Consider the following 67,876-nt stretch of genomic DNA (forward strand, 5'->3'; position numbering starts at 1 on the left):
GGCAGTGAGACAAGCTAGATGCCATCAGGACAGTGTGGGATAAGTGTGGGCACCACCTCCCCCTGTTTTACATCCCTGGGCCTAATGTCACCATTGATGAGCAGCTGATCCCATTTAGTTATGAAACATATTGCTTCACGTGTAAATGTGTTGTGTCTTTCCACTCACTCCACTTGATTACAACTGATTTATTTTTTTATAACATTTTATAAAAAAAACAAAAAAAAAAAAAACGAGAAGCACATTAATTCATAAATGTGATCTAACAAAGGTAAAGGGAAAAAATTAACCATGTTTGCTGTTCATATGGCTTGTAATTGGGATGAAGTAAACATCTGTTGAGTAATTTAACATAAAATTGTTTAATAGTGTTAATTTGGAAAGCCAAAACTCTAGCGGGTCCACCAGACCCATGAACACTGGCTGAGTAACAAAAATATGAACACCACACAAGGGTTAAATTAATTTTGTTAAGAAAAAACATCCTTGGTCCATTTTTAAGTAGTACAAGCTGTGTAACATGACTGCAACACAGTATTGTCTCAATTATCGCAGGGGTTAGTAGGAACCATATTTCTATTTTATTATTTTTATATATTTTAAGCCATAAAACCCCTCCCCACTCTCTAACAAACCCTAATATAACCCTGTTATTCATTTTTAGACTAGAAAATGCTTAATGTACCACAAACAAAATCTAAAAAAAAGAAAAAAAAAAGAAAAATACCTACTGGCTACAGATAATTTACAAGATGTAGGGGCCATTATAGTTTAAAAATACTCCCAGGTTACCCTTAAGCATCCTAGTTCACCTAAGGAAGGGTCTCAAACTTAAATGAGCTGTCATCTCATTGGAGGGCTACTTCAAAAAAACAGAAACCACAAAGAAAACACCCACAAATATTCCTGACAATGTAGCGTTTGGTTTGTTCGTTTTTAAGTTTCAAATATTGTATAACAAGACAAAACTGCAAATATGAACACCCCCCCCCCCCCCCCCTCACTCTTAACTAACCGATACCTTTAATTGAACTACCAAATGAACACAATGGTCCTCTTTCTGGTCAGACACTTTGCAGCACTTCTGCTGTAATTTTGTTCATATTTAACAAAATAAAAATGCAGAAAGAAGTGTTCACATTAGTTTTTGACTCTCACTGAACTAACAAAGCCAATCAAACCACATGTTTGTACTCTCTTGTTACCTCGGCCAGGTCCGCGGCTCTGAACCGTGGTAATGACACCTCTGGCTAATACGTCGGGTTGTCGGGCTTGTAACTTTACTGTCAGCGAACACAGTGTACAGTCGAGTCTTAACAGCTTTCTTACAACCAGGCACTCATTTTGGCGGCAGTGGTTATTATTATATTTACATGCTTTCTTCTTCCATTTCTCCTCGGTAACAGCTCCTACTTTCTCCCTCTCTCGCGCTCAAACACACAACGGGAGGGGCAATTCCACGTTCTCCCTGCAGCACGGACTACGCTGCCTATGAGGGCCGGTAACACTCTGCCCTTATTGCCTTCATATTAAATCATTTTTGGCTAATGACAAAAAAAAGTCACTTTAAGGGCCAAATTGCATTATACTTCTTCACCTCACCTGACGTGGGCCGTAAGTGGCCTCTGGGCCGCGTGTTTGAGACCACTGACCCTAAGGCTTTAGCAGTTTAATTTGAAAATAAATAAAAGGCATTTAATAAAAACTGTGACATATATTAACAAGTAATATTCATTACAGTCTGCCAACACCCAGATTATGCTAAATGAATATTAGGAAAGAAACTGGTACTTTGCAGAGTTCTAGCTAGCAGTAGCCCAGCTTAACAAAAACAGTTAAAATTCAAATATGACACTTAAAGATGATGTATTTTGATATAAATACTATTTTTTTTACTAGTTATCATGTTACTTGCTCTAACATCAATCTAAAACTTAATATTTGACCGAATAAAACTTACCGCAGCAGCAAGAAAAAATGGCGACCGAAGATTCTGAAATGCGAAGCTCCACAGGAAATGAAGGTGTGGTCTAATTTAAAACCCACAGTGTTAAAATGCAGTAACGACTAAAATCCACACTAACACTTTTCAGGAATCAACTCCCGATGTGTTATTTTAACTCGATTAAGTGTTGAACTAACTCGGAACTCTGTTGAATTCTGCTAACACTGAAAAATCAATACTGGCATTTTTGCTGTGTATAAAGTAACTACTGTACTGAAATACATCACTACAGAAATGGCTACTGCAGGGACAGTTCTCTGTTTAGTTGACCTTGAATTCGTCTTAATCATCTGTGTGACCAGCCAACGGTTCTGGACAGAGGCTTCAAGCTGATACAGTCTGGTATCTGTAAGAAACCACAGCAGACAGGTAAACAGAACACTTGGATCATCCTTCTGACTGAGGTCACCTGCATGTTATGATCAGCATGTAGAAAGTGACCTGAAACAGAAACTGATCACCTGAGCCACCAACCGCTTACAGAGGACGAGCTGAAGCATGTTAGTGTCACACAGGGACATGGAGTTGCTTGTGGTTCTGGAAAAGAGATGAATAAAGTAGATTACAACAAACAGAAAGAAACAACAACTTAGCGTCAATTTACAAAGCAAAGCGTGACTGCCAGCACATCAGACATGCTAACACTTGCAGAAACCTACAGACCTGAGCTGACAAGTAGAACCATCACTCAATAACACAGCAAATCCATGACAAATAAGGAAAAGCAGGAACTACATGTTAGATTAGATAAAACTTTATTAATCCCTTGGGTGGGTTCCTCCGGGAAATTCGGTTTCCAATTAGCACAGCACCGAAATATACCATATAGACACATATATACATACAGAGACATAGATAAATAAAGAGTATACAACGGGATAAATAGAAAAAATAGGAATAAGAATACAAGGGAATTGCACATTTCAAGTATTAAAGTCTATTGCACCGTTGGATATTAACAAAAAGTATTGCACAGTGAAGTGAAGAGGCACTACAGCTTAGTTGTTCCCCCCTCCTTTGTCCTCCTGTCTCCCCTCCCTCTCCCCTCCAGAGAGGAGTTAAACAGTTTGATGGCGTGTGGGACAAAGGAGTTTTTAAGTCTGTTAGTTCTTGTCTTGGGGAGAAGCAACCTGTCACTGAACAGACTCTTCTGGTTGTTTATGGCCGTGTGCAGAGGATGCCCAGCATTGTCCATAATGTCCATCAGTTTCTTTAGTGTCCTTTTCTCTGCCACTGTCACCAGAGTGTCCAGCTTCATGCCGACCACAGAGCTAGCCTTCCTGATCAGTTTCTCCAGCCTGGATGAGTCCTTCTTTGCTGTGCTGCTCCCCCAGCACACCACAGCATAGAAAAGGACTCCAGCAACCACTGACTGGTAAAACATCCTCAGGAGCTTCCTGCAGATGTTAAAAGACCTCAGCCTCCTGAGGAAGTACAGTCGGCTTTGGGCTTTTTTATACAGGTGCTCTGTGTTGCATGACCAGTCCAGTTTATTGTCCACCCACAGCCCGAGGTACTTGTACTTGTTGACCACCTCCTCCCCCTCTATCTGAACCGGCAGTGGACCTTCTCTGGACGTCCCGAAGTCCACAACCAGTTCCTTTGTCTTTGAGGTGTTGAGTTGCAGGTGGTTTGTGTGACTCCATGCGACAAAGTTCCTCACCAGACTTCTGTACTCCTCTTCCTGATCATCCCAGATACACCCCATGATGGCTGTGTCATCTGCAAACTTCTGAATGTGGCATAATTCATAGTTGTAGCAAAAGTCAGAGGTGTACAGGGTGAAGAGAAGAGGGGACAGCACAATTCCCTGTGGTGCTCCTGTGCTGCTGACCACAGTGTCAGACATGATGTCCTTCAGCCTGACGTACTGTGGTCTGTCAGTGAGGTAGTTGGAGATCCAAGCCACCAGGCAGGGGTCCACCTCCATCCTGTTCAGTTTTTCCTGAAGCATACAGGGCTGGATGGTATTAAAGGCACTGGAAAAGTCAAGAAACAGGATCCTGACCGTGCCTTTTCCCCCATCCAGGTGTGAGTGGGCTCTATGCAGGAGGTACAGGATGGCATCCTGCACTCCGACATCTGAGTCTGACAGCTGTGGGGAAGAAGCTGTTCCGGTACCTGGTGGTCTTAGTCCGGAGGCTCCTGTAGCGCCTCCCAGAGGGCAGGAGGGTGAAGAGTCCATGTGATGGGTGACTGGGGTCTTTGATGATTTTCCCAGCCCTTTTCAGACACCGCTTCCTGTAGATGTCTTTTATGGCAGGAAGTGGTGCTCCGGCGATGCGCTGGGCAGTTTTCACGACCCTCTGCAACGCCTTCCGGTCCGAGGCAGAGCAGTTCCCGTACCAGACTGTTATACAGTTGGTCAGGATGCTCTCGATGGTGCAGCGATAGAAGTTCACCAGGATGTCTGAGGACAGGTGGTTCTTCCTCAGAGTCCTCAAGAAGAAGAGGCGCTGTTGAGCCTTCTTGACCAGCTTGGAGCAGTTGGTCGTCCAGGTGAGATCCTCGGAGATGTGGACTCCCAGGAACTTAAAGCTGCTCACACACTCCACAGCCGTCCCCTTAATGTGGATGGGTGGATGTGGGTCAGCATTCCTCCTGTAGTCCACGATGAGCTCCTTAGTCTTCTCGGTGTTAAGCAGCAGGTTGTTTGTGTCGCACCACTCAGCCAGACGATGCTCCTCCCTCTAGGCGGCCTCATCGTTGTCACTGATGAGGCCAATCACCGTGGTGTCATCTGCAAACTTAATGATGGTGTTGGAACCATCAGCAGGTCTGCAGTCGTGGGTGAAGAGGGAGTAGAGGAAAGGGCTCATCACACAGCCTTGTGGTACACCGGTGTTCATTGTGATGGTAGATGAGCAGTGGTTATCCAGCCGGACATGTTGGGGGCGGTTGGTCAGGAAGTCCAGTAACCATTTGCAGATGAGGGAACTGATGCCCAGGTCTGTCAGTTTCCTGAAAAGAAATGGTACAAAGGTTCTTGGTTATAGAAAAGGTCATTTTGAAAGAAGTAAAGTCATCAGAAATTAGCAGTTCATCAGCTTTGCAGTTGAAAGGAATAAGTCCAGAGCAGCAAACTAGGTCCAAAGTATGGCGCTTATTATGAGTAGGAAAGTTATTTGTTGTTTAAAGCCACAACTATCGAAGCAGGATGAGAAGTCTTTGTATGAGAGGATGATCACTGCTATCCATATGATTATTAAAGTCTCCCAGAAGTATGGTATTTGGGGAAACAGCTATGTGAGTCAGCAGATCAACAAAGTCACTTATGAAGACAGAATTAGACTTTGCAGGGCGGTAAATGATAGCTATAACAGTTGGAACAGGTGCTGAGAGTTGACAAACAATGGATTCAAAGGAATTGTAGACAGGTACAGACAGCGTGACTTTCCAGTTCTCACGATAGATTACTGCGAGACCTTCACCACGGCCATACCCACGAGGTTGGCAGGTGTACAAAAAGTGGAGTCGTTGAGCTGCGAAAAGTCATCGGGCTGTTGCCACATGTCAGTCAAACAGAAAAAGTCAAACTTACGATCTGTGAGGAGATCCAAGATGAGATGACCCTTGCTCGTAAGGGAGCGGCTGTTAAGGAAGCCAAAGTTGACATCGGTGCTGTCAGACTGGAGAGAGGTATTTGGTGACCTGGACAGGCTGGCTAAAACACTGTGGTCCTTTCGAAGTTCCGTGAAGGGTGACGAGACCAGAGGGACTGTATTGGCTTAGAGTCGTCATGGTGAAAATTCCGACGAGAGTCCCGGCGAATGTACTTTCGGCGAGGGAGGAATGCGATAGCTGTGTGGAGATAAAGCGCAGCCGGCGGTGGAGCAGTTAGGTGAAAGCGGAGTCAGAGAAGTTCGTCAGCTGAGTATTGGTAAGTCCAGCACTAGGTCGGTAGACCAATGACCTGAAAATCATTGGAAGCCCTTGTTTATGGATTGATTGTTGGGTTTTGGTTTTCTCTGTATGTATTATTGTAGGGTCTACCTTACAATATAAAGCACCTTGAGGCAACTGTTGTTTTGATTTGACGCTACATAAATAAAATTGAATTGATTTGAATGGAATTGAATTGGATTGCATTAAACTGAATTGAATTGAACATGAGTAGAGACCTTCATCAGACTGGTGGACGTTAATTATGATGAGCTCTGATTTAGATTCAGATCCAATACAACTTCCATCAATGAAGAAATGAGCTGTGATGATGTATACATTCACCTGTCTGCAATGCAGAACAATATCACAACAGCAGAGGAGTGATACTGAGGGGTGATGAAGAGCTGCTGACTGGAAGACATTCAGATTTGTTAGTGAGCAGGAAATATAAAGACTCATGTGAATGTTGATGACTGAACTTGTTGTGTTTCGAATGCTTTTTCAGAAGCAGCAAAGTGGGCAATGAAGAAGAACAGAGACCATAAGAAGACCGTATCCTAGAGCACTAACAAGTTCAACAAAGTCATTAAAAGCTGCAATAAAAACGTATGTACTGAAAATAAATCACAATTCTCAGAATCTTATTGACTATATGAAAAGGATGAATTAAGGATATCTGCATACACAGGAAAATGCTTCCTTACTGCATGTGCAAAGGTCTTGTGACATTCATCAGCACTGTCCTCTCTGATGTGAACCACAGAGTCTGGCTCACAGAATAATAGGTGGAACTTTCCCACTCAGAGCCACAATTATCCACGCAGGTCAGCAGTTGACCTCAGATGCATATCTGTGGACTGTGGGAGGACATGCAAGCTCCTCACAGAATGCCCAAACACGAACCTCTTTTAAAAAAAAGTTCAAATCAAGCTTGATCGTCTGCAGATGGAAGCATGATGCTGCAGTAGATTTCACAATATTCCAGTAGAAGAAGAAAGATGGGGCTTTAAGCTCACGTATAGTAAATTCAAATTCAAATTTTATTTGTCACGTACACAGTCATACACAGTACGATATGCAGTGAAATGCTTGGACAACTGCTCGTGACCTAAAGAAAAAAAAAAAAGGAAAAGGCTATGAATAAGATAGGAAATAAATATGAAAAAATTAAAAAGGGTAAATTTAACTAGGAAGGAATAAAATATAAAAAATTAAAGTTAAAAATGAAATAACTGTACAACAGAATACACAATACACAGTATAGAACTATATAAGAATGTATGAAGAAATATAAATATATATATACACAATAACAGCAGCTGTACAGTACAGGCAGACACCGCTCACACTACAGTTATGATACCAGGCCTCTAGTTTAAACTAGTGAATTTAGGGCATTTTAAAATGAAAATATCAGGACATGATCTTAGCGGGTATCACATTTACAATATGTTATGTTTTTTATTTGGTCCTCCTCACTGCCCATCATCAACATGACTCAGAGACACTGAAGAAAGTTAGCACCCTCCAGGAAGTAAACCAGATTGAAAGACGTCATATTTTACCTTTAAAGCATTTAACAGTCAACATGATGGTGAGCTGAGGCACTGTGGGCGTGGCGAGTGGCTGGCTTAACATTCATTTAACAGTCTTAATCACATATCATCCCACTGATGAGCAGGAACATCTACTAGTGTGCGTTTTTTCTACTGACTGCAACCCTGTCATTGTGCTGTGCCCTTCTCCATAAGTCAGGGTTCCTTTGAACAAAGACTTGGACATGAGTATGTTTCTGGTGAGAAACTTTAATTGTTTATGATTACAAAACAGAAACAGTGTAATACACACACAGTCACAGTTGTCATGTCTGAAAATACAAGTCATTGCAGAGCTGCAGGAAAACCTTTAAACGTCCCAAAATATTTTACTTAAAAGCATTGAAAAAAAAAAACCACGAAGTGCTGCATAATAAGACCAAACATGTAAAATCACAGGCCGACAGTAAAGATACAACAGCAAAGACACATCCACTGCTTTTATGCTGGTTACTGGAGCTTCAGGGGGGACCAATGATGTCACAGAACAGCAGCCAATCAGAGACAGTAGGATGAAGGTCCTCCATAAGGCAGAGTGCGTCCTCACTTTCCTGTTCAGAGACAAACATCAGCGATTTCAGCTCGGATCTGGTGACCTTTGACCTTTCCTAACACACACATGTATGTGCTCTGTGACTCAGCTGACACACGTCTTACCTTTTAGCTTCCTCCAAAGGAGCAGAACTCAAACCAGAACCAGGAGAACCACAGAAACCAGACCTGACATGATGGAGGCTGTGAGAGGAGGGCCAGAGGATGGGGACCAGTACCAGTACCAGGATGAGCTTTTACATTAGGAGGAGGATCTGTGGGAGGATCTGTGGGAGGATCTGCAGGAACAATGACAAAGATGGTTCAGTCAGTTTATTATCTGGTCAGTTCATCAGTTCCAGTAGTCTGTGGAAGCTTCCTCACTGATAGACAGAGCTGTCTGAATTCTTGAAAGACTAAAGAAAGGATCTTCAGGTTACACTGAGGATACACTGAGACTATCTGTCATGAAAGTCTTTATTTATGGACTTTATCAGGCACAGGATGGAGAGGAGTGCAGTGACGGTCTGGGCGTACCCATCTTCTTCTCTCATCCCAAGACCGCAGACAGAAATCAGCATTATAGAATAAATGAGTTAGATCAGGATCAACTGCAGACGATTGGAACGAGTGATTCTGCCTATCCTGAGTCCTCTCCTATACTGTACTCACACACATGACTGCAAGCCTGCCTACAATACCAATGGACAGGTGTGTCAGCAGAGGAGATGATCTCATTCCAAACAGACTCCCTGCATCTTTCACAGCAGCAATGAAATGTGCTTTTCTCTCTGGTTAAACCTTAGTGACTCACATTTATATTTATATTAAATATTCTCCTCTTGAAAGAGAAACATGGGCCTGAAAAGAAACTAATGTTCACATCTGTCAGTCACAACCTGACACTGAGTCTCTTTAGTAAATCCAGCAGAGTTTTAAAGTCAAATAGAGGTTTTGTGCCACCACAGTGAAGATGGACTTCTTTGTTCCTTCTTTAATATTCCAACCTTTGTAATGATGGGATAATTTTCTCTGGCTGCTCTGTTTATGTGACCTGAATACATTAAGAGAACATGTATCGATAAAGTAAGATATAACCTACCACCTTTCATTGATCTCTATGACATTTCTACTAAAGTCCAGGAAAAGAGGTTGAATAAGAAAGATCTAGAGATTTCAGACCTACCATTTATTAGCTCAAACATCAAAAGACATGAATGCTTTAAAAGTATCAACATCAGCTTTTCTCTAACAGCATGGTGGGAGTTTCTAAAAATAACGGAGTCTTCATTAATCCCATGCAAACGTACACCTATCTGGAATAACCCTGACATATTACAAAACAATAATATGATTAATTTCCCAGAATGGAGTTGTAAAGGAATTAAATACTTAGAACATATATTAGAGGGAACAGAATTTATTCCATTTGACAGACTAGTTGAACAATATGGGATCAACAAGACAAGGTTTTTAGAATATCAACAAATTAAATCCATAGTAAAAAAGAAATTTAACCTCAGTCAAGTTGAATTACAAACACCACTAAGTGCGGCACATTTTCTTACTCTTAAATCCCCCAAATTATTATCTAAAATATACAGAACACTTTCTAAATTAGATGAATCAATATCCCTTCCTACTGCAAAGTGGGAAGCAGATTTATCAGTCAACCTAGACCAAAACTTCTGGTCTCAGATTTGCTTAAAAACTTTTAAATTAATTAAAAATCCCAGTCTGCAATTAATACAATACAAAATACTTCATAGAGTGCACTATACAGGTCATCGGATGTTCAAGATGGGCTTTACATCTTCCAACAACTGCTCACACTGTCAAGGCAATACACCAGACAATTACATCCACGCTCTTTGGTTCTGTCCACCAGTGCAAAAGTTTTGGCGCGAGATATGTGAAGACTTATCAAAATGTCTGAAATGTAACATTCCAACCTCCCCCTTAGTGTGTTTGTTGGGCAGCTTAGATAATGTCACTTCAGAAAAGAATATAGCCCATATGATCTTCACTGCCCTATGCATAGCCAAGAAAACAGTCCTCATGAACTGGAAAAATAAAAATAATCTTAATTCTAACCAATATAGAAATTATCTATTAGATTACATTAGTCTTGACACAGCCTCTGCCACCACATTAGATCAATTGCTCTGGGCCCCTTTTATCAGCTCCATCACCTAGTGGGGGTGGGGGGTCATAGTTTGGTCCCGCCTTCACTGTTGTGATTGGTGAGGGGGTAGGGACAGGCTTAGGGCGTCGGGGGGTTCCCCGGAGGCATCTTCCTTGGGGGGCTCAACCCGGGGTAGCGGTCACGTCCGGTTGAGGGCTCTGTTGGCTCTCAGGTGACTGTTTCCTCGCGGCTGCGTGCAGCGGGGCTAGGGGAGGGTCTGTGCTGACGGACGCGGGTTACTGACCTGGCAACCTGGCTGCCCCTGGGTGGGTCCGGGATGGGCGTGAGGTTCTGGGGGCGCTCCGTCTCTGGGCTGGGGCCCGGGCCGGGCCTCGGGGGCTCGGGTCCTGGTTGGTGTGTTGCCGGGGTTGTGGGCGGGTGGGTGCATGGGGGCCCGGCCCTGGAGCAGGGTGCCGCCGGTGCATCGAGCCGCCTGGGGGGCTCTTCAACTGGTGGGGGGGATGGTCACATCTTGCAGGAGCTTTCTTCTCTCAGGAACTCTCTGCAGGAGGGGGAGATACAGGAGAGGTGGAGGAAGATCTCAGCCTGGGCGTTTACCGTCTTATGTAGTCTGGAAGATGTGTGGTTGGTGGGGTGGGTGCAGTTTTCTCTGTGGTGGGGTTGGGTGGACTGTCCAGGGCTCTGTGGAGCCGGGGGGCGCTACTGCACTGGGCCCCGGTCTGATGGGCCTGGGCCCCCCTTCCCTGGCGGGTCGCGGAGGGTGGGAGTGCCTACTGGGGTCAGCGGGGGAGCTGGCCCCAGGGAGGGGTTACCTGCCCCTCCCTTCCTTCCCTCCCCATCTCCAGCTGCCTCCCTCTTCCCGCTCCTCCACAACCACCCACACATGCAGGGCCTTGGAGTGGGGGTATGTCACCAGGGTGCAGAGGAGGCTACCCCCCCCCCCCCCCCCTGTCCCCTTCTGGCTGCCTCTGCCTCAATTTTATCCCACAACTTAGACATTCACATTATTCACACTCTCATTACACATACATATAGGATCTTGGGGGTGGGCACAATCACGGAGTCCAAATCACCATCAGGGTGTATACCTCACCCCTGACGTCGTTGCCCACCTCTCAATTTTAAATACACTTAGACATTGAGGGCTATCAGGAGGGACTATGCGCTTACCTGCTGCTCCTTGGCAGGTAGCTCCATGCCCTCCTGGGTTTTAATTGCACCTTAGAACACATATGCATCAACACTACAATGAGCGGGTGGAGGGAGGTTTGGAGTCTTCTCCCACCCCCATTCTCTGCGGCCTGCTGGAGCGGGAGGGCTAGTAGGAGGAGTTGGCCGTCCGACTGCGGTCTGGGGTGTGGGGCCTCCCTGCTGCTGCGGAGTCGGGGTGGTCTGCCTCTCCCCACCGCAGGGAAAAGGGTAACACCACCTGGGTCTGGGTGCAATTCCCCCCTCCAGGGGCAAGGGTACCTAGACCCGGTTTGTAGAGTACGCTTGAGGAGTGTGATCGTGTGTACAGCGTCTCTTTATGTCTGTCTCCACGTTGGTTGAGTGTGGAGTGAGTGCATATGAGAGCATGAGGGTGGGAATGGATGTTTGTGTCTGTGTGTGCCTGTATGTCTGTGTCTATATGTCAGGTTGGGTATCAGACGCCACCTCTCTGGGGACACCTCAGGCCCTCCAAGGTTTGGAGGCCTATCTCCACCCACCACCACTTCCCCTGCCGGTGGCGGACTCCCTCAGGTGTCGGTGTATTGGTGGTTCTTTGTGTCTGGGGGTGGGCGTCCAGGTACACACCGGCTCACTCCTTGGCGGCCGCTTGTCGGGGCCTGGGGCCTGGGGCTCGCTCGGGCCCCTTTGGAGGTGGGGTGCCCCCGGCCTCTCGGCCTAGGGCTCGGTCACTCAGGCGCGGCTGGGGGCCGGCGGAGCCCACGGGCGTGTCACTGCAACTCCCCCTGACTTCTGCTCCGCGGCTGCTGGGCGAGCCCTCATCTGGGACTCTCCTCAGCTCTTACTGGGACAGTGGCGCGGCTGCCCCTCTGTTGGTCTTCCATGGTCTCTTGTGTTCTGGGGGCCTCTGGATGTCTGGAGTTTTGATCTCCTCCATACCCGCTTCACACCCTGGAGGACGGGGCTGTGGCCCCCCCACACTCCCTAGCAGATCATTACATGGAGAAACCTTTGGAATGCAAACATGCTGATCCACACAGGTATGCACACATGGGTATTCACAGACGCGGACTAAAGCTTTCTTGGCTGCTGCCTCAAAGCACACTGTGCGCTGTCTATCTTGCGTGCTGCACAATATCGTTTATTACTTAGTAAATACTGATATCTATGACTAGCTAGTTTATTGTGATGGTGCTTTGTTTTCTCTATTATTATGTTGCTCTTTGTTGTTTGCTGTCTCCTCTGTTTGTTTTTGTTTGTTTTTTTTTTTTTTTTCTCCATACAGGTGACCCAGGAGTTTTTTTTTTTTTTTCCTCTCTCTTTCCCCCCCCTTCACACCGTCTCTTCTCCCCTTTGGTTTTCTTTCTTTCTCTCCCCCTCTCTCTCTCATTCATTCCCCCTGTCCTATTTATTTAAAATAAAAAAAATAAAAAAAATTAAAAAAAAAATGACAAAGGATGAACTGAAGCTCTGCCATCACGTAATGTCGCATACTGCTGTTTCTGATGTCATTTAGAAAAAAAAAAAAAAAAAAAAAAAAAAAAAGAATAAGAAAGATCATTGCACTGACCTCTGACTGTCAGCCTGAATTCAGGAGACTTCTTATCAACACCAGCTGAGCACGAGTAGAGACCTTCATCAGACTTCTGAACATTAGTGAGAGTCAACTTTAATTCAGGATCAGATCTCATTTTCTCACCAACTTTATATAAAGAAAAGTTCCCCAGATCTTTGAATTGACAAAGCAGGATCTCATTACTTCCTGTCCACACAGGAAATGAAGGGGCCTTCAGGATCAGAGAACCAGCTGACCAACAGAGACACAAACAGAGTGATACAGAGACATACTTCCACCAACACACAGAGTCATACAGACACAGCTGGAACATCTGTACCTGAAACAATGATGTTGACTTCATCACTACGCTGCCCAGATGAGCTTTCACAGAAGTAAGCTCCATCAGAGGGGTTACGCAACTTGAGTTGACACAGAGACTTTATAATAACAAGGCCTTCAGCTGCTCCACACCTCTCAGTGAGTGTTCCTGTGGTCCTCTTCACTGTCCATTCATCAACTGTTTTTCCATCACCATCAACACAAGTCAGAATCGCTAGAGCACCACCACTGAAGAACTGCTTGTGATCTGGAGTTACACTCAGAGAGACTGAAGGGCAGACAGATACACAGACAGACTAAATGTATTTGTGTTCTTGTTGGAGTCTCACTGATGGTTTTCACTTCCATCGACTCACCTGCAGAAACAGTCAGTGCAGAGAGATGCAGCACACACACACCTGCAACAGGAGGACAGAGGTCACTGAAGGTCAGAGGTCACTGAAGGTCAGACAAAAAATGTGAGGGTGTACTACGGGGGTGGGGAACTCAGGCCTTGAGACCTAGTGTCCTTGATCTAACACAGCTGATTTAAACAGCTAAGTAACTTCCTCAAGATATCTTGAAGTTCTCCAGAGGCCTGGTAATGAACTAATCATCGGATTCAGGTGTGTTTACCCAGGGGGGAATCAAAAACCTGCAGGACACCAGCTCTCGAGGCCTGGAGTTTGACACCCCTGGTGTACGAGCTTCATTCTCTTATAGTGCGTACAAAAAAAACTGCATGAATCCTGCATGATTCATTAACAGAGGTGGGCATTACCAAAGTAAAAATACTTTGTTACTGTGCTTAAGTGGTAAAAGTGGGCGGGGCAGTAAGTCACACTACTTCAGCATCTAGCTAGCCCTGCTGAAGAGGAGCGAGCATAAAGGGAGTAACGGTTTATTATATGTCAGGTCATTTCAAATGCAGCGTTTCTATGAGCACAACAAACATCAGCAAACACACAAACTATTTGTGTGCAGTTTGTCTCACAGTGTGTTACAGTTAACGGTCCAGCTGCTGTATTTCAAAGAGAGGAAAGAAAGAGAGCTAACGTCACTCAGAGATGGAGAAAGATAAGAAAGAAGGACAGGAGAGGCCGTAGAGAGCTTAGATTTAAAGAGAAGGACTGCTTAGTGTGATGTCATGAACTGGAAATGTAAACAAGCCATGATTTTAATCACATATTGGACCTGTATGTGAAGATCTTTCATGTTGTCAAACAAAGTAAAGTATACTTAAATCCAGTGTTGGGAAGGTTACTCTTAAAATGTATTCCACTACAGATTAGAAAAATGCATGCCCCAAAAATGTATTTTGTAACGTATTCCATTACGTTACTCAATGTGAGTAATGTATTCTGAGTACTTTGGATTACTTTATATATTATCATGCGTTTTATAACTGCATGAATGTACTATTGCTGTGAGATATATTACTATTACTGAAGGCTACTCGCCATACCAATACAAAATAGATGTTTAAATCTTAATATACATGAGTAACAGTAGGTGGACATTAGGTTAGGCTGCACCTTTTGTAGCGATCTGGTATAGAAAACTATTCAGCGCATATATAAAACAGGTGCGCGGCTTGAACCGTAGTAAAGGGACCTCTGGCTAATACGTCGGGTGCCGTGTCGGGCTCGTAGCCGAAAAATAGATTAACTTTGTTGTCTGGGTCAACTTTGTTTTAGACAGAGAGAGGCGTTGAAAGACTGCTCCAACTGAACTTATTGTTTCGGAGGAAAACACGAACACGGTGTACAGTCGAGTCTTAATAGCTTACTTACAACTGGGCTCGTCAGGCTCTCTTCTTGGCTGCAGTGGTTATTATTATATTTACATGCTTCCAGCTCCCGTTTCTTTTTTTTTCTTTTTTTTGGATCTTTAGCCATCAGAATTGTTGTCTTAAGGCCAAGAAAGATGCCAAGCGGATTTATTTTACCAAGTGGATCATCATGGCCTTGCCATATTGGTCCATTTGATTGACCTTTATTATAATTATGTATTTATTTTATTTTCGGTTGCTACAAACGGGACAGACATGACTGTGGTATAGGACAGGGAGAAATAATGAAAGAAAGAGAGGGAGAGAAAGAAAACCAGAGGAGAGAAGAGATGGTGAGAAAGGGGGGAAGAATGAAAGAAAAACAAACAAAACACCTGGATCACCTGTATGGAGAAAAAACAAACAGAAGAGAAAGCAAACAACAAAGAGCAACATAATAAATACAGCACCATCACAATAAACTAGCTAGCAGTAGATAACAGTTACACAATATGGGATCTTGTTGATCCCATATTGTGTAACTAGTCTGTCAAACGAAATAAAGTCTGTTCCTTCCAATATATGTTCCAAGTATTTAATTCCTTTACCACTCCAATCTGAAATGTTTATCATATTATTGTTTTGTAATATGTCAGGGTTGTTCCAGATAGGTGTACGTTTGCTTTGGATTAATGAAGACTCTGTCGTTTTTAGAAACTCCCACCATGCTGTCAGAGAAGAGCTGATGTTGATGCTTTTAAAGCATTCATGTCGTTTGATGTTTGAGCTGATAAATGGTAGGTCTCAAATTTCTAGGTTATTACATAGTGCCTGTTCTACATCTATCCAAGGTTCATCTAAGAGGGTGTGTTTAAACCATCTAGAGATGAACTGAAGCCTGTTGGCTAAAAAATAGTGATTAAAGTTAGGCAGATCTAATCCTCCTTTATCCTTGGTCCTTTGTAGTGTTTTTAAGCTGATACGTGGGGGCTTATCTTTCCAAAGGAATTTAGAAATATACGAGTCTAGAGATCTGAACCAATCTTGTGATGGCTTATTTGGGATCATTGAAAATAAATAGTTCATTTTTGGCAAGACCATCATTTTTATAGCGGCGACCCTTCCCATGAGTGATATGGGTAAAGATTTCCATCTACCCAGGTCGCCTTCTACTGTCTTTAAAAGTGGGATGTGGTTTAATTTAGTTAATTCTGAAAGTTTAGGGGAGACATTAATACCTAAATATTTTATATTTCCACATTGCAGTGGGGAAGGAGAAGAATTATGGAAGGAGCAATTAATCGGAAGAACTGTTGATTATGACCAGTTAATTGAATAATCTGAAACACTTGAGAAGGAATTTATCAATTCAATTACCCCAGAGAGATTGGTTTGTGAGTTTTGGAGAAAAAGTAACACATCATCCGCATAAAGGCTGATTTTATGTTCTACATTCTTACATTTTATGCCCTTAATTACTGAATTCTGTCTGATTGCTGCTGCTAGTGGCTCAATAAAAATTGCAAACAGTGAAGGGGAGAGTGGGCATCCCTGCCTGGTGCCCCTCAGGAGACAGAAGCTGGAGGATGTCTGGTCATTTGTTCTGACACAAGCTGTTGGGGAGTTATATAATATTTTTAACCAGTTTATGAAAGAGGATCCAAAACCAAATTTGTGTAAAGTTGCAAATAGAAATTTCCAGTTAACTCTGTCAAATGCTTTTTCCGCATCTAAAGAAAATATTATGGTTTCAATGTTTTTACTGCATGAGTAGTCTATTAAATTAAGTAATCTACGTGTATTTGTTGATGAGTGCCTACCTTTCATCAAACCAGTTTGGTCAGGATGAATTAAAAGGGGCGTAATTTTCTGTAATCTTTTTGAGAGAGCTTTGCAGATTATTTTAAGGTCTACATTAATAAGGGATATTGGACGATAGCTTGAAGGAAGGAGAAGAGCTCCCATTTCTGCTCGATGAGAACTAATTTTCCACTCTCCTTTCTCTCCCTCCCTCGCTCACAGACACATAACGTGTATGGCGGTCCATTCTCCCTGCAGCACGGACTACACTGCCCATGAGGCTACATCGTTTAGGGCAATGCCTGTAACACTCTGCCTGTTAGCTTAGCACAACAACAACAACAAAAAGCCTCTCTCTCTCCCAGGAAAAACACAGTCGCAGAGAGAGCGCGTCACCCTATAACCACGGCAACCGTAACGCTGCCGCCTAGAACAACAGAACGTAGCTGTCAAACAAAACCCAAACAGTCCTGACCCGCCACAATATGAAACAGGAAAATACCAATAATCCATTTATTTCAACAAAGTAACTGTATTCCAAATACCACCTATTTAAACGGTAACTGTAACGGAATACAGTTACTCATATTTTGTATTTGAAATACGTAACGGCGTACATGTATTCCGTACACTGCTTATTTTATGTACTTTCAGTAATACGTGAAAATCATGGGTAGTTTAGTGCAGAATAAACAGGTTAGCTTGCAGTGCTGTAATGAGTTATTTAGTATTTCTTGAGCCAGTGAGGGTCAGAGGTCACTGAACAAACTGCTCTTCAACATGGAAGACCATCACCATCCTTACTGCTGAGGCAGCAGAGCTCCTCGTCCCTCAGACTGATTCAACCTGGCTGCCATGAAGAAAGCTTAAGGAAGTCCTTCCTGCTGTAGTCTATAAATCTAGATGGTGAGATCAATTATAGGCCAATCTCCAACCTTCCTTTCATAGCTAAAATCCTTGAAAGAGTAGTTGTCAAACAGCTAACTGAACATCTGTGGAGGAATGGCTTATTGGAAGAGTTTCATTCAGGTTTCATCACAGCACAGAAACATTGAAGGTTACAAATGATCTTATCTGATAGTGGACTCATGTCAGTGTTTTGAACGGGTTATAAAACAACAGTGTAAGAACAGTTTCATGGTGTAAGATGCCAGTTTTGACAAGTACAGACTAGTGTAACGGTCTCATCCTTCTCTTTCTCTTTCTGTGTCCTTTTCATTAGAAACTGTCAATCCCTCCCCCGCATCACCCTGACTCGTATCATGAACAGGCTTGTGTCCACATGAACGTGCAGACTTTCCCCTTTGAAAAACAAAACAAAACAATTTTTTTTTAATATAAAATACACCAAAACGATCTCCAGCACCGTCAGATGGAGGTGCTGGTCAATGAAGCCTCTAAACAGTAAGTCAAAAATAGAAATAAATAGAAATAAAGGCACACAGCTCTGATGCATAAAGACTTGTGAGCAATGTTCCCCGCTGTTCACCACACCTGTTAAATTTTAGAAACTTTCAGAAAATCCAAGCACACAGAGGCTGAACACACATCCTGACACACTGCCAACATCTCTGTGTGTAAAGGAGACACACACACTGAAAAAGCTGCTCCTTCAGTGTGTGTGCTGGATCAGAGGTGAGAAATTCTTCTTACCGTGCAGCAGGATCACAGACAGCAGCCTCATTTTCATCCTCACAGTCCCGTTACAGAGCTCCTCACTGCTTCGGACCTCACCCTCCTCTCAGGAGACTCTCAACAGGAAGCTGTACCACTCTGACAAGAGGCACCGCCACAATAAAAGCTGCCCTAGATATACACCTGTGCCAGTCTCGCTGGGTGCTAGATTGGTGGCTGCCAATTGCTTCACAGATTGAATAGGTTATATGCAGAGAGGAATTTCCCTACAGGGATCAATGATATTATTAATCCATCTAGTTTCATCCAACGTCTTGTGGAGAAGGTGTCCAAGTGCGGAACACGACAGAGATTTTCCCTGGGTAGGATACAACTTTCTTATGCATCTTGATATGCAGTGAAAAAATAAACAATTATTTAAAAAAATGTATTTCATATGTATTTATTCATGTGTCGTAGTCATGGCACATGACCCATATGGAAAAATATATATGTCTTATAAAGTTTGTATCTGTCTTGTGTGAAACTTGTATGAAAAGCATGCAAGAGTGAAAACAGATATAAGATCCCTTGAAAAATTATGTAAATGAAACTTGTATGTTTTGGACAACATATGAAAGTGGCCACTTTCATGACTAAATCATCCATCCATCCATCCATCTTCATCCGTTTTATCCGGGGCCGGGTCGCGGGGGCAGCAGCCTAAGCAAAGAGGCCCAGACCTCCCTCTCCCCAGCCACCTCCTCCAGCTTATCCGGGGGAACACCAAGGCGTTCCCAGGCCAGCCGAGAGATATAATCTCTCCAGCGTGTCCTGGGTCTGCCCCGGGGCCTCCTCCCGGTGGGACATGCCTGGAACACCTCACCCAGGAGGCGCCCAGGGGGCATCCTTGTCAGATGCCCGAACCACCTCAGCTGGCTCCTTTCGATGTGGAGCAGCAGCGGCTCTACTCTGAGCCCCTCCCGGATGGCCGAACTTCTCACCCTATCTCTAAGGGAGAGGCCAGCCACCCTTCGGAGGAAGCTCATTTCTGCCGCTTGTATCCGCGATCTCGTTCTTTCGGTCACTACCCACAGCTCGTGGCCATAGGTGAGGGTAGGGACGTAGATCGACCGGTAAATTGAGAGCTTCGCTTTTACACTCAGCTCCCTCTTCACCACGACGGACCGGTGCAGCGTCTGCATTACTGCAGCCGCAGCCCCAATCCGTTTGTCGATCTCCGGCTCCCTTCTCCCATCACTCACGAACAAGACCCCGAGATACTTGAACTCCTCCACTTGGGGCAGGAACTCATCCCCGACCCGGAGTGGGCACTCCACCCTTTTCCGGCTGAGAACCATGGCCTCAGATTTGGAGGTGCTGATCCTCATTCCCGCTGCTTCACACTCGGCTGCGAACCGTTCCAGTGCGAGCTGGAGGCCCTCACCCGATGAAGCCAACAGAACCACATCATCCGCAAAAAGCAGAGATGAGATTCTGAGGCCACCAAAGCGAAAGCCCTCTGCCACTTGGCTGCGCCTAGAAATCCTATCCATAAAAATTATGAACAGAACCGGAGACAAAGGGCAGCCCTGGCGGAGCCCATCACGCACCGGGAACGAGTCCGACTTATTGCCGGCAATGCGAACCAAGCTCCTGCAACGGTTGTATAGAGATCGAATGGCCCGTAGCAATGGGCCAGACACCCCATACTCCCACAACACCTCCCACAGGACACCCCGAGGGACACGGTCGAATGCCTTCTCCAAGTCGACAAAACACATGTAGACTGGTTGGGCAAACTCCCATGCACCCTCAAGTATCCTGGAGAGGATAAAGAGCTGGTCCAGTGTTCCGCGACCAGGACGAAAACCGCATTGTTCCTCCTGTATCCGAGGTTCGACTAGCGGACGAACTCTCCTTTCCAGCACCCTGGCATAGACTTTCCCAGGGAGGCTGAGGAGTGTGATCCCCCTGTATATGACTAAATCATATAAGCCTTTTATGATTCACTATATGAAGTAAGTCAAATCTGATGCAAGTCTTTTATAGGTTTTTTCTATTTCTTTCCAATATGGGAAGAACTGCAGGCAGTTATCAACATCTCTATGATTATTCATACACTAGTTAGCATTGCTCATGTTAGTGAGATATCAAGACAGACTGTTGCATCGATAAGATTACCTACCATTGCAACATGAAAGCAATCCAGAATTTTAAAAAAGCATGTCAGCTCACAACAAGCTATTTATAGGTTATTTAATTACACCACATTATAGTAATGCAAGTGTCAGAGCAGTCAGAAACCTACGAAGTTTATTTAACAGTGAAACATGAAGTGTTGGGACTAACGCGTTATTAAGTAACGCGTTACAATAACTACGTTATTATTGTGGTAACGAGCACAGTAACTAGTTATTATGCCAAAACCAGGAACGCGTTACTCGTTACTGGGATTTAGATAGGGTCGTTATTCGTTACTTCGTGTGGTGGCATCGCGGAGCTTCCACAGATTCAGTAACATTAGCAAGTGGTGGAGGCCAGCAGGTGGATGAGAGAAAGGGGAGGCAAGAGGAGAGACCCGAAGCGGCCGCTGGTCCGAGAGTGTCAGGTGAACTGAACTTCAGGTAAGAAGTTATGACCTGCAGTCTCTCTGGGTCAGATATGAACCAAGTTTAGGTGGAGTTTATTTTCGTTGTGCTGACTTTTTCATACTGCGTGCTAGCTAGCATGATGGAGTTTCTATACAGCTGGGTGGTGCTATGTTACTGATGTTGAACTTTATTTTGTTCATAAGGTTAATTATTAGAGTTGCCAACCGTCCCGTAAAAAACGGAATCGTCTCGTATTCAGAGAAAATATTACGCATTTCTTATTGAGGTGAAAAGGAACAGTTTGTCCCGTACTTCAGCTAGAATGAAAAAGACACAAAGCTGGAGTTATTCTGTCGTTACGCTGCACAGCTGCCTCTTCTCTGATTCTCTCCCCCTGCCTCTCCTGTTTCTACTTCAATCATTAAACTGATCAATGATCAGCTGATCGGCTTTTCTCTCTTGTTTGTTTATCGCCCACTTTGCGCCAGAAAGAGGAAACCAGCGGATGTCGCGCTAAACAACAGCAGCACGTTTAAGCTTGATCAGCTGATGTTAGAATTTATTTAATATTAATTTCTAGTATCAGCTGATGTTTGCTGGAGCCACAGCTGTAAAGCTGCTGGTCATGATGTCGGTTTGGTTATCTGGTGAGAGGGAAACATGAAGATGAAACCAGGAGATGTCCTTACTGAATCATCAGAGCTGAACAGGTGATGGAGAAACAGGTTTACCTTTTAGGTGACATGGATGAGTTGAAGTTATGAACTGTTTCTGAGAGACAAATAACACCAGGATGCTTTTCTAAGCAGCTGACAGCTGGTAACTGTGCAGGGGCGGGTCTAGCAAAGTGTTGCCAGGGGGCCAGGTAGGGCATTAACAGGGAGAGGGGGGCACAAAGACATACTTTCTTATTCTCATTTAAAATGTCTCACTTTTAAAAAAATAATTATCTGAGTCTTACAACAAACGATTGATAGATTGATGCATATATACCGTCAGAACAGTGTACATCACTGTCACAACAGTGTTTATTTTCATTCAAAGGCTTTATGATTTTTCCTATAATGATGGGCCAGTCTCTAGTCAAAATGCCCGGGACGATTTTTTTGTCCCAGTCCAGCTCTGTATGCAGCTCATCTGCAGTCTGGTGTTACCTACATCTTCCTATTCAGAAGGCAGAATTCCCGAGTTCTGAGTACAATCGAAAGCACCACGACTGCAGTTTTTGTGTTGGATGTAAAAAGCAGGCTAGGATAGAATCAGGCGTGGGATTTCTCTCGTGGAAATGTGCACATTATCTTTTCCTTTCTATTGGTAGGTGGCACAGTGCACTTGTGGCAAGTAAGCAAGCAAGAAGACTGGCAATCTTGCTGGGTATCCAGTTACGGAAGCAACACATAAACAAGAGAATTCTGAGTAAAACCAAAGTTACTTTCCCTAGTAACTAGTTACTTTGAAAGTAACGAGTAACTTGAAGTAACTGAGTTACTTTTGATAGAAGTAACTAGTAATGTAACTAAGTTACTAATTTAAAGTAACTTACCCAACACTGGAAACATGTCAGTGTAACACGCACTTTTTTAAGGAGCAGGTTCATTCATGATTTATCATATTAAATTATACCCTTTAATTTACCTTTACGTATATTATATACGTAAATTATACCCTTTACAACAGTGAATAAACTCTAACAATCTTTAACCAAGTGATGAAGGCTTCATAAATGAACTCGCAACATGCTTGTTACCTTAAAGATACACCTGACAATTTATTCTGTTGGTTCACTCTTATTTCAAACTAGGTTTCTTACCTTTGATCAATGAACATGGATCTCTGAGATTTGTTGCGAGCAGCGCGTTACTTATTTTGTGTCCCAAAATTTAAAAGTGGAAATTTTTAAAAAGTGTTGCATCTTAGATTTGCTCGTGTTTGTGTGGGTGCTCCTGTGCTGCTGACCACAGTGTCAGACGTGATGTCCTTCAGTCTGACGTACTGTGGCCTGTCGGTGAGGTAGTCGGGGGGTCCACCTCCATCCTGTTCAGTTTTTCCTAAAGCATACAGGGCCGGATGGTATTAAAGGCACTGGAAAAGTCAAGAAACAGGATCCTGACCGTGCCTTTTCCCCCATCCAGGTGTGAGTGGGCTCTGTGTAGGAGGTACAGGATGGCATCCTCCACTCCGACACCCGCCTTGTATGCAAACTGTAGTGGGTCCTGGGCATGTTGTACCTGTGGTCGGAGGAGGTTGAGGAAGAGCCGCTCTAGAATCTTCATAAGATGTGATGTCAGTGCCACCGGTCGGAAGTCATTCAGCTCATTGGGCCGGTTCCTTTTGGGGACCGGGACGATGCAGGATGTCTTCCATAGGGCGGGCACTCTCCCCAGTCGCAGACTGAGATTGAAGACTCGTTGTAGCGGCTCCCCAAGTTCAGCAGCACACGCCTTTAGCATCCTAGGACACACCTTGTCTGGGCCTGCTGCCTTTCTGGGGCGAAGCTTCCTCAGTTGTCTCCTGACCTGATCCACTGTCACATTGGGAGATGTTTGGGAGGAGGGGAGGGGGAGAAGATGTCTTGCTGCTGAGAGAGGGATTGGAGGAGGGGGGTGTCATAGTGTCAGGAAGGGGGGGAAGCGAGGGAGGTAGGAGAGTGGGGAGAGGACTCTGTAGTAAAGGTGAGGGTGAGGGTGGGGGGGTTGTGGGCTGGTCAAACCTGTTGAAGAAGTTGTTGAGTTCGTTTTCCTTCTCCACAGTCCCCCCCACTGTGCTGTTCTAGGTGTTGTGGCAAAGGTAGGATGATTTGCCACTGAATTTTAGCTGTGAAAGTATGCTTGTAGGTCACATTCACAAAGGTAGGAGGGTTTAACACTTAATTTCGTGTTGTGCGCATGCACAGAAACAACGGGTAGGATGGTTTGTCAGGTAGGATGGAATCCCAGAACAGCAGACTTTATTCACCGTGCCCAGTAATGTTTGCTCTGCAGCAGTTTGAGCGACAGTGAGGTGAATAAATTGTCCATTGTGACATTTCTCCCATCATCCAAAAATGGCTCCATCAGTTTCATGACCACATTCTCTGCCTACCTCTCTCCCTTCTGACGACTGGGGTCATTTGCCAAGTAAGGAAATGCACTGCAGACATATTTGGTCTCCAAATTCGTGGCCATCCAGAACCTGATCCCAAATTTGTCTGGCTTGGTTGCGATATACTGTGTGAATGGACCTTGGTAGGAACAGCTGTTCATCCATGGTCACGTGTTCTCTTGTAGTCATTGTGTGTGAATGTGAGAGTGAATGAATAGTGGAATTGGAAAAAGCTTTGAGTGTATAGAAAAGCACTTTATAAATGCAATCTATCATTATTATTATTACAGTGATAAAGACTTCTGTTTGTCACCCCAGGAGACAAGTTTCCTCACGTGAAGAAAATATACGAACATGCAGTTTGGGAGAAGATTTACAGTTTTAATGACAACAATGACAACTCCAACAATTATGACCCAGGTGTCGTCTACATATCTGTACCAGTGGCTAGGTACTCTCCTTTTTAAAAAGCCAAGAGACTTTCTTTCCACTTCCTCCATGTAAAGGTTGGCTACAGTAGGTGACGCCAGGGAGCCTATGGCACATCCATGTTCGTGTCTGTAGAAAACCTCGTTATATTTGAAATATTGTGGAGGTAAGGCAGAGGTCTAACAGTGTGCCATTCTGTTCGGGGGTGAAGTTGGTTGTAGCAAGGTGTTTTGAAATGTTGTAAGTGGCTGAGTTCATGCTGCTAACAATGGGTCTCAGTGGAATACCTTCAAGCAGTATGTAATTTAATTACTTTTTTGCCATAGTAATCCCTTGCTTTACACTTTACTGGATTGCAGTACTGCCCAACTCTGGTAATGTCAGGTAATAAGTCAGTGCAGAGCTGAAGGAAAACTTTTAAAAAGGAAAGTAGCACAGCAAACTCTCCAAATACACACTCCCTGCTTTTATAGTGGTTACTTGAGCTTCTATTTGAAACTAGTTAATTAAGGACATTTTAAATTGAAAAGATCAGTCAAGGTTAAAAGAAATGATCTTAGTGAGTATCATATTTACAATGTGTGTTTTGTTTTTTTATCGTATTCAGTCCTCCTCAGTGCCCAACATCAACACATCAAGAACGTTAGCACTCTCCAGAAACTAAAACCAGACCAAAAGATGCAACATTTTACCTTTTAATGATGAGGTTCAATGGGCGGTTAAAATTGGCCTCAACTGGTCAGAATGCAAAATCGCAATCAATCTGTTGCTGTATATCACGATTTATTTCATTCTTATCAGTGATAGCATAACATTCATTTAACTGTCTTAATCACATATCAGCCCATTGATGATCAGAAACGTCTTCTAATGTTTCTAATAGAGTTCAAATATTGAGGGTGAGCACAAAAACTACTATGGTCCAGAAGAGCTTCGGTCAAACAATGGACACACGCGTGGGGAGATGAACACTGCATACCGACAGCATCGATCTCCGCCCAATGATACACAAGCAGTTGTTTTTATAACATCAGGGTATTATTTATGACGCCCCCTCATGCGTCAAAGCAGATACAATACATGGATATGCAAATGTTCTGTTGATGACTTTTGACACATTTAAAAGGACATCTTCTCCGTCTCGAGGCCAGGTGCTTCCTATTAATCTTCTAACTCTCGCTCATCTCCTGGAACAAACTGTCCCTTAGGCAGACACAGTTTTGCAGTCACAAGCTTTTGCAAACTATTATTTGAACTCTTACCTAAATATGAGTCTAACTACTGTTTGTGTGTGTGTCTCAACCTCCAACGCACTCAGACTCACCCCGCCCGTTGATGCTTCTAACCTTTTACTAGACAGAAGCTCTCTGTGATCGGTGTAATAATCTTAACTAAGAACATGTGTAATTTACTGAATAAATGCTTTGATGAAATGATAATTAATGTAATGGTAATGATGATGGTTATGAATAGTAGCAGTAAAATATTTCCCTGATCTCCACATTTTCTACTGACTGCCACCCTGTCATGGTGCTGTGCTTGGAGACCAGCTGCTCTCCAGCAATCTTGAACAAAGACTCAGACATTAATGTGTTTGTGGTGAGAAACTTTAATAGTTCATTATTACAGCGCAAAACCTGTGTAATACACACACAGTCACAGCTGTCATGTCTGAAAATACAAGTCATTGCAGAGCTGCAGGAAAACCTTTAAACATCCAAAAATATTTTACTTAACCCTTAAAAAGCCAGTCAGAGTGGGCATGCTCCGTTTTGCATAACTATTTTTAAATCCCAGTAGCACTGCAACCATGTAAAATAGCGCAATTTTTTTTTTGCATATGAAACCGGAGGAGTTGTACTTACATCAGCTTGTCCTATAGCTTTGCAAAAATTGCATAAAAAGCACTTGCAGCAACAAAAACATAATATCCCAGAAACATGCTTTGCCGATCCGATCAGCTGTTCGTAACACTTCCTACGTTCATCAGCGCGAACTATCGCATATCCGCCGTGACCTGCCCGAAACCAGAAGTGACGTCATTTTCGCAGAAATGTAGTTTGTTACCATCAGGCCCTTCTAAGCCTATACTGGTGTTTTTAAAAGTTATGTTTGACTTTATGACTTTCTGTGTCGTTTCTGGGATGCTTAGAATTCAAATTGTACTGCTGGAAATAGCATATGCATCAAAATAAACAATTTTTTTGCAAATCTGCATTATAATACTTATTTTCGTTTTTCCTGCAGTATATAAAAATTGGCGTATTTCAAAAATAAAACTATGAAGACACTTAATAAAATAAATTTCCTGTGATGGGAAACTATTTTGTGCAACTTTTTTGTATTTACAGTTTTGAGGAATAAGCATCTTAAATTTCGCTAACTAGAAATATATGTTAACAAACAAAAAGCGATTTTCAGTTTTTTTGTAGTTTGTTGCACTTTTTTTGCAATTTATGTAATTACTATGCACTTAATGCATACATGTTATTAAAATCTGGGCTATAATGGTTGTATTGGTGTACAGTAACTTGAAATGCTCCCCAAAATGGCAGCATGTAAAAATATAAAGAAAAGCTCTGGCAGAATTGGTTCAATGGTAGGTCTTGAAGGGTTAAAAGCACTTTTAAAAACAACCACAAAGTGCTGCATAATAAGACAAAACATGTAAAATCCCAGGCCCAGCAGTAAAGATACAACAGCAAAGCTGACACTCTGAAGACACACCCCCTTTTATACTGGTTACTGGAGCTTCGGGGGGGGGGGCAATGATGAGACAGTAGGATGAAGGTCCTCCATAAGGCAGAGTGCGTCCTCACTTTCCTCTTCAAAGACAAACATCAGCAATTTCAGCTCGGATCTGGTGACCTTTGACCTTCCCTAACACACACATGTATGTGCTCTGTGACTCAGCTGACACACTTCTTACCTTTTAGCTTCCTCCAAAGGAGCAGAACTCAAACCAGAACCAGGAGAACCACAGAAACCAGACCTGACATGATGGAGGCTGTGAGAGGAGGGCCAGAAGAGCGACGACGAGTGGTTGTGGTTGTAGTAGTAGTAGTAGTAGTAGTAGTAGTAGTAGTAGTGGTAGTAGTAGTAGTAGTAGTGGTAGGTTTTACAGTAGGAGGATCTGCCGGAACAATGACAAAGATGGTTCAGTCAGTTTATTATCTGGTCAGTTCATCAGTTCCAGTAGTCTGTGGAAGCTTCCTCACTGATAGACAGAGCTGTCTGAATTCTTGAAATACTAAAGAAATGAGCTTCAGGTTTTTCCTGTGTCGCCTCCTGTAGAAGAGGATACACTGAGACTCTATCTGTCATGAAAGTCTTTATTTATGGACTTTATCAGGCACAGGATGGAGAGGAGTGCAGTGATGGTCTGGGCGTACCCATCTTCTTCTCTCATATTCATCTCAAGACCGCAGACAGAAATCAGCATTATAGAATAAACGAGTTAGATCAGGATCAACTGCAGACGATTGGATTGAGGGATTCTGCCTATCCTGAGTCCTCTCCTATACTGTCCTCACACACATGACTGCAAGCCTGCCTACAATACCAATGGACAGGTGTGTCAACTGTGGTGGGCCCGATCAGCAGAGGAGATGGTCTCATTCCAAACAGACTCCCTGCATCTTTCACAGCAGCAATGAGATGTGCTTTTCTCTGTGGTTAAACCTTAGTGACTCACATTTATATTTATATTAAATATTCTCCTCTTGAAAGAGAAACATGGGCCTGAAAAGAAACTAATGTTCACATCTGTCAGTCACAACCTGACACTGAGTCTCTTTAGTAAATCCAGCAGAGTTTTAAAGTCAAATAGAGGTTTTGTGCCACCACAGTGAAGATGGACTTCTTTGTTCCTTCTTTAATATTCCAACCTTTGTAATGATGGGATAATTTTCTCTGGCTGCTCTGTTTATGTGACCTGAATACATTAAGAGAACATGTATCGATAAAGTAAGATATAACCTACCACCTTTCATTGATCTCTATGACATTTCTACTAAAGTCCAGGAAAAGAGGTTGAATAAGAAAGATCATTGCACTGACCTCTGACTGTCAGCCTGCTTTCATGAGTATGTGGATGATCCTCAGTGGAGCACGAGTAGAGACCTTCATCAGACTTCTGAACATTAGTGAGAGTCAAATTTTCTTTAGGATCAGATCCAATCATGTCCCCATCTTTATAGAAATAAGACTTCACCGGTTCACCGTCTCTGCTTTGACAGAGCAGAGTCACATTACTTCCTGTCCACACAGGAGATGAAGGGGCCTTCAGGATCAGAGAACCAGCTGACCAACAGAGACACAAACAGAGTGATACAGAGACAGACTTCCACCAACACACAGAGTCATACAGACACAGCTGGAACATCTGTACCTGAAACAATGATGTTGACTTCATCACTACGCTGATGCCCAGATGAGCTTTCACAGAAGTAAGCTCCATCAGAGGGGTTACGCAACTTGAGTTGACACAGAGAATTTTTAAGAACAAGGCCTTCAGCTGCTCCACATCTCTCAGTGATTCCTCCTCTGGTCCTCTTCACTGTCCATCCATCAACTCTTTGTTCATCATCATCATCACAAGACAGAATCGCTAGAGCAGCACCATTGAAGAACTGCTTGTAATCTGGAGTTACACTCAGAGAGACTGAAGGGCAGACAGATACACAGACAGACTAAATGTATTTGTGTTCTTGTTGGAGTCTCACTGATGGTTTTCACTTCCATCAACTCACCTGCAGAAACAGTCAGTGCAGAGAGATGCAGCACACACACACCTGCAACAGGAGGACAGCGGTCACTGAAGGTCAGAGGTCACTGAGGGTCAGTGAAAGTGTGACTGTATACTACAGGGGTGGGGAACTCCAAGCCTTGTGTTCTGCAGGTTTCAGAATCAGAATCAGAATCAGAAAGGGTTTTACTGCCAAATGTTGAGCAGGTTTACAACATTAGGAAATTGCTGCGGTGCTTCAGTGCAAACATACTGTCAGATAACATGTGTCCTTGATCTAACACAGCTGATTTAAATAGCTAAAACATCCTCGACATGTCTTGAAGTTCTCCAGAGGCCTGGTAATAAAATAATCATTGGAGTCAGGTGTGTTGACCCAGGGTGAGATATAAAACCTGCAGGACACCGGCTCTTGTGGCCTGGAGTTTGACACCCCTGGTGTACGAGCTTCATCCTCTTATAGGGTGTGCAAAAAAAAATTGCATAAACCCTGCATGGTTTATCAAAAGAGGTGGGCATTACCAAAGTACAGATACTTTGTTGCTGTGCTTAAGTGGTAAAAGTGGGCGGGGCAATAAGTCACAGTACTTCAAGCTGGTCAAGAAGGCTCACCAGCGCCTCTTCTTCTTGAGGACTCTGAGGAAGAACCACCTGTCCTCAGACATCCTGGTGAACTTCTATCGTTGCACCATCGAGAGCATCCTGACCAACTGTATAACAGTCTGGTACGGGAACTGCTCTGCCTCGGACCGGAAGGCGTTGCAGAGGGTCGTGAAAACTGCCCAGTGCATCGCCGGAGCACCACTTCCTGCCATAAAGGACATCTACAGGAAGCGGTGTCTGAAAAGGGCTGGGAAAATCATCAAAGACCCCAGTCACCCATCACATGGACTCTTCACCCTCCTGCCCTCTGGGAGGCGCTACAGGAGCCCCCGGACTAAGACCACCAGGTACCGGAACAGCTTCTTCCCCACAGCTGTCAGACTCCTGAACTCTGCCTCCTGACATCTGACCCACGTTAAACTCATGGACTGAACATACACACACCCACAATGGACAACTGTACCCTCAAACACAATAATAACATGGACTGAACCACCACTCACAACCACTAGCACTTTATATAGCCTCTGTAGAAACTATCTACACCCTCACTTATCTTAACTGCACTACTGTATAGCTCTGTGTAAATAATCATTCTGTACATTCGATAATCTTTAATTCTACAACTGTTTACAACTTGCATAGTTCACATTTCTGTATAGCTCTATATCTCAGATTTCTGTAAAGTTATTTATTTCATATTCTGTATAGTTTTTCATATTTATATCATGTTCATATCCTGTACATAGCTTGTACTCACTACAGCCTGTACATACTTATAGTTATAGAATATTCACAACATACTTCATACCGTGTACATTATAACATACCATAATAGACCCATTTCTGTAATATACTTACATATCTATACTATTGCTAATATATATTGTAATATATCTATATCACTAAAGCACTTCTGGATGGATGCAAACTGCATTTCGTTGCCCTGTACCTGTGCATGTGCAATGACAATAAAGTTGAATTCTATTCTATTCTATATGATTTTTGCAGCGATTTGTGTGATTAACAGTTCATTCAACGGGTATTAAACCTATGCAAGTGGTGCATCCATGTTCAGATGAGGCTTTGATGGCCTATAAGTGAAGTTCACTGAACTAAAGAATGTGGTTTGATGATTGTTGACATGCTCTCCAAATAGAAGTTTTTCCTCCTAGCAAGGAAATACAGGTACAGCAGTCTGCTGAAAGGGATCTCCTGAGAAATCTTCAGAGGCCCAGTGAGAAGCGAGAAACATTCCAGGCATAGCTGACAGCCCAGGCAGTGGTTGAGGTCAAAGGTCGAGCTGGTTGGGGCCCATCATGAGATCAGACTTTGGAGCCACAGCAAGGACCATGAAACTGCGTTGGAATGAGAGCTGTGCCAAGGGGGATTTCCAGAGGCCAACAGAGGAGATTGTGGACGACGGACGGGCACCTGAAGGATGAGGGGAGCGTGCCAAGCTCCATCGACAGCGCAGAGGGAATCTAAGGATGGCATCATGATTCTGTGAAAGCACAGGAACCAGAAGCTATGGTGGTGATGACAGCAGTTTCCTATGACCATCACCTAATGCTGTGCCACTATACTGTGCATACGATGGCACGCTGAAGACTGCTGGGATCATAACAGCAGTAAGATAACTGGACCCAGCACCTTTTTCCACAGAGGGGTTTTTCTGCAGAGGTTGGACAATGGAGGAGTCATAAGTATTCCTACTGCAGGATGAAGGCCTGAAGTGAGGTGATGGGGGTTGATAGAGGCCAATTCAAGTGCTTCTGACCATTTCAACTGCCTGCAAAATAGCAGAGAGACCCTCCTGGATTTATCAGAGCCACTGCAAAAAGGTTGAGGTCCCAGGAAACCCCAGCACCCCCAAGACAGCACAATAGAGAAATCTCACACTTGGTTGTTTCAGTGGTGAGGGGGGAGTGCTGATTGAGCCCCCGTAGGGTAAGCTCGCACTTCAACCTCCAGCCTCTGATCAACTCTAGGGCAACCAAGTGCGAGGCGTGACGGACCTGTGTGCAACCATGGGAAGGTGGACCCTCTTGGTTACCTTTACTACGACGCTCACTTTTACAGGACCCCAGCTGGTGCCGGAAACAGCTGAACCAGGAGGCAGGCAGAAAAGATGGACACATGACAACTCTCACCTAAGAGACATGACGCAAGACCACATCCCTCCGCGGATGAACAATGCCTGGTACCGTTATATCCACGACAGAACAAAAGCAGAATCGGCAAATACAGACTATTATGTCTGTTCCCATCTACCCAGCACGGCAACATACCCCACACTATATGTGTTCCTGGACCAACTCCCAGGGAAGAACTACTCTATGATATTAGCAGAGAGAGAGGGATTTTGCATCCTCTTCAATAAAACATGCGGCATTTACATACTGGACGATGTACACTCATTAAACATGACTGATACCCTGAATGCTTTGAGACAGATCCAGCAGGCTCAAAATCAGGACTATGTAAGTGATACAAGTGACTGGCTTTCTTGGCTCTACACTGGCTCCTGGTTACAGGTGCTAAAAAGACTACTCATCGGAGTTGGGATATTTTTACTTTTATTTTGTGTCTTTGTAACGTGTATATTGCCATGCCTAAAACTCATGATTAACCGCATAATATTTTCTACTGTTGCTGCATACATAGCCATGACAAGTGATGATGATAATGACCCCAACCTGTTGGAACATGAAGACTTTGTGTAATTAATGATGATGTGACAGAAAATGTACAACAAGATGTTACAAACTGATATCTCACTTAAAGTTTTTACTGACAACAGGAGGGAATGTCAATGGAAAATTGTACTTAGTAATCAGTATAATCTTTTAGTGATATAAGTTTGCATATGGTAGAATACTGCATGTAGTTATTTGTGTGTAGAAGTATATAGTTGGTGGCATATTGAAAGAATGTCTCATCCTAGGAGGTCTGTAACATTCTAAGGTGTTCACACCCACATCCCAGGAGCATGAGAGAGGTCGTACCTTGTCTTATTGTTTTACGGCAGGATTAACGTAGCTATGTCAGTTTTAGTTTAAGTGCTTCTTTACATATAGATGACCAAGGATGTACCTTTTGTGCTTTCATGTTATATGACCCTTTGATCAGCAGGACACCACACACACACACACACACACACACACACACACGCACACTGAAGTATAAATAAAGACCGGGGCAGTTTCTCAGCACGAGTCTCAGTCTGGAGGCTGCCCTTGCTAGCAAGAAGTTCTGTGTGTTTCTCTTCTCTGAGTCTTTGCTGAAGAAGTGTTTTAGAATATATTCCTTAACAACTTCACAGCCTGTACTTTTTAACTTTTATTGAGTAAAGAAGTTTCTTCAGTGCTTCATCTTTTACTGGAGTATTTTCTAACACAGGTAAGAAAATACCTGGTGTTTGTATGGAGTGGTAGCGATGTACCATGGCGTACAAAGTTTGGGGCTCTGTCTGGACAAGTAAGGCAAGCAGTGCTTTAAACTAAGTCTGATAAGACATGAGACGTAAAACAGACCATTATAAATCATTCCTCTCCTGTCATCACAGACAGCACCATCATGAAACTCCTCATCTCTCAGTGAAAAGGCATAGTGACAGATTAGATTCCTCTTGGCTAACATGATAATGATGTCGAGGAAATATATATATATAAAATTTGAAAAAGCTGTTAATAACTCCTTTACTTTATAATTTGAATCATTATTGGTGATACAGCGGATAGAAGTGTGGAAGTGGGGGGTGGTCACTGCACAGAGCTTTCAGAGGATAGCTCTATCATTACAGATTGAGGAATAGTGGACCCGAGGCAGCATTGAGGGATCCCTGACACTGCTGGCTAAGGATAAACATTGATTTGGTAGAATTAAGTATCATAATGGGACTACACAAGCAACACAAGGGAGGCAAGGAGAAAAAACCTAAAGGCTAGGAAATCACAGAGTTGCAAAAATAACTAAGAACCATCAATTAAAAAACAAAAAACAGAACCATGACAAAGAATCTAGACCCAGCAGTCTTAGCCAATTATACGCCAGTATCCAACCGTCCTTTCATGTCAAAGAGTAGTTGTCAAACAGCTAACAGATCATCTGCAGAGGAATGGCTTATTGGAAGAGTTTCAGTCAGGTTTCAGAGCTCATCACAGCACAGAAACAGTGAAGGTTACTAATAATCTTATCAGAGAAATAATCCCATACAGCTTATGACAAAATTTGATCCGAAGTGATTGATGGCCCTAATCACGACCTTTTGACCTCCCGCCCCTCCCCTCCGTGGGAAACCCCCCGCGTGACGAATCGTATCCGGAGAAAGGGGGGTGGGAAACCCCCCGCGTGACGAATTATATCCTGAGAAAGGGGGGCGAACCCCGGAAGCGCGCCATCTGTTGCTAACCGTATCGAATTGCACCCTGAGAAAGGAGGGGTGAACCCGGAAGCGCGTCATCTGTTGTTGGGGGAAAAAAAAGTTTTTAGAGGGAGGGGGGAAACCTCCGGAAGCGCGTCATCTGTTGGAGGGGAATAAAAAAGCAGAGAGAGGAGTCCGTCACAATTTCTAAGGCACAGACACAAGATGGATTTCCTTCTGCAGCCCCGCAGCGGTCCTGTGTCCGATGAGATCTGCTCTCCCAAAGAAGAAGGTTTTGAATATGACATATTCAAATACAGCATATTTACTATGGAAGGCATCGATCCGGACCTTATGACCCTACCGGAAATACTCCGGAAGTGTCTAGTCATTTTCAGACCTGTTGCATCATGTTCCCTAAGCACAGCGGTGATGCAGCAGATGATTCTGTGATGAAAAGAAGAACTTTCTATCAGCTTGTAACCTTTAAGATACACCATAGCTTGTGATGAAAAGAAGAACTTTCTATCAGCTTGTAACCTTTAAGATACACCATAGCTTGTGATGAAAAGAAGAACTTTCTATCCGCTTGTAACCTACAGGCTGCCTATGTGTAAAAAAATTGAATAAATATCGCTTAGTGAATACTACTTTTCCTTTTGAGAGTCCTTTTTTACAAGAGACTGAAAAAACAAACCAGCGACAGGCGATCTTGTTTCACACACACACACACACACACACACACACACACACACACACACACACACACCTCTGTGGGAAAGAGTCAACCATGAGAGTTTTGTCAACAGCAATTGTCCATTTGGCAAAACAAATATCCGTCTCAAAGCCGTATTTTACCATTGCAGAAAACAGACGGCGTTCGCAAGAAGGCACACACACACACACACACACCCACCCCCACCCCGCGGGCCAAGGAGGAGTGAGACAGCAGATATCAGTTTTTTTTTTTTTCTCAATGCTTATATCCTATAACACGCCCTCCAAAAAAAATATTATTATTATTATTAAAACATCTATATGAGGTAGGTTTTGCGCAACCTGCTCCTTGTCAGACCAAAGTAGAGAGTTTTTTCTTCAATACTTTAACAATAAGTTTTCTCAATAGATAGAAAATGTTGATCCGCTGAGGAGTCAACATCCGATATTATCATTGCTTGTAACCCGGTTTTTTACATCTCCCCATAAAACTAGTCTTAGCGAGGAAAAAAAAGCTCATATTCGAATAAGTTTATTAAAGCACCCCCCTCTGTGGGAAAGAGTCAACCATGAGCCGAGTTTTGTCAACAGCAATTGTCCATTTGGTAAAACAAATATCCGTCTCAAAGTCGTATTTTACCGTTGCAGAAAACAGACGGCGTTCGCAAGAAGGCCCACACACACACACACACACACACACACACACACACACACACACACACACACCCCGCGAGGCAAGGAGGAGTTTTTTTCTTCATTACTTTTTACAATAAGTTTTCTCAATAGATAGAAAATGATGACGCTGAGGAGTCAACATCCGATATTATCATTGCTTGTAACCCTGTTTTTTACATCTCCCCATAAAACTAGTCTTAGCGAGGAAAAAAAGCTCATATTCGAATAAGTTTATTAAAGCACCCCCCTCTGTGTGAAAGAGTCAACCATGAGCCGAGTTTTGTCAACAGCAAGAACAAGGTCAGACAGCAATTGTCCATTTGGTAAAACAAATACCCGTCTCAAAGCCATATTTTACCGTTGCGGAATGGGGGAAAACAGACGGCGTTCGCAAGAAGGCAATCAAAAAAACAAAAAAAAAAAAAACAAACCCCCTCTAACTACCGGTATTGTCAAGAGAAAGATGCGAAAAACAGATGCTTCGCTAGACTAGGATAAAATGAGAGAAGAAGCGGAAGGGGAGTCGCTATCTGTGACAGTTCTACCAATCGCGAGGAAGAATCCGTGAATATTATGTCAGCATTCCGTTCAAACAACGCCGCCGATCAGAGGGCCATCTCGCCAGATCTGTTCATACCTCACCCCGGTAAGTTTTTTTCTTTACGACTTTAAATTATATATCAACAGAGATGTCAATAATTTGATTACTTTCTTTTAGATTTCTACATCAATGATTTCACGCAAGTGGACTACGGTACGTTTAAATAAGTATATACCATTTTTTAAACAAGTTTAGATAGACTTGATTTAACCATGCTCTGATACTTACAGAAACAATCGATAATGCAGTGAGTAACAGCAGAAATCCGGCCGTTTTCCACGGCGAATTAGAAGCCATATCCCCCGCAGAACCTCCGCTGCCGCCGCGTCGAAGAGAAGACGGCACTATTTCCGTCTCCGCATACCGGGAGAACCGCGGAGAAAAAAGTTTTAAAATCGAAGGTAAACAATATGATGCATTATCAGCCATTTTGTTGAATAACAGGATGTGACGGAGTAATCCGAGTGTGCTATACCGCCCCTCCCGACCCGGAGCAGATTTTTAAAAAGTTTTGCTTTATTTCTCGACAGAGGTAACCGAGAATATACAGACCCCGCCGCAGCGAAAAGAAGAAGAAGACGACGACGTTATTTTCGTCAACGCATACCGGGAGAACTGCAGGAAAATACCTTTTAAACCAAAAGGTAAACAATATGATGCAATATCCGTCATTTCGATAAATATCAGGATGTGGCGGAGTAATCCGAGTGTGCTATACCGCCCCTCCCGACTTGGAGTGGTATAAAGCGAGCTAAAAAGTTTTTTTTATTAAATCTTTCTCTTTTTTGTTTTATTTCTCGGCAGCCGAGATTGCGGATATACCTATTCAACCCCCCTCCGCTACAGACAATCGCGCGGAGGAGCGAGGTAAATAAAAAGTTTTTTCATTCTCGAAAAATAGGAAAGAGGAGGTTGTTTTCTTAAATCTCTTCTGTTTTATTTCTCGGCAGCCGAGATTGCGGATTTACCTAACCAATCCCCCGCCGCTACAGACAATCGGGCGGAGGAGCGAGGTAAATAAAACGTTTTTTTCATTCTCAAAAAAATAGGAAGGATGAGATTGTTTTCTTAAATCTCTTCTGTTTTATTTTCCCCGACAGAGACCGATACAGAAAATCAGGCGGAAGAAAATCAGGCTGAGGAGGAACCGTCCAGATCGCCTCCTCTCAGGAGAGTGAGAGCTCCTCTCGGGAGACTGAGAGGTAATTGACGGGGGGATGAATCGCTCCTATTAAACTTCTCTGCTCTAAAAAAAATGTAAGGTTTAAAAAATACATTCTGTCCGTCTTTTCTTACAGCTCGACGGATGCTTCATAAGAAGAGAATCCTTGAAAACCTCGCTTTCATGTACGCCGTAACAGTTCGCACATATGCATCGATATACAGACACAAGGACCTGTAAAGTAAAAGCATGTAAAAGTCTGTGAATTAAGAAATAAAGAAAATCATGTCGGAAGAACACAGCATTCCTGAGGCTTTGTTGGAAGCCGTGGCAGAATTAAACAGAAACCATGAACATTTAGCCCCACCGTTAGAAAACAATATAGCCCCACCACCACCAAACGACCCACTACAACCTTTAGAAAACGCATTGCAGGTCCTCCTTCAAAACATTGAAAACGAACGGCTTGCCGGTCTACTGAACTTTGACCCTCTGCAGCCGATAGAAAATGCTCTTCAGCTCTACGACCGGCAGCAGGGGGAGGAGCAGGTGCAGCAGCAGGTGGAGCAGCATCATCAGCAGCAGCCCAGGGAGGAGGAGGAGGAGGAGGACCGGCCTGCGGAGCATCAACAAGGAGGAGGAGGAGGATCTCGGGTACAGAACGCGAACATTTTAATAATTTCGAAATAAGGCGAGTATTTAACATTCCCTCTCCGGATGAAGCGAGCGACCTCGCTCAATTTTACCTCGACGTCAGGGATAATTTTGTAGATCTAGCGGATAGGGTCAGACCGGAAGTTAGTCGTAACGACCGGGTTCAACTGGAGATCATCAGCGAGCACGCGCGAAATCACTCTGTTTTTAACGTCGATGACGAAAGCGCTGAAAACATTGTACCGGTTTTTGAGGACCTGCTAGCCAGGCTGATACAATCAAACGGAGCGATCGTCGCAGGCTCTCCCCTAGAAATTGTTGTGCAAGTAATTAGAAATCCTAGAGGCGGTGGCAGTAATGACCCGCGTAAAAAGATTCAAAAAATGTTAGACGATGAAATTCTAGTCAAAAAGCGTTGCTGTCTGTACGTGGTAAAAAACAAAAACGATAATCTGTGTTTTGCCATCAACCTGATTCACCTCACTCAACCTCATTTCACAGATAAACAGGCCCTGGAACGCGGCAGAGAGCTGCAGCGTTTAGCGGGGTTGAGCGATCGCACTCAGGTAACTCTCACCGACATAGGTAAATTCGAACAAATACTAAAACGTAAAATCGTCGTGTTTTACCGCCCGCCCGAGGACAGAACTCTTTCATTAATCGAAACAGACTACCCGAACACGCCTCACCCGCTGTACTTATTCTTATTCCACCATCACTATTACGGGATAAAAAATCTAAAAACATTTTTAGGAATTCAGTACATTTGCGACGAATGTCACCGCGGGTATTATAAAAGAGAAGAACACTTTTGTCAAAACCGCTGCAACCTCTGTTTTGACCCCGCATGCCCCTCTCACTTTCTGGACTCTGTAATCTGTACGGATTGTAACAGATCATGTCGCACACGTGCGTGTTATTTAAAGCACAAACAACCTAGAATTCACTCCGGTTCAGACCTCAGCGTTTGTCAACAATTGTATAAATGTCCGGACTGCAAGCACCTCTCCCGTCGCGGAATGCACAGGTGCACAGCCGCCAGATGTAAAATCTGTCGCGCGGAGCTTCCTCCCGACGACGATCAACACCTGTGTTACATCCAACCTTTGAAACATGAAAACTCTGATAACGCTTCCATAATCTTTTATGACTTTGAAACCTTCCCAGACAGGGAGGGGGCGCACGTCCCTTACCTAGTGTGCACAAAATCTCTAGAAGGAGAAGAGTGGCACGCTTACGGTGTAGACTGTGTTGAAAAGTTTCTCCAAAGATACAGAAGGAAAAAATATAGAGAGACCACGTTCGTTGCGCACAACGCGAAAGGGTTTGACAGCTATTTAATTCTAAGTCACCTGGTGGGGGGTGGGATGACGCCCTCTCTCATCATGCAAGGCAGTAAAATTATATGTTTCACAGAATCCGATTTCCTTCTCAAATTCATAGACTCGCTTTCTTTTCTCACCATGCGTCTCAGCGCTATGCCCAAAGCTTTAGGCTTCGAGGACAAATCCAAGGGATTTTTTCCTCACAAATTCAGCTCGCGGGACCGCTTAAAATACTCGGGTCCGTACCCTCCTCCTTCAGATTACGGGGTGGAGCGCATGTCACCTCCCGAAAGGGCAGCGTTTTTGCGTTGGCACTGCGAGGCCTCCCGGGGAGTGTTTAACTTTGAAAAAGAGTCCCTGTATTACTGCCGAAACGACGTTAATATCCTGAGAGAGGCGTGCGTAAAGTTCAGAGACGGGTTTATAGGCGAAACTAAAGTAGACCCTTTCAGCTGCGTCACTATAGCTTCAGCCTGCATGAAAGTGTTTCTCACCAATTTCCTACCCGAAAACAGTCTGGCCATCCCCTCGCCCGACAACTACGGGCGCAGATTCAAAGCCTATTCGCACGCGTCCATTCAGTGGCTGGAGTGGGTAGCTCACTCTCAGAAAATTCCCGTTCAACACGCTCTCACAACCGGCGGAGAGAAAAAAATAGGCCCGTACTTTGTCGACGGATACGCGTTGATTAACGGGGAAAAGTGGGTGTGGGAATTTCTGGGATGCTTTTATCACGGCTGTCCAAAATGCTACAGGCCTGAGGAAATCTGCCCTTTGACCCGCGCTCCTTACGGGGACCTGCACGCCTCTGCCGAGGCGAGGCTCCGGGAGCTGAGAAACGTTTACAGAGTCCGCACGGTCACTCTGTGGGAGCACGAATGGAACGAGATGAAAAAATCGAACGAGGAGGTTATAAATTTTATGCGGAGCTACGAAGTCCCGGAACCTCTGTCTCCTCGCTCGGGACTTTACGGAGGCCGCACTTCGGCCTTGAGGCTGCGTTACAGCGCCTCGCCAGGAGAAAATGTGTATTACGTAGACGTCACATCCCTGTACCCTTACGTCAACGCCAAGCGCGCTTACCCTCTGCATCACCCCCAAATCATCAGAGAGAATTTTGCAGACCCTCGCAGTTATTTCGGGCTGATCAGAGCCACCGTTTACCCGCCGCGCGGGCTCTATTTCCCCGTTCTACCGTACAAAACCCCCGGAGGTAAATTAATATTCTCCCTCTGTCGCACCTGCGCCGAGACCAATCAACAAAGCGATCCGTGCCTTCACGACGACGAGGCCAGAGCTCTCACCGGGGTCTGGGTCACCGTCGAGTTTAACAAAGCCTTAGAATTAGGTTACAGAGTGGCTAAAATCACAGAGGTCTGGCACTTTGATAGTCGCAGCAGCGCTATTTTTGCCGGTTATATTGACACTTTTCTCAAAGGCAAACAGGAAGCCTCCGGTTATCCTCCGGAAGCTCGCGACGAGGATGAGAGGAACAAATACGTGGAAGAGTACCACAGGCATCAGGGCATACGTTTAGACCCGTCAAAAATAGAGGTGAATCCGGCCAAAAGACAAGTTTCGAAATTGTGTCTCAACAGTTTCTGGGGAAAGTTTGCTCAGAGAACCAACCTGACTCAGACCACTCTGGTCAGAAAGCCGAGTCAGTTTTTTAACTACGTCTTTTCAGGACAGTACGTCTTTAAACACGTCTCTTTTTTAAAGACTAAAAAACAGGAAGTGGCTTTAATTCAGTGGAGCTATAACGAGCGGTGCGTGATACCTCCCGGCGCTACCAATAACGTTTTTATCGCCGCTTTCACTACAGCCTACGCCCGCCTAAAACTCTACGAGTATTTAGAAAAATTGCAGCGCAGCGTTCTGTACACCGACACCGACTCTCTGATCTACGTAGTGAAAGAGGGGGAGGAACCTTTAGAGCTGGGTAACTATCTAGGGGATCTCACGGACGAATTAGACGGGGACACCATCCAGGAATTTGTCTCCGCGGGTCCAAAGAGTTACGCCTACCGGACCAGAAACAAAAAGAAAATGGTGGTAAAAATGAAAGGAATAACGCAGACGAGAGAATGTTGCGAACGTGTCAATTTCGACAGTATGAGCGGGTTGGTGGAAAGTTACCTTTCTGGTATGAAAGAGGCGGAGCTCCAGACCCCTCAGAACGGAATTCAGAGGGATAAGAGAGGCTTTGTGCTCAAAAACAGAACATTTCAGAAAAAGTTTCGCGTGGTTTACGACAAGAGACGTCTCTTTCCAGATGGTACAACTCTGCCTTTCGGGTACTAGTGTTTTTGTTTTCTTCTAAAAAAGAATGGAGGAAACTGATTTTGATCACAGACTGAAAGTGCCTTTTTCCTGTCTAGTTGTGGGTCCTAGCGGGTGTGGGAAAACTCATTTTGTAAAGTGTGTTTTGGAAAACTGTGAACGCGTCATGGATACTGTGCCTGCGAATATTGTGTGGATTTATACTTCTTTTCAACCCATGTATGAGGAGCTTTCAAAGACCAATAAAAACATTAAATTTATCGAGGGGCTGCCTGATTCTTTTGAAGATTTCCGAGACGTTCTGGTGGTGCTGGATGACGTCATCTTTCAGGCCTCGGATCACCAGGAAGTGGTTAAAATTTTCACTCAATACCGCCACCATAAAAACGTCTCGGTTATGATGCTAACCCAGAACGTTTTTCATCAGGGTAAATACAGCCGCACCATCAGCTTAAACTCCAATTATATGGTGTTGTTTAAAAACCCCAGAGACAAGCTGCAGATTGAGATTTTGGCCCGTCAGATTTTCCCTTCGCAAAAAACATTTTTCTCAGACAGTTTCAAAGACGCCACCGAGGAGCCCCACGGGTATTTAATCCTCGATCTCACTCCCTCGTGCCCAGAACGCTACAGAGTGCGCGCCGGTCTGCTTCCGGGGCAGTACCCCGTCATTTACCTGCCTAAACCCAAGTAGCCATGTCTCAGCGTATAAAAAGAAACGCAGTCTTACTGCAAGCTCTGTACCACGCGTCGCCGCAGAAACGCAAAGACATTCTCGCTCACAGCTCCCCGGATTTCCTCCAGGCGCTGTGCGAGATAGCTTTAAATCTTTTAAAGGGAAACATACCTCTCTCCGCTCCTCAATACCAAAAACTGAAACGCCAGAAAAAGATCATCAGGCTGCTGGCCGACAAGAAAACGAGTTTAAACCGTAAGCGTCAAGTTTTAAAGAAACAAACGGGAGGGTTTCTTTTCCCTCTGTTGTCCGCAGCCGTACCCATTCTGGGGAACCTACTGGGAGGAATATTTCAAAAACGCTGAGATGTTTAAAAAAATGATTCTCGTTCCCTCTCACGAGTTGAAAAAACTGACCCGACCCACCGAGCCTACCGTCAGAGAAACTGCCAAAGACGATTTGGACGAAAAGATGAAAGCCATACTGGAGGATCCGCGGTTAAATTCGTATGAAAAAATCAAAAGATACGAGTCTCTGCTGCGGAGATATCTCACACTCTCTAAACAGGACCGGGACGAGGAGAGTAGGGTGACTTTCCAGCTCCCGCCAGAGGAGGCGCAGCAGCAGGTGCAACAGCAGCAGGTGCATCAGCAGGTGCAGCAACAAGTGCAGCAACAAGTGCAGCGGCCCAGAGAGGAGGATGATGAAATGATGGAAGAAGTATTAAAATCCTTACCCCCTCGAGATCGCAAAAACGCCCGCTACATTATGCAGAAATTAGCTGAGGGTGGAGGAGGATGGACAAAGAGGGGTGAATTTGTTTACAAGGGGGATGCGGTGCGGGGTTCGCACATGATCGATCTATTTAAAAACCTCTCCCTCTCTTTTAAAAGTAAAAACCAAACGCGACCGAAAGGATGGAACGCGTTTTTAACTACTTTGGTCGAAACAAACATACCCTCATCCTCAATACATAACCGTAGAGCTCGCGATCAGTATGCGCGTCTTAAATCTGTGGAGGAGGAGGAGGAGGAGGAGGAGGGAGGACAGACACCTGCGCGAAGGGGGAGAAAACCTTCTCGGGTCAAAATAACGCTTTCCCCGACCTGGACCTCTATGTAAAATCAAATGTTTTTTTGTTTACAAATGAAATAAAATAAAAAAACGCTGCAACAATCTTTTTTTTTTTTGTTTACGTTTCTTTATTCGATACACACATCTTTAAACTTTTGTAAGGAGCACGCCACGTGATGACCTCTGCGAGAGCGAGCGGGGCAGCGTCCTTTCAGAAAGTCAGACACCATGTCATCATTTTTAAACACATCGTTATAGTACAGAGAAAGTATTTTACCGACGGATAACCCCTGAGCCTTGTGACATAGATAAAAAATGCAATGTTGCCCGCAAACGACAGACATAGGGTGCTGAAGTTGACGATCGTGATAGAGTATTTTGTCAGAGCGGCCTTCCAGAAACTCTGAGATGACCGAGGGATAGTGAGCAAAGTCGGGAGGGAATCCGTAAGAGTCAAAAAAAGTGGAGGAGCCGTCCTTTTCCAGAGTCAGAGCCAGCCAGTGTTCTCCCCTCAAGTGCGAGGGGTGAGTGTTTACTATAAAGTAGGCGGGGGGTTTAAAGTCGCGCCTCAAAAAGGCCAGCTGGTCCGAGGCCCAAACCCCGCAGAAAACGTCTCCCAAGGCGCGATGTAGAATGTGCTCCAGCTGAAGGTTATCCATGTGTGTATATTTTAGTAATAATCCACCAGCACCTGTCTTTTAGAGTCAATCTCCAGAATTGAGTCGTAGCAGGCGTACACTATGAGAGTTGTGGTCTGAGGTAGAGGAACTCTGAATCTCATCTCCAGCCTCAAATTCCCGTTGGAGACGGGAGACAGGGCGTCAGCATCCTCGCTGGGTTCCAGATTAAAGGCAAAAAGGGCGTACCCTTCGTTAAATTCCCGGCGATCGATGCTCAGAGGTAAATCTTTGAGGTGTCTCCCCGTGGCGGAAAACATGTGATAAAACTCCCTGACCGAATTTCCGCGGTCAAACTGTGGCTGGAAAGCTTTGGCGGGCACCTGCCTGCCGTCCTGACACAACGCCAGATACTCTACATCGTTGTGTCTAAAGTTGAAAGGCGACAGATCCCTCCTCCCGGTGAAGGCGTCGTGATGAACCATGCCCAGGACCACGTATTTGGGCATGGCTCCCAGAAAGAGATTCTCTTGGTTGCAGATCCTGGAATTTTCAGGGATGGAGTAGGTTTTCACAGAAACGCGCGAAAGAGGATAGAGGGCGTTTCCTTTCATCAGGGCCGCGGCGTGCCCCAGCCTGACGGCCGGCGAGACAGTGACCTTTTTAACAAACAGAGAGGCCGAAGTTATTTTCAGAGCAAACTGCGAATCCCGAGTTCCCATCAGACTGAAGGCATCGCTGTTGCGTATCAATTTAATTCTCAAATCCACAGAGTTCAGCAGGAGCCTCTCGCAGAAGAAAATATCAGCGTGGAGGGGACCCAGCAGGTCCACTTCTCGCGACTCGGCCGTGAAAACGGCTCTCTGTTTTATCCCTCTGTTCGGCCCGTTGCTTATAACTATAGAATCCATGTCTCCGGCAGTGTCTTTGTAAAACAGACCGGCGCTGAATTGACTCTTTAGAGTGTCTTCTGAAAAGTTGAGCAGCGTCTCGATCATGGCCCTGTAAGGATGGGTGGCGCTGGACTGCGAAATCAATCGATCCCCCAGAATAACGTCGCACTGACTGAAAATTGTGTTGAGAGGATAATTGATGAGGGCTACCCCCGCGTCGGGTGGAATGTTGCTCCCATCCCTTTCCGTAATTTTCACTCTCAGATGGAGCATGGTGTCGTTCAGATCGAGATACTTTTCCCCGTCTCCGGGGATGAAAAATTCAATGGGTGAGTTGTCGTTCAAAGCAGAGAGGGGCTGACATTCTTGATATTTTTTATCCTCTATGGATAGCTGGGTCATGGGAGCCGAAAATAGATCCAGTTCGGCAAGGGTGCATTCGGCAGATTTCTTGTGTAAGAGAGACATTTTTTATTTATTTTCTTCTAAAATATGTCAGAGCTCCTCTGGGGCTTCCTTCTCTTCCCGCTGCCAGCCTTAACTGATTTACTTTTTACTCCGACGCTTTTATTTTTAATCCGCTCGCCCGGAGGGCGTTTCCTCTTCCTGCGGGAGAGGACCATCATACCCCCCGCCCCCTCCTGGCGAGGCTCTGTCAGCTTACCCATCACTCTTTTCACAGCGTCTGTAGCGATATTGGTTGCGGCCGTTTTCAGGTGAGGTTTAGCTACGGCGAACCCTGATTTGAAGAGAGGAGACACGAAACGAAACAGTCTGGAGAAAAACCCGGAAGGGAACCTCCCACCTGCCCCTCATAATACCTCACAAAACGGTGAGGGTCCTGCGGAAGTCGCGCAGCCATTGTCAAGCCGGTTTAAAGTGCAGCTTGACTATCGTTTTCCCGTAAACAAAATCCACGAATCTGTCGCGGTCCGTTTTAATTTCTACGCGTATGGTTTTAATGTATTTTTTAGAAACGCGTAAGTAATGGACCGTATTATGTCTGATGCTGATCACGTCTCCGTAATCGCCTTTCACGTTAAGGACGCTGAGCAACGGTGAGTAACTGTCACCGACCGGCTGGTACTGAACGATGTCGGTGTAGAGAAACAGGTTATATACGCCCGCGTTCATATCGCACGGATACGGAGTAGAGCGCTTCGACAGAGTCCACCACTCGTTCGTTTTCAATCCCAGCATGTAAGCCAGAGGAGGGAAGACCTTTATTTTATGGCTCCCGACTCCTTTGATATCCAGACGTTTGGTGATGTTGTTGAATGAAGCCTCGAAGGACGGGTCGTACTTTTGGATCGCCGGCACCAGGTGATCCAATAGATCTTTAACGCGTCCGTAATGACCTCCCCTGCCGAATTTTAAAATCACCAGGGGCTGATCTTCCTCCGTCGTCCGCATCAGCTCCAAGTAGGAGGCATCCGGCGGTAGATTGTACCATGTGCGCGGGTAAATGAATTCGCATAAGCCCACGCTCCATTCTCCGGTCAGCTCGAGGGGTTTGGCCAGATCCACCGTGTAGCAGCCGCTGGCGTTATCTTTAAATAAGCCCTTGCTGGCGTTGGAAGGCAGGGTCACGTAAAACCCTTCGGACTGCATGATGAATTTTAAAAAATGAGCCGAATGATGCGAGGGGTCTCTTTTTTTATACGCCTACCACTTCCGAGGCTTTCACCCAGCTGTTGAATTTATCCGGCCAGTTTTTCCACTTGACAAAAACCTGTTTTTCCCCTCTGACTGTGCGCCGCTTTAAAATCTTCTCCACATGAAACGCTTTGTCCTCGGTCAGTTTCACTTTCTGCAGCTCGGGCTCATAAAACGACCCATCAATGGGGTCCCCGTCATAATCTTGTAGTTTATACATGGGTGGCGATCGGTGAAGGACCCTGATCACAGTAAAGATTTCGTCCGTGAAACTCTGTTCGTATTTTTTATCAAATACTCCTCTCAATTTGGATATCCTCACCAGATCCGCCCTCTTAAATTTCAACTTTATTTTAGGACGGACGGGTGTCTTTCCATACAAGTTGCGAAACACCTGATCCGCGTTCTCGGGGCGCACCTCGGCAGGTGCCATTTTAATGCTGCTGTGATAACTGCGGTTATATCCTTCTAACAGGTCTGGCAACACCTCCAGATAGCGTCTGGTATTGTGCGCGGTGAAATATCTCCACATCCTCGTTTTCAGAGTGCGGTTAAATCTCTCCACCACCGAGGCCTTTAGGTCGCTGGCGGTAGCAAAATGGGAGATGCTGTGATTTTTCATCAGAGCTTGAAAACTCTTGTTGAAAAACTCTTTTCCCGCATCGGTCTGTAAATTTTCCGGTATTTCACTCTCTCTCAACACAGATTCGAAAGCTTCAGTCACTTCAGAACCCGTCTTCTTTTTCAGGGGGCGGGCGTAAGCCTTTTTTGAAAATACGTCTATGACGGTTAATAAATAATTGAATCCGTCGTTGTATTCAGACAGCTGTCTCATGTCACACAGGTCGGCCTGAAGCTGCTTCAGGGGTTTGGTCACAAACACTCTATTTCTCTTAAATCTTACTCGCGCCGGCTTGTGCAGAGTATAGGCGTCCTGCTCGGATAAAAAATTCTGCACCTTGCGGATATCAACTTTTTTACCAGTTTCATCTTCTAAAGCGCGTCGAAGTCTATTTACTCCTCCGAAACTACCTGGGTGATGCGGGTCATAATACACTTTTTTCATCTCACTTTTCTCGGCCATCTCGTCTTCTGATAAAAAGCTCGTCTGCGTTATAACGTCGCAGGAGTCGGCTTTTATTATTTTATTCAAAAACCAGAGATGAATGTTTTTTATTATTATTTTTTTTATTATTTTTTTTATTTTTTTGAAACCAGAGGGCTTAATGTGCAGAAAACAGGAATACAATATTCAAAAACCAGAGATGAATGCTTTTTAAATATTTTTTATTCAAAACCAGAGGGTTTAACATGCAAAAAAACAGGAATACATTTTTATTCAAAAACCCTGAGATAAAACACACTTATAGAATACAAGTAAGTTACAAAAAACAAAACAAAACAGGAATACACTTTTATTCAAAACCCTGAGATAAAACACAGTTATAGAATACAACAACTCTTTTTTTTTTTTTTTTTTTTAATTCAAAACCAGAAGGTTTAACATGCGAAAAAAACAGGAATACATTTTTATTCAAAACCCTGAGATAAAACACAGTTATAGAGTCAAACGGTTACAAAAACTATTTTTTCTTTTTTAAAAAACATGAGGTAAACATGTTAAAAGGTTACAAACAGGATACTTTTTTTTTTTAAAGCATATACGATTAAAAAATGAGGTAGTTTTTTCGTTTTTTAAAAAGAAACAGAATACATGGTTTAAAAAAAACAAGGTTAAATATAGGAAGCATGCAGGAAAAGAATCAGCAACCTTTGTAAAACTCCGTAACCAAACGGAGTTCCCCGATTTTAACCACATCTTGCCCCACCAAATTGTCATAAGCGTCTGTGATGGCGTCAAAGACTTTCCTCACCGATTTCAGCTCATGAAGCAAGGTCTCCGCAACCATCCCGACTTTAACATCCTCAGTTTTGATGTTGCGAGCAATCAACAGACGTTGAATGGAAGGGACAAAGCGAGGAGTGAGTAGTTTCTTTCTGATGTTATAATAATTGTCGGAATAAAAATCATCCTCCAGAATTTGCAGGCACTCGTGTTGTCTCTGGCTGGGATGGTCTATCTTACATCCATTACATTCGTCGGTGCGGTGCTTGTTTATCACTAAGTTGACCAGATGATAGACAGCAGTTTTCACAGTGTCGATGAATAAAGAAGACGCCCAGCCGTCCATCTCGTCGGTATGCTGCTGCCGCCTCTGGCGCTTCAGAGGCCAGTAACCGGGAGTGTCGGGTACCAGCTCGCCCTCGTCAGAAAAACAATCGGTGGAGCCGGTATCCTCATCGCGAAGCAGGGGTGCAGAGTCCATCTCTCTCTCTCTCTCTCTCTCTCTGAGCTAAAAAAGGCTTTTTGATCGGACTTTTAAAACAGAAGGAAGGGGGCGTGGTCCGGGAGGGGCGGGGAGTTTCAGAAGTTGAGACATTTCCTTACTCCTACGGCATCCCTCCAGCAGCGGCAAGTTTGAAAAAGAATTGTAATATCCTTCCTCACTTGCAGCATTCTTACGACCCACTCTTTGGCTGGTATAACCATCATGCTGCGAAATAATCCGCAGTCGGGGTTGAATTTTTCCATGACAAAAATGTCAGGGGCATCAGACTCGTCAGTCGAACGCAGACTAGCTCTCATTCTCCATCTCCCTGTGGCCGTGGTTCCTGAAGACCAGACGGTTGACAAGATTGTTTTAGTCTTGATCAGCTGCTCATCATTGAAGCGTATGCCTCCGTTCCGCGGCGGGGGAGGGGGAATAGCTTCTATTTCTTCTTCCGTAGCTTTTTCTGGAGCCGGGGGAATGTTTTCTTTATTCTCAGCGGCTGCTTTCTCCTCTTTTATTTCTGGAGCTGGGGGAATGTTTTCTTTTTTCTCAGGAGCTGCTTTCTCCTCTTTTATTTCTGGAGTTGGGGGCTCATCATCTTCTTCTGGAAGTTTTTCGGCCAGGGGCTCATCATCTTCTTCTTCTTCTTCTTCTTCTTCTGTAACTGTGTCGAGAGGATGATGATCATCATCATCATCATCATCAGCTGATTCATCAGGGGAGGAAACATCCTCTACAGAGGGGGTCTTTTCTTTATCCTCATCATTCTCAGCAGCAGTATCCTCTTTTTCATCAGACGAGACAGAAGGAGGGGAAGGAGGATCTTTTTCATCATGCTCTTCTTCATCACCGAAGCCGGAAGGAGAAGGAGGAGGAGGAGGAGAATCTACCTCTCTCCGGGGTCTTTTAGCGGCAACATCTTCCTCTTCAGGAATGGGAAAATCCTCATTTGCCTCTCCGATAGCCATCGCAACCAGCAGCTTCAGCACGGCCCAGTCATTGGGAGTCAGCTTCACAATGCTGCTCGATTCCGTCAAGCTTTCTCCTTCGTTCAACTGATAAAACCAGAGCTCCCCCGACTCATATTTGAATATGTAGCCCCACTTTCCACAACCCTCAGCAGGCAGAGTCCATTCTCCTCGCAAGTTTCTCGGTGCTGGAATTTGGCTGCGGAACATGAAGACACTCTTACTTCTTCCTTCTTTCCGCGGAGTGTCAGTTGCTTCGGGTCTGGTACTGTAGACAGAGACGGGCGTATCGCTGATAATCGACGAGGCCCACTCGCTGCTGCTGCCGCCCATGCTCGAGGGTTCTGCGGGAGAGCAGATTTCTTCACCGTCCAAGTAAACAGGACCGCTGGAGGGCTGCAGAAGGAAAGAATCCATCTTGTGTGTGAGACTTTGAAATTGTGACGGGACTCCTCTCTCTGGTTTTTATTCTCCTCCCTCGCTGCAGTCCCTCCCACTAAAAACTTTTTTTTTCACAACAACAGATGGCGCTCTTCCGGGGGTTCACCCCTCCTTTTTCAGGATGCAATTCGACACGGTTAGCAACAGATGGCGCGCTTCCGGGGTTCGCCCCCCTTTCTCAGGGTACAATTCGATACGGTTAGCAACAGATGGCGCGCTTCCGGGGTTCGCCCCCCTTTCTCAGGATATAATTCGTCACGCGGGGGGTTTCCCACCCCCCTTTCTCCGGATGCGATTCGTCACGCGGGGGGTTTCCCACGGAGGGGAGGGGCGGGAGGTCAAAAGGTCGTGATTAGGGCCATCAATCACTTCGGATCAAATTTTGTCATAAGCTGTATGGGATTATCTCTCTCTTATCTGATAGTGGACTCATGTCAGTGTTTTGAACGGGTTATAAAACAACAGTGTAAGAACAGTTTCATGGTGTAAGATGCCAGTTTTGACAAGTACAGACTAGTGGAGAGTCGTCTGGATTATCAGTGTAACGGTCTCATCCTTCACTTTCTCTTTCTGTGTCCTTTTCATTAGAAACTCTCAATCCCACCCCCACATCACCCTGACTCGTATCATGAACAGGCTTGTGTCCACATGAACGTGCAGACTTTCCCTTTTGAAAAACAAAAAAAACCAGACTCTTTTTACATAAAATGCACAAAATCGATCTCCAGCACCGTCACAGGAAGGTGCTGATCAATAAAGCCTGCAAACGGTAACAAAGCACATGTAGCCAAATAAAGGCACACAGCTCTGATGCATAAAGACTTTATAAAAAAGCAGAGTTCATGACAACCTTCTCTCTTTAAGAAGTTTTTCCAAACTCTGTGCTCACTGCTCTAAACGAGCATTTACATGTGGATGAGCTCAAAGTTTGCAGACTCTCTAACAGAGTTTAGAGTTATTAACACACACTCTCATCCAGGTTAGAAACCCAGAGGAACAACCCCCCTCTCCACCACACCTGCGTTATTTTAGAAACTTTCAAAAAGTTCAAGCAAAGAAAGGCTGAACACACATCCTGACACCCTGCAAACATCTCTGTGTGTAAAGGAGACACACACACTGAAAAAGCAGCTCCTTCAGAGTGTGTGTTGGATCAGAGGTGAGAAATTCTTCTTACTGTGCAGCAGGATCACAGACAGCAGCCTCATTTTCATCCTCACAGTCCCGTTACAGAGCTCCTCACTGCCTCCGACCTCACCCTCCTCTCAGGAGACTCTCAACAGGAAGCTGTACCACTCTGACAGGAGGCACCGCCACAATAAAAGCTGTCCTAGATACACACAGGTGCAAGTTAACCAGTATCCAGCATCATGCTCAGACAGCACAGGCCTCCCAACCACAGTCCACAGTGGATTAGTCTTCTTTAGTCTTTAGTCTTTAGTCTTTTTATTTTGTTATGGGGTTTTTGTAATTTGTTGTGGGGGTTTTGTAATTTGTTGTGGGGTTTTTGTGTTTTGTTGTGGGGTTTTTGTAATTTGTTGTGGGGTTTTTGTGTTTTGTTGTGGGGTTTTTGTAATTTGTTGTGGGGTTTTTGTAATTTGTTGTGGGGTTTTTGTATTTTGTTGTGGTTTTTTCTGTAATTTGTTGTGGGGTTTTTGTAATTTGTTGTGGGGTTTTTGTATTTTGTTGTGGGGTTTTTGTAATTTGTTGTGGGTTTTTTTAAATTTGTTGCGGTTTTTTAATTTGTTGCGATTTGCACTTCCCAGCCACCGTACCTTATTAATGTAGACCTTAAAATAATCTGCAAAGCTCTCTCAAAAAGATTAGAGAAAATAACGCCCCTTTTAATTCATCCTGACCAAACTGGTTTGATAAAAGGTAGGCACTCATCAACAAATACACGTAGATTACTTAATTTAATAGACTACTCATGTCACAAACTGAAAGCAGGGACTCAAGCGCAGAGCAGGTTGACGTCTCAGAACACGATTTATTTACACACTAGTGCAATACTATATACAGTGAAGGGGAAAGTCCAGGGTTCCAGGGGATTAGGGGAAGGCTCTCTCTCTCTCTCACGCTCGCTCACGTCCTCACAGCCGACTCACACACGTCCGTACCACGGGGAGGTCACAGGTCCGGGAAGATAAACTGGAACAGGGAAGGGAGAAATCACTCACAAATCACGAAGGTAGGGCGTAAAGGTATAAGACCAAAAGAAAGACTAACGTCAGTAGCTCAATCATCCAGCGATGAGAGGATCTGTGACCCAGCCTCAAATAGTAGATGGGTAATCAGCTGATCGCCAACAGCTGTGTGAGCCAAGGGCGGGAGCCAGCTGTGAGCTCCGCCCAGGCAGAGAGGCAGGGGAGAGAGAGAGAAAGCAAAAACACAAGTGTAGCCTTGTGAGGCCGGCTGGGCAGGCACAGGGACCATGACAGTACCCCCCCCTCAACGGGAGCCTCCCGGCGACCCACCGGGCTTACCTGGATGCCTGCGATGGAAGTCCCGAAGCATATTCTTGTCCAGAATAACCGCCCGAGGCACCCAGGAACGTTCCTCTAGCCCGTAGCCCTCCCAATCCACCAGGTACTGAAAACCCCTGCCCCGGCGCCGGGAGTCCATGATGCGGGAGATGTCGTAGACCAGCTGACCACCCACAAGCCGGGGGGGCGGCGGGGCCCTGGCGGGAGGACACAGCGGGCTGGAGAGCACAGGCTTGACCTGGGACACATGGAAAACATTGTGAATCCGCATGGTACATGGCAGCTTGAGGCGAACGGACACAGGGTTGACAATGGAGTCTATGGGAAAGGGGCCAATGAGGTGACAGCTTCTTAGACTCGGTCCGTAACGGCACAAAACGGGTAGACAGCCATACCTGTTGACCGACGGAGTATTCAGGGGCCGTGTCCGGTGACGGTCAGCGAGGGCTTTGTTGCGCTCCTTAGTGCGGAGTAGAGCGGCCCGAGTAGCATGCCAGGCCCGGCGGCACCTGCGGAGGTGAGCCTGAACAGAGGGGACAGAGTGCTCACCTTCGACAGCTGGGAGCAGGGGTGGTTGGTAGCCCAGGGATGCCTCAAAGGGTGACCTGCCCGTGGCGGCGGAGGTGTGGCTGTTGTGGGCGTATTCGATCCATGGCAGCTGTTCACTCCAAGTTGATTGATTGTGGGAGGCAACACACCGGAGGGCAGCTTCCAACTCCTGGTTAGCCCGTTCGGACTGTCCGTTGCTCTGCAGGTGGAAACCGGAAGAGAGGCTGACCTTGGCTCCCAGCGCGGTGCAAAATTCCTTCCATACTCGGGAAGTGAATTGTGGTCCTCTGTCTGAGACGATGTCCTCGGGGATCCCGTGGAGCCTGAACACATGTGAGGTGAGGAGCCGAGCCGTCTCCAGAGCAGTAGGGAGTTTAGGAAGGGCGACAGTGTGCGGCCTTAGAGAAACGGTCGATGATAGTTAGTATAGCGGTGTAACCTGCAGAGGGAGGCAGTCCAGTGAAGAAGTCCAGAGCGATGTGTGACCGTGGTCGGGCCAGCGTAGGGAGAGGTAGGAGACGGCCCAACGGCGGTTGGTTTGACCGCTTGTTCTGGGCGCAGGTCGGACAGGCGGACACAAACTCCCTGGTGTTCCTCGCCATGGTGGGCCACCAGAAGTAGCGTCGAAGGAAGGACAGGGTGCGGAGGACCCCGGGGTGACATGAGAAACGGGCAGTGTGAGCCCACTGGAGTACCTGGGAGCGGACCGCCGAGGGGGACGAAGAGGCGGCCAGTCGGGCCGGTACCAGGATCCGGTTCAGTCTCTTGTGCCTCCTGAATGAGGGATTCAATCTCCCAGGAAACGACTCCAACCACCCAGGCCGCCGGCAGAACGGGTTCAGGGTCCGACTCCTCCTCATTTAAGATGGCGCCGGTGAGGTCGGCTGCCGTCACGACTGCTCCGACCACTTTTTCTTTGTCTTTGTTTTTTAAGTTGGTTTTCAGCGTTTCTAAATCGGCAAAATCATCACCATTGGGTACATTAGGTATGACAGTGACACTCTTGTTTCTATTGGTTTACAATGTACTCACAATTCGAAGTTTTTAACTCCGGATCCGAGCTGGCCGAGTGAGATCTCGAGGGAGAACAAAGGGAAGCGGCGGCGGCCTAGAGGGAAGCGAGCCGGCGTCAGGAACAGGCTGAGAGCTCGTGCACACCGCACACCTCTGCCTAGCATCCTGCTCGCCAACGTCCAGTCACTGGAGAACAAGCTTGACGACCTCAGGGCCAGGATAAAGTTCCAGAGAGACATTCGGGACTGCAATCTCCTCTGCTTCACCGAGACATGGCTGAACCCAGCGGTGCCGGACCACGCCATCCAGCCGGCCGAGTTCTTCTCGGTTCACCGCATGGACAGGACACGGGACTCGGGGAAGTCAAGGGGAGGCGGCGTGTGTTTAATGGTGAACAACAACTGGTGCAACAGTGCGAACGTTGTTCCTCTCACACGCTCCTGCACACCAAATCTGGAACTACTGTCCATCATGTGTCGTCCTTTTTATCTACCTCGGGAATTTACATCGGTCATTGTAAGTGCCGTTTATATTCCACCACAAGCGGACACGGTCACCGCCTTATGCGAGCTGCATGAGGCACTCACACAGCACCAGACACAACACCGGGACGCTGCGCTTATTGTGACGGGGGACTTTAATAGCGCCAACCTCAAACGCGCAGCGCCGAACTTTTATCAACACATCACCTGCCCCACCAGGGGTGAAAGGACACTGGACCACTGCTACACTACAGGACGGCTACAAGGCACAATCCCGCCCCCCGTTTGGCAAATCTGATCACGCCGCCATCTTCCTCATGCCAAAATACAAACAAAGGCTGAAACAGGAAGTTCCGGTTCAGAGGAAGGTCGCGCGCTGGACGGATCAATCGGTGGCCGCGTTACAGGACGCACTCGATGACGCAGACTGGGGCATGTTCAGAAACAGCTCCGACGATGACGTCAACGTGTTTACGGAAGCGGTTGTGGGATTCATCGGGAAACTAGCGGATGATACCGTGGAGACAAAGACTATCACAACGTTTCCCAACCAGAAGCCGTGGGTGGATAAAACCATCCGCGACGCTCTGAGATCCCGCACCGCTGCCTACAACACGGGACTCATGACGGGGGACATGGACCCGTACAAAGCCGCGTCATATAACGTGCGGAGGGCGGTGAAAGAGGCGAAGCAGCGCTACGGGAGGAAACTAGAGTCACAACTCCAACAGAGTGACTCTAGGAGCCTGTGGCGGGGACTAAGGACAATAACGGACTATAAAGCACCAACAACCGGTATGACGAACGCGGCCGTGACTCTGGCAGACGAGCTGAACACTTTCTTCGAGGCTGCAGCTAAGGTCTCCAACAATGCTAGTGTTAGCGGCGCTAACGGCTGCAGACAGGAAGATACTGCCAGCACCGGAAACGTGCTCGTCATCTCCGAGCATGAAGCAAGGAGAGCCTTCAAGAGAGTGAACACCAGGAAAGCAGCAGGACCAGACGGCATCCCAGGTCGTATCCTAAGAGACTGCGCATACCAGCTAGCTCCTGTGTTCACTGAGATATTCAACATCTCTTTATCTCAGTCGGTGATCCCGACATGCTTCAAAGAGTCCATCATTGTTCCTGTCCCGAAGAAACCCCACCCTGCTTCTCTCAATGACTATCGCCCTGTAGCCCTCACCTCAGTAGTGATGAAGTGCTTTGAACGCCTGGTCAGAGACTTCATCATTTCTTCACTACCAGACACACTGGACCCACTACAGTTCGCTTACCGTCCAAATCGTTCCACAGACGATGCCATCTCTCATCTCCTCCACACATCACTCACTCACTTGGACACTAGAAGGGGGAATTATGTTAAAATGCTCTTCATAGACTACAGCTCTGCATTTAACACCATAATTCCCTCCACACTCACCACCAAGCTGGAGCATCTGGGACTCAGCTCATCTATGTGTCAGTGGATCTCCAACTTCCTAACTGGCAGACCACAGGCAGTAATGATGGGCGGACATGTCTCTGCCTCCACCACTCTCAGCACTGGAGCCCCCCAGGGGTGTGTTCTGAGCCCCCTGCTGTACTCTTTGTACACATATGACTGTGTGGCCACTACCAGCTCCACCACCATCATCAAGTTTGCTGACGACACCGTCGTGGTGGGCCTGATCTCTGATAACAACGAGACGGCCTACCTGAAGGAGATTAGGAATCTGGAGAACTGGTGCCAGAGGAACAACCTCCTTCTAAACGTCAGTAAGACAAAGGAGCTGATAGTGGACTTCAGCACTAAGCAGGAGAGGAACTACCAGACCCCCGTCATCAACGAGTGCCCAGTGGAGAGAGTGGACAGCTTCAAATACCTCGGAGTTCACATCACGCAGGACCTGTCATGGTCCTGTCACATCAACACCGTGGTGAAAAAGGCCCGTCAGCGTCTCTACCACCTCAGACGCTTGAGAGACTTCCAACTGCCCTCCAAGGTGCTCAGGAACTTTTACTCGTGCACCATAGAGAGCATCCTGGCGGGAAACATCTTAACCTGGTTCGGGAACAGCACCATGCAGGACAGACGAGCTCTACAGAGGGTTGTGCGATCAGCTGAGCGCACCATCCGCTCCGAGCTCCCTGACCTGCACTCAATCTACAGCAGGCGGTGCTGGACCAAGGCCAGGAAGATCGTGAAGGACCTCAGCCATCCCAACAACAGACTGTTCTCTCTGTTGAGGTCAGGAAAGCGATTCCGCTCCCTGAAGACCAACACAGAGAGACTGAGGAGGAGCTTCTTCCCGCAGGCGATACGGTCTCTCAATCACACCACCACACAGTACTGACCCACACATACAGTTCTTACACACACACTGGACTTTCTGGACTTTGGTTTTGCACAACACTGGTCACTATATTCTTCATTTCCGGTTAATACTTGTACAGCTGCTGTTATTGTGTATATATTTATTTATATTTAGATTTCTTCATACATTCTTATATAGTTCTATATTGTGTATTGTGTATTTTGTTGTACAGTTATTTTATTTTCAACTTTAATTTATATATTTATCTTTATCTTATTCTTCCCAGTTAAATTTACCCTTCATTCTAATTTGTGTTGTACAGTTATTTCATTTTTAACCTTAATTTATATTCTATTCCTTCCTAGTTAAATTTACCCTTTTTAATTTTTCATATTTATTTCCTATCTTATTCATAGCCTTTTCCTTTTTTTGTTTTCTTTAGGTCACGAGCAGTTGTCCAAGCATTTCACTACATATCGTACTGTGTATGACTGTGTACGTGACAAATAAAATTTGAATTTGAATTTGGTGGAAAACTGCCGGGACAGGGTGTCTGGCTTCACGTTGCGAGATCCTGGCCTGTAGGTGATGGTGAAATCAAAACGAGCAAAGAACAACGCCCACCTGGCTTGCCGAGAACTGAGACGTCTGGCCGAACGGATGTACTCCAGGTTCTTGTGATCCGTCCAAACAATGAACGGGTGAGCAGCTCCCTCCAGCCAATGTCTCCATTCCTCCAGGGCGAGTTTTATGGCCAAGAGTTCCCGATCCCCGACGTTGTAATTGCTTTCTGCGGGCGAGAGACGGCGAGAGAAGAAAGCACACGGGTGAAGCTTACCGTCCTCTTGTTGCGAGAGAACCGCCCCCACCCCGGAGTCAGAAGCGTCGACTTCCACCACGAACTGCCGTGTGAGGTCCGGTTGCCGGAGGATGGGTGCCGAGGAAAACCTCTCCTTGAGCTGGGCGAAGGCTCGCTGAGCGGCAGGATCCCACTGAAAACGAACCTTCGGAGAGGTGAGTTTAGTGAGAGGGAGGGAGATCCTACTAAAATCGCGAATGAATCTCCTGTAGAAATTAGCGAATCCCAGAAAACGTTGCAGTTGGCGGGGATTAGGAGGGACAGGCCATTCAACCACCGCACGCACCTTTCCAGGGTCTGTTCGTAGATTTCCCCTCTCAACTATATAGCCCAGGAAAGCTACTGCAGGCACGTGGAACTCACACTTCTCCCCCTTCACAAACAGCCGGTTCTCCAGGAGGCGTTGCAGGACCTGTCTCACATGCACCTGATGTTCCGCGAGCGTCTTAGAAAAGATGAGAATATCATCCAAGTACACAAAGACACAGCGATTAACACAGTCATGAAGCACCTCGTTCACCATGGTTTGAAAAACCGCGGGAGCGTTGGTGAGGCCGAAGGGCATAACAAGGTACTCAAAGTGCCCCTGGTGAGTATTGAAGGCCGTCTTCCACTCATCCCCCTCCCTGACGCGAACCAGGTGGTAGGCGTTGCCCTGGAGCAGCTCAAAAGCAGAGGACAGCAGCGGCAAAGGATACCTGTTCCTGACAGTGATCAGATTAAGGCCCCGATAATCGATACACGGGCGCAACGAACCATCCTTCTTGTCCACGAAGAAGAACCCAGCCGCAACCGGGGAGGAGGAGGGACGGATCAAGCCCGCAGCAAGCGACTCAGAAATGTAACGTTCCATAGCGACCCGCTCCGGCTGGGAGAGGCTGTACAGGCGGCTAGACGGCAACGGAGCCCCCGGAAGGAGATCGATAGCGCAGTCATATGGGCGGTGGGGGGGAAGGGACCGCACCCGATCCTTGCAGAACACGCCTCGCAAGTCATGATAGACCCGCGGGACCGCCGAAAGATCCGGGGGGTCGGACGGCGAACCAGAGGGAAGAAGCTGTAACAGCCACTATGGTGTGGTGTCCCTTTAAGACACCCAAGTCGAGGGTTGATGGTGTCATCAGTTTGTGCCACTGCTCTCTCTCTGTCTCTGTGATTGTGTGGACACGTGCTTGCACGCTAGTGCATGAGGAGGGACGGATTTCATGTTTTACCTCTCCAGACACCTTTGTTTGCAACGTTATGGGTTGTACGAACACTGTGCGCTATGTTTGTTAAGCCGCAGCCGTTCAACCGGGCTTTTATATGGTTGTTGAAGAAGGCGTATTAAAGAACCACCGTGGATTACCGATACCAGCGTGGGTGTGTGTTCTTCCGACTAGCCTGCTAGGTGTTTTGCCGCCTCCTCTCAACCACTAAATGCAACCCGACGTTACAAAGCGGAACAGGTGACGTGGCCGCCCGAAGGCAAGACGTGACAATTCACACTCCAACCTAGGATGTCACCTTTCTCCCAGTCAATGTGCGGGTTATGGAGCACAAGCCAGGGGTGACCGAGAACCAGCGGGGTGAGCGGAGCCGTGAATGCAAAAAAACAAATCCTCTCCGTGTGATTGCCCGAGAGAGACAGCGAAAGGAATTCCGAGACATGAGTGATATCGGGCAGGCGGTGACCAGAGAGCGCGTGCACGCGGAGAGGGCGTGACAAGGGTTCCAAAGCGATGTTTAGTTTGGCGGCGAGCGAGGTGTCAATAAAGTTCTGCTCAGCCCCAGAGTCAATGAGTACTGAAAGCGAGTGAAAAACAGATTGCACTCGATGTTTGGCGGGTAAGAGAAGTCTGGGGAGAGGGTTTTTACTAGACAGATCGCCCACCAGCACCCTCTCAATCACTGGTGAGCGCGCCCTTTTGCCAGCATCGGGCACGAGGAGACAGAGTGACCCTTACGGCCGCAATAGACGCACTCACCGGCGGCCAGACGGCGCTGGCGCTCTGCAGGCATCAGCCGCGAGTGTCCAAGCTGCATGGGCTCCTCCTCATTACAGGTGTCGGAGTCGCGCGGCCGGCGGCCGGCAGGAGAGGCCCCGTGATACTCCAGTGATTCCTGTCCAGTCCGTGTGTGTGCGCTCCGGTGTGCACGCACGCGATCATCCAACCGGACGCACAGGGTCATAAGCGCGTCTAGGGAAGAAGGCAGTTCACGAAGCATCAGTTCTTTCTTTATTTCTTCGTTAACATTAGAAAGCAAAGTACTCTTAAGAGCCTCCTCCCCCCACTTTGTCTGTTCAGCCGAGGTGAGGAAGTCAATAGAGAAATCAGCCACACTCCGCTTGCCTTGTTTGAGCGCGAGCAGGCGCTGGCCGGCTGTGAGCGTGGTGGATTTTCTGTCGAAGACGTCTTTGAACTTATCCAGAAAGTCAGAATACGTTATTTCAGGGTTGGCGTGAAGCACAGCTTGAGCCCAAATCAGAGCCCGATCCTGGAGTAGCTGAACTACACTCAACAAAAATATAAACGCAACACTTTTGTTTTTGCTCCCATTCCCCATGGGATGGACGTAGAGACCTAAAATTCATTCCAGATACACAATATAAACATCCCTCCCAAACAGTGGTCACAAATCAGTCCAAATGTGTGGTAGTGGGCACATCTGCTATATTGAGATAATCCATCCCACCTCACAGGTGTGCCACATCAGGATGCTGATCTGACATCATGAGTAGTGCACAGGTGTACCTCAGACTGCCCACAACAAAAGGCCACCCTGGAATGTGCAATGTTTTACATTTTGGCATGCAGAGAAATCTTAACAAGGAAGCTCGCAGAGAGAGATTGAGCTTGTTATTTAACTCCAAGCTGGTAGGGGGAGCTCTTCATTTAAACACTTGCTGGTGCTACTATGTGCCTCAAAGTTCAACAACAGCACAACAGAAGTCACTCATGGTACAGCACTCTCTCTACAAAACAACAACTGTCAGTGACGCTGCACCATGGCGTAAACACAACATTCAAGATAACAGTTAAAAGTAACGTAACCATAAACAATAAAACAAGAACATCTAAACAGCAGCACATGTCCCAAGGCATGATGGGAGACATTCCTGGATGTATTTTTACGATCTAAATATGCATATGTACAACAAAATATATATAACAAACAAGTAAATTGTGTTTTATTACATTTACAGTGATGTTATGTTATTTTACATTTGACGTGTCAGATCACAGTCTACTTATGTAAATGTAATGATATTCTAGAAAAACAGTACACAACTGTAAACTACACAGTAAAATAATTTGACATTACTATTTTTTGGAACAGTGTACACTTCTAAGATGGTGAAGGGTTGCTTACAAGGGGGACTGATTATGAACATGTACTCAGTTACCAGTAAGGGGCTCTGTGACTAAGAGTGATAGAAGGATAGAAGAAGAGAAGTGTATTATGATATGTTTTGGATGGCTAACTACTGCTGAATACACGTTCCATTATAAACCAAGTCGTCTCCGTTCTTCTGTCGAAACACCACATTAATGTCTCTCCTAAACTTTCAGAATTAACTAAATTAAACCACATCCCACTTTTAAAGACAGTAGAAGGCGACCTGGGTAGATGGAAATCTTTACCCATATCACTCATGGGAAGGCTCGCCGCTATAAAAATGATGGTCTTGCCAAAAATAAACAATTTATTTTCAATGATCCCAAATAAGCCATCACAAGATTCAGATCTCTAGACTCGTATATTTCTAAATTCCTTTGGAAAAATAAACCCCCACGTATCAGCTTAAAATCACTACAAAAGACCAAGGATAAAGGAGGATCTGCCTAACTTTAATCACTATTTTTTAGCCAACAGGCTTCAGTTCATCTCTAGATGGTTTAAACACACCCTCTTAGATGAACCTTGGATAGATGTAGAACAGGCACTATGTAATAATCTAGAAATTTGAGACCTACCATTTATCAGCTCAAACATCAAACGACATGAATGCTTTAAAAGCATCAATATTAGCTCTTCTCTGACAGCATGGTGGGAGTTTCTAAAAATAACAGAGTCTTCATTAATTCCATGCAAACGTACACCTATCTGAAACAATCCGGACATATTACAAAACAATAATATGATAAACTTTCCAGATTGGAGTTGCAAAGGAATTAAATACCTGGAACATATATTGGAAGGAACAGACTTTATTTCGTTTGACAGACTAGTTACACAATATGGGATCAACAAGAAACGACTTTTGGAATATAGACAAATTAAATCCATAGTAAAAAAGAAATTTAATTCCAGTGAAGCTGAATTACAAACACCACCAAGTGTGGTACAATTTTTTAGTCTAAACCCCCCCCCAAATTATTGTCTAAAATATACAGAACACTTTCTAAAATAGATGAATCAAAATCCCTTCCTATTGCAAAATGGGAAGCAGATTCATCAATCAACTTAGACCCAATCCTTTGGTCTCAGATATGCTTAAAAACCTTTCAATGTCACGGTTCTGGGTCAGGTTGACCCAGTATTTTGAGTTGTCATGTTTTTGCAGGTATAGTTTAGTTCCATGTGTCATTTTCTGTCTGTGTCTCTATGTCGAGTCTGCGTCTTAGTGTGATGGTTTCTTGTTCCTGTTTTATTGTGAAGGTCTGCGTCTCATGTGAGTGTGTTCAGTTTTACCTCTGTCTCGTACTGTTGATTATTCCCAGCTGTGTCCACCACCTGTGTTTAATTCCCTTGTGTTTTTCTGTGTGTATTTAAGTCGTGTCCTCTGTCATTGTAGTTGCTGGTCCGTCTGTGTATCCACCATGTCTCACCCGTGTGTTCTCCCTGCTGTCCATCGTCATTCTCCTCTGCTTGTTCTCATTCAGGTTTGTGCTCTCTAGTTTAGCTGTTTTCCAGTATAGTTTAGTTTGTCTTCGTTTGCCATTTTTCCTTTGCCATTTATTCAATAAACCACCTTCACATGTTCACGACTGCCTGCAATTGGATCCTCATTTATTATTTTTACACGGCTTATCTCACTCGCCGTGACATTCAATGGATCAGAAATCCCATTTTGCAATTAATACAATACAAAATATTACACGGAGTGCACTATACTGGTCATAGGATGTTCAAGATGGGCTATACGCCTTCCAACAACTGCTCACACTGCACAGCAAATACACCGGACAATTACATCCCAGGGGCCCGTTCTTCGTACCTCGCTAAGTAGGTTAGCTGGATTAGATTGTTGACGATTTCGCGTGATCCTGGATCGTTCGGTTCCCCGAAGCTCATCCGGGACTTGCTGTCGTAGCAACAGAGCCGTAAGCATAAACCTGCTCGGGAGCAGGTTTACTTTATGTAAACAGGATTAGATCGCGGCCACGCAGGTATGTCCGCTTCATTTATACGAAAGCAACAGCGATATTCCACCACTGTTTCACCATAAATAAATATTATCAATGTAACTAAAGATAATGCAGCACTTGATCCTTTTATTGATTTCACACAGATACATACAGGTCATATCCTAAAAAAGGGAAATGTACTATTAACATTCTATTACATGTATGTGATTATTACAGATGTAATTCATATTTCAGAGTAGTAATTGCAAATTACTTCGTGTAATCAAGATGAGAGACCACGGCTATAAAAGCGAAGGTGGATTTGGGAAGCCTGTCGCAGCCATGTCCTGTCCGTATACGCGAGCCACCCATTGAGGAAGGTGCAAGATTGATAAGGAGAGTCCTCAGAATCCAGCGTATATTGCGGGATAGACAGGATCCTTTAGCTCAGCGCGACAGTGTGCTCATTGAGAGATATCGATATTCCCGTGAGGGTATTATTCACTTAACCAACTTGTTGACGAGGGGGTGCAGGACCACCACCTGTCTTCTTCTGCTCTGCCCTTTTCTTGGTTGCTGTTATGAACAAACAAACAGATTGTTCCAGGGTCTCTTTCCAAGAGACGAAACGCAATATAAGTGATAAATATTACCATTCTGTAGAATTCTTATATTTCACTTTTACTTGTTCCCATGTTCTAGTGGGTCCTGTTGTGGCTCTAATGTGAAAGGGGATATAATATAACATATTATAATATAATATAATGTAATATAATATTGGATAATATAGTGTCATATGAAATTACTTACGAGTTTAATTTGTCAGCAACTTTCTGCCAGCCCTCTCTCCTTGCTTTTGCAGCCTTTGCAGTGTTCCCTTGCGTTCTGATTAAACTCTGAAACTCCTGAAATCCCTCACTCAAGAGTTCTTGCTCTGCTGCCGAAAAATACCGAACGCGCTCCTTCGACATTTTCGCTGACCAATCAAAGGGTTGCCGATCAATGTTTCTACTATCGATGCGTAGCCCCTTTTACGACACCCAGTGATCTCACATTACTTCATCCAGCTGTACTAATCGTCAACAGCAGGTGTGTTCGGGGAACCGGATTAGCGAGCTCACGGTTAGCTCGATGATTTGGTCTTGGATGTGTCATTTGATCTTGGATGTAGTAAGCGACGTACGAAGAACGGGCCCCTGCTCTTTGGTTCTGTCCAGTTCAGAAGTTTTGGTGTGAGATATGTGAAGACTTATCAAAGTGTCTGAAATGTAATAATAATAATAATAATGGATTGGATTTATATAGCGCTTTTCAAGGCACCCAAAGCGCTTTACAATGCCACTATTCATTCACTCTCACATTCATACACTGGTGGAAGCAAGCTACAGCTGCCCTGGGGCAGACTGACAGAAGCGAGGCTGCCATATCGCGCCATCGGCCCCTCTGGCCAACACCAGTAGGCAAGTAGGGTAAAGTGTCTTGCCCAGGGACACAACGACCAGGACAGAGAGCCCAGGGATCGAACCGGCGACCTTCCGGTTACAGATGCGATTCCCAACCCCCTGAGCCACGGTCGCCCATTCCAGCCTCCCCTTTAGTATGCTTGCTGGGCAACTTGAATGAGGTCACTGAAGAAATAAACATAGCCCACATTGTTTTTACGGCCCTATGCATTGCCAAAAAAATGGTCGTCATTAACTGGAAAAATAAAAATAATCTTAATTCTAACCAATATAAAAACCATCTAATAGATCACGTCAGTCTTGATACAGCCTCTGCCATCACATTTGATCAATCCCTTTGGGCTCCTTTGATTGCTTCATCACCTAGTGGGGGGTGGGGGGGGGGGGGGTCATGATTTTGTCCTGCCTTTGCTATTGTGGTTGATATGGGGTAGGGACGGCCTTAGGGTGTCTGGGGAGTCCCTAGGGATGTTTCCCTGGAGGGACTAACCTGGGGGATGTGGCCATGACCTGGTTAGAAGCTCTGGTGGCTCTTAGATGGTGTTTTCCTTGTGGCTGCGTACAGCGGAGATGGGGGAGGGTCTGTGCTGGCGGACACTGGTTACCGGCCTGGTAGCCTGGCTGCCCCTGGGAGGGTCCGGGACGGGCGTGGAGGCTTGGGGGTCTGGGGGTGCTCCGCCCCCGGTATGGGGTGCTGGCCGGGCCTTGGCGGCTTGGGTCCTGGCTGTTGTGTCGCCGGAGCTGTGGGCGGGTGGGTGCAGGGGGGCTCAGCCCCAGTGCAGGGGACCTCTGGTGCATCGGCCCAACTAGGGGGCTCTCTAACTGGTGGGGAGGTTGTTATATCTTTGCAGGTGGTCTCCTCTCTACAGGAGCTCACTCTGCAGGTGGGGGAGAGATATAGGAGAGGTGGAGAATGAACTCAACCTGGGTGTCTATTGTCTTGTGTAGTTTGGGAGATGATTGGATGATGGGGTGGGTGTAGTTTTCTCTGGGGTGGAGTCAGGTGGGCTGCCCTGGACTCTGTGGGGCTGGGCGATGCTGCTGCGGGCCCCGGTCCGGATGGGCCTGGGCCCCCTTGCCCTGGTGGGTTCCAGAGTGTGGGGGTGCCTACTGGGGTCAGCAGGGGAGCTGGCCCCAGGGAGGGGCCGCTTGCCCCTCCCTTTTTTCCCTCCCCATCCTCAGCTGCCTCCCTATTCCCGCTCTACCACACCCACCCACACACGCAGGGCTTGGGGTGCAGGTATGTCACCAGGGTGCAGGGGAGGCACTCCCCCTCTGTCCCCTTCTGGCCGCCTGTGCCTCAATTTTATTCTGCAACCTAGACACCCACATTACTCACACTCTCACATAACACATACATATAGGGCCTTGGGGGTGGGCACGTTTTACAGCATCCAGAGGATGGTCGGTGTACTCCAACCCACCTCTGGCGCTGGTGCCCTACCCTCAATTTTAAATTCATATAGACACTAAGTGTTAAGTCTAATTGTTGAATGTTGCCATTGTGTTTCTTAAATTTGTATAGTCTTAGTTTAAGCAGTAGGATCAAAGCCATCTCTTTGATCCTGACCACCTCTCCAGCCACTCTGTGCTGGGGGAGGTTTTATTGTAGATACATCCTATCTGAAAGATCTGTTTCTTTTGATGTAAGCTTCCTGCGTTTACGACCCTTTGGTCAGCAGGAGGTCACATACACACACACACACACACTCTTACAGAAGTTCACACATATACATTTACATACAGTGCCTTGTCTTTGTAACCAAAGGGGGTTGCAAGGGGAGGTGTTTTGTAAACTATTGTTTGAAGTTTGTCAATAAAAGGCAGCGAGAGGAGGGCCACCAGTGTGGTCATTTCGACGTGCTGGTCACAGATGGAAGGGCCTCCCTTGCGCAAGAAATCGATCGAACACTGTTGCCTTGTTTTTCTTTCATGGGAATAAGTCCTGGATACAGCGGGGTCTGAGTTTAGACCCAACACTAAGGGTTTTCGGGAGGAGCCGTGCTGCTCTCTGAGAGGAAGCTAGTACCATGCTCTCCTGAGTTTTAAATGCACTTTAGAGCAACACTACATATGAGTGGGCGTAGGGAGGTTTGAGGTCTTCACTCACCCTGGTTCTGTTAGCCGTCAGGGCTGGCGGGCTGGGAGGAGGTGCTGGCCGTCAGATTGGGGTCTGGGATGCGGGGCCTCCCTGCTACTGCAGATAAGGAGGTGGTCCGCTTGCCTCCACCCCAGAGAGAAGGGTTACATCTCCTGGGTCTAGGTGCGGCTTGCCCCTCTGAGGGCGGGTGTACCTGGACCTGGGATATAGAGTATGTTTGGGGAGTGCGACTGTCTGTGCAGTGTCTATTTGTGTCTGTCTACACGTTGGGTGAGTGCCGAGTATTTGGTGGTGCATATGGGGTGGGAATGCACGTCTGTGTCCGCGTGTGCCTGTTCGTCTGTGTCTATATGTCAGGTTGGGTCTTAGACTCAACCTCTCTGGATACATCTCAGGCCCTCCAAAGTACGGAGGCCTGTCTCCCCTCACCACACTCCCTGCCGGTGGCTGATGCCCTCAGACGTTGGTGTGTTGGTGGTCCTTGTCAACTGGGGCTGGGCGCTCATGTATGTACCGGATCACTCCTGGTGGCCGATTGGTGGGGCCTGGCGCCTGTGGCCCTGCTGGGCCCCTTCCGGGGGGTGGGGTGCCCTCAGGCCTCTGGCCTCTGGGCCTGAAGCTCAGTCCTCTCTGGCACAGCTGGCTGCCAGCAGAGCCCGCGGGCACGCCACTGCAACCCCTTCTGGCCTCTGCTCCGTAGCTGCTGGGTGATCTCTCGTTTGGGGCTCTACTCAGCTCTTCCCAGGAGGGTGGCACGGTTCCCCCCCTTTTGGTGGTCCTCCTCGGGTCCTTTTACTCTGGGGCCTCTGGATATCTGGGGCCTGGATCTCCTCCATACCTGCTTCATACCCTGGTGGACGGAGCTATGGCTCCCCACACTCCCTAGCAGATCGTTACATGGAGAAACCTTTGGAATACAAGCGTGCTGATCCACACAGGTATGACACAGTTGTACACATGGGTGTTCACAGACGCGGACTACACCTTTCTTGGCTGCTGCCTCA

General features: G+C 45.8%; 4 protein-coding genes and 1 pseudogene across 7 annotated transcripts; 1 reads left to right on the forward strand and 4 right to left on the reverse strand.

Moving 5' to 3' along the window:
• Positions 1-6,907: 6,907 nt before the first annotated feature.
• Positions 6,908-18,521, reverse strand: LOC146712569 (uncharacterized). Of its 4 annotated transcripts, none has more exons than XM_085452217.1 (6): positions 18,433-18,521; positions 13,586-13,627; positions 13,228-13,476; positions 12,903-13,139; positions 8,143-8,303; positions 6,908-8,036 (listed from the first exon to the last, which is right to left on the reverse strand). In XM_085452217.1, the coding sequence occupies exons 1-5, from the start codon at positions 18,467-18,469 to the stop codon at positions 8,146-8,148; spliced, it is 723 nt and encodes a 240-aa protein (XP_085308343.1). In that variant the 5' UTR covers positions 18,470-18,521; the 3' UTR covers positions 6,908-8,036; positions 8,143-8,145. The 4 variants fall into 4 exon arrangements, with proteins under 4 accessions (XP_085308343.1, XP_085308342.1, XP_085308341.1 ...); XM_085452216.1 differs by having other exon boundaries at positions 8,143-8,315; XM_085452215.1 differs by having other exon boundaries at positions 13,228-13,497.
• Positions 18,522-26,092: 7,571 nt separating this feature from the next.
• On the reverse strand, positions 26,093-51,556 carry LOC146712570 (uncharacterized). The gene is made up of 6 exons (XM_085452212.1): positions 51,466-51,556; positions 29,249-29,290; positions 28,888-29,160; positions 28,557-28,799; positions 27,427-27,630; positions 26,093-27,320 (listed from the first exon to the last, which is right to left on the reverse strand). The coding sequence occupies exons 1-5, from the start codon at positions 51,500-51,502 to the stop codon at positions 27,455-27,457; spliced, it is 771 nt and encodes a 256-aa protein (XP_085308338.1). The 5' UTR covers positions 51,503-51,556; the 3' UTR covers positions 26,093-27,320; positions 27,427-27,454.
• Positions 36,041-37,654, forward strand: LOC146712571 (uncharacterized). Its single transcript, XM_085452218.1, has 8 exons — positions 36,041-36,251; positions 36,324-36,359; positions 36,437-36,607; positions 36,737-36,850; positions 37,011-37,073; positions 37,157-37,219; positions 37,307-37,408; positions 37,505-37,654. The coding sequence occupies exons 1-8, from the start codon at positions 36,179-36,181 to the stop codon at positions 37,606-37,608; spliced, it is 726 nt and encodes a 241-aa protein (XP_085308344.1). The 5' UTR covers positions 36,041-36,178; the 3' UTR covers positions 37,609-37,654.
• On the reverse strand, positions 43,583-45,292 carry LOC146712572 (uncharacterized protein F54H12.2-like). Its single transcript, XM_085452593.1, has one exon. It carries the CDS (start codon positions 45,290-45,292, stop codon positions 44,051-44,053), a length of 1,242 nt encoding a protein of 413 aa, XP_085308719.1. The 3' UTR covers positions 43,583-44,050.
• Positions 51,557-52,392: 836 nt separating the features above from the next.
• On the reverse strand, positions 52,393-53,656 carry LOC146712573 (uncharacterized; annotated as a pseudogene).
• Positions 53,657-67,876: the final 14,220 nt, after the last annotated feature.

This window comes from Copadichromis virginalis, linkage group LG3 (assembly GCF_057382275.1).
Source record: "Copadichromis virginalis isolate Kocher_CV1m ecotype Utaka linkage group LG3, C_Virginalis_male_GT1.1, whole genome shotgun sequence".
Classification (NCBI taxonomy): Eukaryota; Metazoa; Chordata; class Actinopteri; order Cichliformes; family Cichlidae; genus Copadichromis; species Copadichromis virginalis.

Bases quoted from the DNA above. Each gene is read 5' to 3' on its own strand.
- LOC146712569 (XM_085452214.1), bottom strand. From the start codon at position 18,469: ATGAAAATGAGGCTGCTGTCTGTGATCCTGCTGCACG. The intron at 13,628-18,432 runs GTAAGAAGAATT...CTCCTGTTGCAG, and splicing joins GTCTGTGATCCTGCTGCACG to GTGTGTGTGTGCTGCATCTC. The intron at 13,498-13,585 runs GTGAGTCGATGG...TCTGCCCTTCAG, and splicing joins TGCACTGACTGTTTCTGCAG to TCTCTCTGAGTGTAACTCCA.
- LOC146712571 (XM_085452218.1), top strand. From the start codon at position 36,179: ATGTCAGCATTCCGTTCAAACAACGCCGCCGATCAGAGGGCCATCTCG. The intron at 36,252-36,323 runs GTAAGTTTTTTT...ACTTTCTTTTAG, and splicing joins TCTGTTCATACCTCACCCCG to ATTTCTACATCAATGATTTC. The intron at 36,851-37,010 runs GTAAACAATATG...ATTTCTCGGCAG, and splicing joins AATACCTTTTAAACCAAAAG to CCGAGATTGCGGATATACCT.
- LOC146712572 (XM_085452593.1), bottom strand. From the start codon at position 45,292: ATGACCCAGCTATCCATAGAGGATAAAAAATATCAAGAATGTCAGCCC.
- LOC146712570 (XM_085452212.1), bottom strand. From the start codon at position 51,502: ATGAAAATGAGGCTGCTGTCTGTGATCCTGCTGCACA. The intron at 28,800-28,887 runs GTACAGATGTTC...TCTGTTGGTCAG, and splicing joins AGTCAACATCATTGTTTCAG to CTGGTTCTCTGATCCTGAAG. The intron at 27,631-28,556 runs GTCAGTGCAATG...TTGTTCCGGCAG, and splicing joins AAGCAGGCTGACAGTCAGAG to ATCCTCCTACTGTAAAACCT.